The following is a 65,742-nucleotide window of genomic DNA, read 5'->3' as shown; positions in this document are numbered from 1 at the left end:
CTTATAGGAAGAAATGATTTGTTTGAATTTTGTACCAATTGTCATGTCAAAGCCGTCACAATGACAATTAAACGTTTTATATATATATATATATATATATGGAAAAGTGAGTATGGGGTTGTTCCCCATCTAATTAGATGAGGAACCCTTCACACACAAATATTTTAATAATATTTGTATTTTAAACAAATGATGGGGCCCCCATGATATTTATGGATTAAAAAACCAAATTATGAGGGGTTTCCCATCTAAGCTTAAATGAAGGACAACCCCATACTTACTTCCCATATATATATATATATATATATATATATTTTGTAAATGAATTGTTACCATAACAATGATTTGATATGTCTAAATAATAGGCTTAAAATGTATCTAAAAATTTAAAGTTGACATATGACAAGATTAAAGGCATAGATTAAGAAAAAATAAATAAATGGTATCTATGTGTCATTTTAAAATGTATTAGTCATATTTTTAGACCTATATATAGGCATATACGAACATGATATCCGAACAATGCGATGGCGGTAGCGAGGAAGACGGTCTAGTGGTGTTGGTGATGATACTATTAGTGGTGGTGACAGTGTCAAGTGATGTAGATTGATGTAATTGTTAAAATGTTAATTTTTAAAATAAAAGTTTAGAGTGTAAGTTAATTCATTAAGGACAAATTTGATATTTTATAAAAAATTATTTTCATAGTGGATGTTTATTAATGATAATTTAGTAATTTTATATGTAACTATTTTTAAAAATGGGGGACGTGATAATATTTATAAAAAGAGTATAGATATGATATCATTACCATTATTACAAACATATGTTACTAATTTCACTTCTTTTACCTCTAGTTTTGTGACAGAAGCCTCTCATATAGTCTTTATGTGATGTGTGAAGATATTTTATTAAAGTTTACAATAATTCAAGTTGGGGTTATTGGGATTGGTTTTAATGGTGGGATTCGCTTTTAATCGTATTATATATGTATTCTTTTTACAAGGTAATACTGGATAAATGGTTATCACTACTATGCGGGTGTGTCCACGTCAGTCCAACTTCTGACAACGCTTTAAATGTTTTCTTCTCGATGTGTTAAATAAGTATAGCATTGTTAAGGCTTTCTCATCACATTTACATATGACAGGATTCGAACCTAATTAGACCCCTCGTATTATATTCTTCATTATAAATGTTTTATAGGACTATGGTAGAGGACTAAATGGTCACATACTCGAACCATTATATATAGATCCCCAGGTATCCAAAGAACTGAGAAGCATTAGGCAGGTACGAAAAACGATAAGATCTGGAATTTTTACATTCTAAACCTTTGTTAAGCATTCAAGTTAGAGTTTTAACATCTACCGAGTTTGGGTTTGTAAGGCCTTTGCCAACGCCCCCTTCGTGGGCTCTTCCTCAGCTTCATCGATGAGGACTCCATTGGCAGGGGGTTGTTCGTGAGCTAGTTCGTGAGGTCCCATCGATGGGACGAACATGGACGACGGAGGGGAAAATTAAAAGAGTGAGGCCAGCTCCTTTTTTTTTGTTTTATTTTGTTTTGTATTTTATTTGAGGAAGAGTGAGGAAGAGGTGTTTTAAGAAAGAGAAAATTAAGCTGATGTGACAGTGAGGAAAAGCACGAACTAGTTCGCGGTTGGCTGAGGCCTAATGTCTATAAAATTAATGAGGTTACTGTAGATTATGAATCAGCTTGATCTTCATTTCATTGAGTATTATTTGAGCCCTTTTTATTTTATGACTTAAGTGACTTTGAGTATTATATAAGCATAATCAAAAAGAAACTTCAGGACATATAATGAGCTGATCGAGTTTAGTCTTTTTGTATCCTATATTCCTATATACAGTAGCTGAAATAGAACCTTTGGAGCTCAAACGACTCAATCTCAAGTTCAATTCTCGAGTGTTGGATTAGAAAGATCTAAGCGAGGCTTATTCTACAAAGAATAATTTCCATTGAATACTTCTAAATTCTAATGTTGAGCTTGAGTATTTATCCCGAAGGCTCATCAAGCTATCAAATATCCATATGGACTGAGTTTGAGTAATGTTACAATTCGGTTATATCTAAAGGGAAATGATTATCTTACCATAAATATTGATAGATCTACCATACAGTACAACTTTTAGAATACACTGTACAAAACAGTAAAACATATGTATAGTAAATTAATTAATACATGTGGTGCAAATATCAATTCTCATTGTGTAAGTGTTCAGTTCAATACACGGTTTTGGTAGATTAGTCAAAATATATAATAGTATCATTATCATCTCCTTTTAAATAAAGGATGATATTCGTATAACAACTTTTGATTAAACTATCATAAACATGTTTCATTGACTTGTACAATATATTTTAATAATTGTACTGTGTTATAAATATATTAACTTTTATGGTACGAATATCAGTTCTCTCACACAATTTGTTATAAAACTTCTTTGATACGTTATGATCCTATAAAATACTAATATCATTTCTCGTTTTAAAAAGGTAGCAAAAAGGCAGAATGATGAAATAAGAAGGGTTGTAAGATGAGAAAAGAAATAGATACATGTAACAAATACGTAAGTGAAAACGACATCAAATTAAAGTTTTTTCTACTTGTTGAACCTGGATTAAATACATACACACCATATGGGTTTGTATTGGGTTTTTCCCCCGCGTTCATTTAATACAAAAGCTTTTATCCTCTAACACTCATCCACACCTGTTTTTCCCTGGACATTATTATTACATCCTCATCCTATATATATATTGATAACACACACAAAAGTATTAGCCACTTGTGGTTTAACCAATAGACCCAATTAATTAAGCAAGAAAGATATAGGAAATATGGTAATGAAGCCTGCATGGTTAGAAGGACTAATGGGAGAGAGCTTCTTTGGGATATGTGGAATTCATGAGCACAAAAGGAAAAATGAAAAGAACATATTTTGCTTAGATTGTTGTCAAAGCTTTTGCCCTCATTGCCTTCCTTCTCATCACTCTCATCCCATTCTTCAGGTATATATGTATATGATAATGTATCCATATCCCTCCATTTTCCTATATATAATACATATGTATGTATATCATTTGAATTCCATGCAAATTCTAAACTATGCCTTTCTTTATATATGTCTAAACTCTAAACATAAATATGTACTGTATCATCTAAAAGGGAAACCAATGATAGTTAATAAAAAAGTGCTCTACTTTACCTTAACACATAATTAATTTATGAATACTTTGAATATTTTATGTTTGATTATTATAAAATAAGTATTAAAGTATAACAGATTATCTTACTTATAAATTATGAAAAAACTTATGCACGAAGATTCATATAACAAAATTGTATACACTGATGCACACGAATTTACATGATACATAATAATTTTCAGTTATATATTTACTTACAAGAATCTTACGACTTAATTAACGAGTATTAAAGTAAGAAGTAAAATTGTAAAACTATTATACTCGTATGTAATACAGCAATGAAGAATTATAATAAATAGACATGACTTCATTTCTATTAAGTTTTTTCTATTAATTCAAGGGATGTTTTGAGGTCACTTCAATTCTATAAGACATTGTTTTAGCTTAGAAAATGCTTTAAACAATTTTCATTCACCAATTATTTATATCTATTCGTATACCTTATTTTACATGAATTAACGTACTGTTTACTAAAAAATTAAAATTGTTTAATCATAAGTTCATGTGCTTTTTTAGCATGCGTGTTTTTATAATGAATTTTTACTTCTCTTTTAAATTGAGTTTTTAACCTTTACTCTTTTTTTTTTTTTTTGGTTTGAATTTATGAGATATTGCATATAATTCAAATAACCGTGTTGTTTAGTTTTTATGAGATGTAAATTAGACGAAAGCTCGTCTACTAATTATAAATTTCAGGTTTGAATCTTTAAGATAAAAAAATTAATGTGGTGTAAAATAAAAATAAAAATGATTATCATTCTAAAATTGTTGATCATCTACTTTAGATAGATACGTGATAGTCGGTGATAGCTGATAAGTGAGTGGAAAATTCGTTAATTAAGTATTGGTGGTAATTTGTACATCATTAGTTTTTGACAATACACCTTCAACCTTCAAATATTGTATGGTACAACTTTTTAAAAAACATTTAATAGTGTATTGTCAATCACTGATGGTTATTATTATTGGGAAGTTAACCATATTTTTGAGATAAAATAAATTATTAACAAAAATCAAGTAATAAGATCTTATAATTTATATTTTGATATACCTAATATAGTTTAGATTTTTGTGAAAATATGTTTTTAATAATTTACTTATTAATAATTATGAGAAGCTAAAAAATATTAATTATATTTAAATTAAGTATTTTGTAAGCTTATTCTTTTATAAAAATTTAAAAAGTGTAAATTAATTATTAAAAACAAAAAAATATAAATTAATAAAAAAAATCATATTTAATAATATAATTTATCATTAAAGGTTTTGAGGACCATATTTTCTAATCTTCTTATATAATAGCAACCGTTAAAATTGAATGTAAAATATGAGAAAATGAAAAGTTATAATTGATTCCTAAGTCATTAGAATAACTATTGTTGACAGAATGTAAAATCTATGTAATTTAATACTTCATATATAATCATTTAGAAGTGATAACCCTTATAAATAATTTAATTTAAGTTAATTTTATTCATACAGTTGTTATCTATACATAGATAAGTGTATCGGAATGCAACTAAGTATGAAATGTTATAAAGTGCATGAACTATTGGAATCTTTATTGTATCTACGAACTTAATAAAAATGTTCAAATCGTGTACTATTGTATATGTGACACTCTATATGAGTTGTTACGTACAATTTTTTAATTGATCGGCTATAGCTAGTTACATGAGATTTTTAATAAGTTTGTATAAAAGTTTTGAAATTAAACTTCGTTCACACTATAAAATTTCATCCTTATTTACTTACATCCCTATGCTCTTAGCCCTAATTGAAATAGAATATAATATCTAAAGGTTATATATATTTATATTCATACTCGTTATGACCTAAATTATTAATTAAAGAAACTAAATTGTAAAATATGTTAAGATTTGCTCATTAGATCATGTTAAACATGATACATAAAATTCCATATGTATATCACAAATATATATGATGTTTCTGAATATTGTGGCGTTAAATAATGATTATTAGTTGATTTAAAATAATTGTTTTTTTTTGTTATATTTTAATGCTTGATTTTTTGAACCAAAAAATATAAAATAATGAACTACATACATTTAAAAAATATTTTCATTCCTTTAAACTCAGAATAAAATAATCAATTAACAGCATTAAGTTGATAATATTGCATAATTGGATGTTGTGGTGTCTTGGATAATAATTATTAGCTGTTAAGAAAAAAAATAACTACAAGAACCACTTAAGCAGCAAAAAATAACTACAAATCAAGAACCACTTAAGCAGCAAATTGAATAATGAAGGATTATCTAACTTTTAACTTAAATATCCGAATTTAAAATATGGAGTAAACTATAAAGACCCTTCGTGTAATATATTAAGTTTATGATAGGATAATAACTAGCATGGTACCCGCACGTTGCAGCGGATACCATTAACAGGGTGCAAATAAAGGAAAAAGAAAGATATATTGAAAGAGAGTTACTTATGTGTGAATTGCTACAAACAAATAGAGAAGAGTTTTATTATGGAGGGTAATTTAGACATATTCTTTATGTAACTTTCAACATAAAAAGCTATTTTTTTTTATTATGTAACATAGATAATATATGTGACTAAGTTGATAGTCTCAAAAATATAACTAAAAATTTAGTGTTGCCCTTCATTCTTTCTTTTGATTTAATCTTTGGTTTTTTAGGCATTTGTAGTCTTACTAAATTAGTCACATTCTTCATTTGTTATTGTTTATTTTTATTATTTATTAATTTAATTATATTTTGAACAATCGAGTATTAGCCTAATTGTTTTTATTTTTTACTACATACATGTACGTCCTCAACATATATATATATCTCTACCTTTTCGTTACTCATCAAATATGAATTGACGTGTATTTCATTCTATTTATTCTTATCCTTTCAAAGTTGAGCTAATCTATTAACCTGTCAATTGTTTGATACTTGAAAGTAGTGTATGTATTGAATTTTGCCATATGTTTAAAAGTCGAATCTAAGTCAGTTAACAGTAGCGACAAACTATACGAATGTCACCAATTATTTACTATGGCACGAGTAATGGACAACACCATAATTTCTTTTTCAAATTTGCAATAGAAATAAATTCTACAATTATACATTTAATTTGATAAGTCGTTCAATTTGTATATATGCAAATGCATCTCTCTAGTCCAATTGCCATCAACATTCTTTTTCTAGATAAACAAAATTAAAGAAAAGAAAGGAAAGTAAGTCAATAATTATACTAGAGTTTATATATATGATTTATTATAAGATTTAATATATAATTACGTGTATATAAATTAAAAATTAATTAATACTTACAAATTTGGCATTGCTTTCACCTGCAAAGGTTCTCTCAGCTGTTGCTTTCGAAGAAAGTAGAAGTTTGACCAAATATTCACGCTGGTCAATTTTGTTTTTTAATCAAAAGATCTATCTTTTTCACAACACTTTCCTTTTTCCCTTAATAATCATTGACATCCCAATTCCTATAACTCAATTATTACGAAAAAGAAAAATAAAACAAAATAGCTATAGTTGTGAACTATCAATATCAATATACATAATATAATATAAGGTTATTAGATACCTAAACTTAAACTTAGATAATGAAGACTTACCTATTTTTTTTTTAATCCATAAAATTATTAGGGCCTAATTAATTAATCAAAAAATATTAAAAAATTTGTATGTGAAGAATTTCACACTTAAGCTTAAATGCCGGACAACCTTATATTCACTTTTCCATATATATATACATATATTGAAAAGTTATTTTGAGAACTTTTTTTTGCTTGAACTTTTGAGAACTTTTCAATCAAGCCCAACCGATGATTATTATTTACATGAAAATTGTTTTTTGATTCTTTCTGAATAACTTATGTGTAATTTTGAAGTTTATAATTGTGTGGAGGCATGAATTATCATCCGTTATACAATTATGTGGAGATTTAGATTCTTGTTCACATGTGCACGAATATTGCTATGATTACATGTGATTGACTTGCATACATGTGATCATAGCAATATTCGTGCACATATGATGAAGAATCCAAATCTCCACATAATTGTATAATGGATGATAATCCATGCTCCACACAATTATAAACTTCAAAGTTACACATAAGTTATTCAGAAAACAATTAAAAACAATGTCCAGGTAAAGAACAATTATCGGTTGGGTTTGATTTGAAAAGTTCTCAAAGGTTCTCACAAAAAAAAGGTTTACTCAAAATAACTTTACCCTTTTATATATATATATATATATCATAGTTAACTATTGTTTCACAAGCAATAGTTAGTTAGCTAACATGATAATTGTGTCAAGTATTTATAATCATCCATTTTTGTGAAAATGATCACTTATTGTAATGTAAAAACTAAAATTTATTATCGTTCTCTTTGCAAATTTTAGATCGTCGTCCAACGCAGTTTCCACAAGATTGTGTTTGACGTGATTATCATTTTTTACGTCAAAAATTATCCTGTATTGAGAGACATCAACCTTGATATGTGTCATTTACATGATTAATAGTGGAATTAAGTCGTTAAGTAAATCTATTATGTTACACAATAATGCATTACCAAGTTATATGATACTATGGACAAGATACTTTAAATTAAACATAGTAAAAATTGAATAATAATATGTCTATATATATATAGCTTCAACACTATATGAGTGGTATGTTTTGCTATATTCTAAAGTGCTTTGCTTATTAACTCATTATGTATCTTTTATAGAGTTAATTTAAAAAGGATATAACTATTTACATCTCACGTCTCTGTAGAGTTAAATTATCATTATCAAGTACGTTAATTAATAGTAACATGGGTCGATTAAATTTGTCACGATTCTCGAGATTTAACCAGTTGGGCATCAATGTATTAGCGAAAGTTAAAATAATGTACGTCCGTGTTAATGTGATTTAGATTAGAATATGATAAAAATAGTGCAATAAAGGTAGAGGTGTTGTACGGAAAATTAGTGGGGTTGGGGGTGTTGTTTGTTATTTAACGGGGTGGGTTTCATGTGATGATAGGTGAGAAGATATGTTTATCAGGATGTTGTTAGATTAGACGATCTCGAAAAGCTCATTGACTGCTCCTTTGTTCAGGTAACTTTCCCTTGTCTTCTTCCCCATTTCAAAAATTTTCTTTATTTAATGTATCGACTATTGTTATTGTCCTTTTAGATCTATTCCATCTTAGTACTAGTTTAAGATTATTTCTATATCCGTAGTTTTATCATATGGAAAAAAGATTTATTACATCTTTGCTAACTGTTTAGCAAAATCCGATATATAATAAACACATAAGAATTTGGTACAAAGAGCCTTAACAACATATAAGAATTTTCTTAATGCACCTAATGAATATGATTTTTAATACACATAATTTTACTCTTTGATACATATAACGTAAATGCATCATATTCAAATGTACTCGTAGTTTTTATTTTTATCCCAAGTGATTTACTCGGTGATCGCAAATGAAATAAGTGCATTATTGAGAAGGCTTTCGAGAGTCTTGGGTTTCATCTTATGCATGTGTGGTTCGAACTCTTCATACTGTCTAATTGGATGTCATTGTGATTACGAGCGAGTGGATTACCCAAGCTCGTAAGAAGTGGAAAAATTATACTCTCACATGTATGGGAACCAAGTACATTAAGTACATCAAAGAGTAAAAAGTTATTGCATTAAGTCAAAATTAAGATTATTTTGGGTACATATACTAGTGGGAAAATGTCGAAACATTAAAGGACTTTTTTACACTTGCTACATCAAGCCCTCTGCATACATACGAACGTTTACTATTAAGTCTATATATGAAATTAGTCGATTTTGTGAATGTTTATTTATATTATTGTTTTGTTTTGTAGTCATATACAATAAACAGTGCAAAGGTGATATTCTTGAACCAAAGGGCACAAACAAGGTCATGCAAGGGCCCTGCCAATTCATGTTTGACCTGTGACAGGATCCTACAAGAGCCATTTCACTTTTGTTCACTATCTTGCAAGGTTTTGAATAGTTATAGATTATTATCTACCTTTATTATATTCATTTTGAAATTCATTTGTTACTGTTTTTGTACTTTTATGTCTAGGAAATTATAACTGAATTTGATTGGGTTTTTGGGACCAGGTTGATCACATGGTGCATCAAGGAGAAGATTTGTCTAGTGTTTTGTGTAGGTTTGATGTGACCGATTTTTCCTTCTCCCAATTTGAAGGACTTCAAATGTATGGTTCTGAGTTTGTTGATGAGGATACCCCAAACTACATCCTTGAGGACTCCTTGCAGTTCAAAGACTCGTCGGGCTCTGATGATTACTCTGGCATTTCAAGGATTTCGTATAAACCAGAGATCGAGACAAAGAAGAAGAAGAAAAACAAAGACTACCTTCCTAAATTCTTTTCTTTTAGTAACAGAAGAAAGGGAGCTCCCCAAAGATCACCACTTTCCTAAGTCGATTAATGTGTTTTATAACTATGAATTGTACTACTACTACTACTTGATGTGTTATTAGTGTCATGTAATAAGTTTAATGTCTATGATTATTGTCTATTTGCGGAAATAGGAATGTGGTGTGTATCAATTCCATTACAACCTTTAGGCAGTTGTCTCTGCCAATTTTGTATAGGTTTTATGGAATTTTCACATATGAAAATATATATATATATATATAAATATCTTTGGTCAATTAGAAGTATATTTTTCAATAAGGGTTTATTAATATCATCATAGAAGTTATCATTTCGCATTCTCGGCTAAGTCCGATATAGCGTTTATTCTCGCAACAATGCAAGACTAACCTTTGTTGAGCTGCCGTTCATGAAATGCAACCAAAATGATCCTCATACAAGTATACAATCCAGTTCATTTATATAATAAAGGGAGATGTATTCTCACAACACATTTTAGCCATATACAATATTACATGTATATAATAAAATATGTATTATAACTAAAAATTATTGTGAAAATCACTTACAATAGTTAAAAAAAAAAAAAAAAAAAGTTTTCAACCCTTCTAGTAAATTATAATGTCATTCATATTCATAATTTCAAAAGTGACCATTGTCTAGGTGCACAGGAATTAGGGGCATATAAGGTTGGGCTAAGGTAATGAAGCATCTGCCCCCAACCATGAGAAATTGTCATAATTCGTTGGGGCCCAAATAGAATGAAACCTTTTTGAGTATTTACAGACCACATGGTTATGGCATGTATTGTTGCAGTTTGATTTGACAACCACTTTATTTTTCAATGTCTCTTTTCTTCCCACATCTTTTCTTAGTTAACCATTCGCAGTATGTATCCGAGATCTTTTTTTTTTTTTTTTGTTAACTACCCGTAGTTTGTATCCGGGATGCAAGTGAAATGGACGCTTAGCTAAAAGTTCATAAACCGTTTGGTTACAAGTTCGTTCGTGTTTGTTTATTTACTTAATTGAACAAACATGATCGAACACAAGAATCATTTTTGTTTAATTATATGAACGAATATAAACAAAATTCATTGTTCAATTATGTTCATGAACGTTTGATAATCTGTCCGTGAATATTCATCTGTAAGCAACTACTTAGACAATGACTATAAGAAAAGACAAGATATATTCGTGAACATTCGTTCATTTATGTTCGTGAACATTTATTCGTATATGTTCATTTTTAATCTAAATATAATTTTTTATGTATATAATATACTTTTTTTTCGAACATTCAGTTGGGATAGGACATTAGGGAAACCCCACCGTATAATGGTGAAGCCTTACATGTACCCTAGACAACATGATGCTGACTATAGGCCGTTACAAGTATTCGGAAAAAAACCTCAAGACCTGGCATCCCTAGGGATCGAATTCAAGACCTTGTTTAAAACCTGAAGTGCCTCTAACCAGTTGTACTAGTCATCATTGACATATAATATACTAAATATCTTATTTAATAGATAATTATTTGTACTTTGAAAACAAAAATTAAATATAAATAAATCTTAAACACAAAGCCTACATATTAATCTAGTTTTGAATAATAGAAACATAATCAACAATGTTCAGTGATATTAGATCATATTTTGTAATATTGAATATGAGTTCTAATCTTCCAAATATATTTTAGTTCATTAGTGTTCATTCATGTTTGTTCCTCTATGCTTGTTCGTTTATGTTCGTGAACATTCGTTATTCATTCATGAATACAAACGAACGAACATGAACATAACTTTATGTGCGTTTATCCGTTCGTGAACCGTTAGTTAACATCGTCAAGGCATCTTGCACGTTGTGTATTGTCATTGCCGCATCGCACGGTTGACCATTAAGTTTGACTTAATATAAATATATAGTATACCCTATAGAGTATATAACCTTGTCTTAAATATTTTAATTTTTTCAATGTATGCGATTTTAATCTTATATTTAATACTTCAATAAAATTCAATGTAATATTTTACAATTATATATATCTCATGTTATTCTAGCTCATGCCATGTGCTATTCTAGCAAGGCATGCCTTTGCTATTCTACCAAGGCATGTCATAGCTCATGCTATTCTCGAAAGGCATGTCATAGCTCATGCCACGTGCTATTCTAGCAAGGCATGTCATAGCTCATGCCATGTGCTATTCTAGCAAGGCATGCCTTTGCTATTCTACCAAGGCATGTCATAGCTCATGCTATTCTAGCAAGGCATGTCATAGCTCATGCCATGTGCTATTCTAGCAGGGCATGTCATAGCTCATGCCATGTGCTATTCTAGCAGGGCATGTCATAGCTCATGCCATGTGCTATTCTAGCAAGGCGTGTCATAGCTCATGCTATTCTAGCAAGGCATGTCATAGCTCATGCCATGTGTTATTCTAGCAAGGCATGTCATAGCTCATGCCATGTGCTATTCTAGCAAGGCATGTCATAGCTCATGCTATTCTAGCAAGACATGAGCATGAGAATCATTACTAGAGCAAGTATGAGCATAAAATCATAACTCGGGCATCATCTATTATTCGAGCAACATCCACTACTCGAGTATTCCCTCGCGACACATGCTTGTTCGAGCAAACCTCAAGCGAACCCATTACTAGAGCAACATAACTCTAGCCATACCCTTGAGGGGTTATTTTGGCTGATTAAGCAAGGTTTGAGTACTATTACATAACTCGAGACATCCTTTGTAACTCGAGCTTTTTGAGAATACCCTCTTAGGGGTTTCGAGAGATTACTTTACTTGTTATTATCCACTCGTCTTATTGTCGTGGATATCTATACACGATCAAATCCCCCAAGTTTACATATAATAAGATTTCTTATAGATTTTGTATGTAAACTTTAACAAGCTTCTCGCCTTTTGTAAGTCTGGTTCAAGGATTTCCTTTATTCCGAGCCATGACGTTCTTTTCGAATAGGTGGTTGGACATGACATCTTTGTTGCACCTCTTTCTTTCATGTATGTGAGGTGTCATATATCTAACCTTTGTATGATATTTGCACCTCCATGCCTTGTAAATATATATTTTGCAAAATGTATGCACCTTGTGTAAGTCCTATGTCGAATGTCATATTTGAAAGTGACACTTATTCTGTCATCATCATAACTTTGTTGTCATGGACTTATTGTATAATTAATTTGTTATATAAATGTCGTTGTCATTGACATTGTAATATATTTTTCACTAATTGTACATCATTGTATATATATATATATGTTCGTTTGTGTGTGTTTGAATACAAGTGACTCTTTCTCACACATGCATATCCATGCTATCAAATGTGAAGAAGGAAAGGATTTTCTTCCTTCAGTTCTCTCACAGATGTGACACGGGAGGTTTAGGGACCTATAAGTCTTAACTCTTAACCCAGGAGTTCTTTCGGCCATTTAGTTTTGGATATTAATAAGGAATGTGCTTTGTGTGGATATATACTTTACACCATGTTTGTACCTCGGGCATATTGAAATGACCAAGATGTCGATAGGTAGACCTATTAGAATCTTTCCCATGCATTTTGAAAATTATTTTTCTTTGCCCACGTCTGGGTCTTACAAGATATATGTATATATATATTTTCTTTAAAACTTTATTATTTCTTACTCGCAAGAGTTGTAACTTCCCGATGAGAAGTGTTTGCCTTTTTATCATATGTATAAATTTTATGCGCGCTGTTTCCCTATGAGAAACGCTTATCTTCTCATCCAATGAATGACGAAGACGTAAAATATATATGACGGAGTGATATCCTTTTTATTACTTCCCAATGATAAGTACTTATCCTTTCATCCGATAAATGTTAAGGATGAATAAATATTCTAGGCGCGACGAACACTATTTTTTTTAGTTTCCTTTAATATTATCACTCCCCAATGAGAAGTGTCTATCCTTTCATCCCGTGGATGAGAAGGATATAAAATGTTTTTATTTCATATATATATATATACATATATATATACACATATTTTTTTGTGTTTATAACTTCCCTATGAGAAGTATCTTCCATTTTTCCATGGATGAGCAATATGAAAACTTTTTAAGTGCTGGCAAAGGATCACTTTGTTAGCTTCTTCATTTTCCAGCCTTGCACTTATTAAAATTTTCCCATATAAGTCATGCTTTCTCTTTTGAGCACCTGGACTTGTATGTCTTAGCCTTATAGGCACTTGGGTTTTATGATCCGGATAGGAAGTTGCTTCAATGAAGGGTTTTCTTCATGCTTAGCAATCCGGATTACCCTTTCACTTTGATTTATATGTGAAGAGTTGTTTGAAATGTCATGCTTGTAAGTAAAACGATAAGTTCATTAGTGACAAAGTTGGGATACATGACTAGACCAACTATCATTTTCAAAGAAGCACTTAAATGATAGATTTTTAAAGATAAGGGAAAGATGGGTGACCAACATAGTTAGGGTAGAAGGATGATTGCTGCCATTATGGCATGCCTTTGTGGCTTTAATCCCCTTCCATGATCATTCAACATAGCCTTCTGTTGGACCTGGATCATTATCATCCTTACTCTTTTTCTGCAATGCAAATGTCTTTTTTGCCTCACCTTTCCTTCCTTCCTTAGCTTCAGCGACCAAATGTTCCAATTTTCCTTCCTTCACTGCCTTATTGATTGCTATTTTGAGTTGCTTGCATGCATTTATGTCATGACCATAATCTTCATGGAATTCACAATATTCGTCCATGATCTTCTTCCCGGATATAAAGTTCATCGGGGAAGGAGGCTTGAAAGTTGCACAAACTTTCTCAGTGCTCAAGATTTCCCTGGGACACTTAACCAAATTGACAGTTAATGCATTCTTGTTATATGGACTAAATCATTTTTCTCGTCGATCTTGACCATCATGACGACTGCCATCAGATGACCCTCCCCCCAATGACTTTTCCTTCTTTGTGACTCCTCTTACTAGTAAGGCAGTCTCCCTAGACCGGAGGTAATCATAGGCTCTGTCAATGGCTTCTTTGAAGGTCTTTGGAACCTTTGTAGTCAAGTTTTCTTGGAGGGGGCCAAGATGTAGAGCTAGAGTGAAGCCTGAAATTTGTTGACTTTCAGGGAGCTCGGGTATTTTTTGACATTCTTGAGTAAATCTCAGAATGAAGTCCCTGAGTGGCTCATTCTCTATTTGCCTTATCAAATGGGCCTCCAAGTGATTACGTTGATGCTTTTTTTGTTGGAAGAAATGAGCCACAAACTTTTCTTTCAAGTCTTGGAAATCTTTGATACTCTTCTCCGGCAGGCCTGTGAACCAATCTCTAGCATGGCCTTGCAATGTCCCTGGGAACAAGTGCCAAGCCACAGGATCCACCCATTTTTCTAGTAAGAATGGCTTGGTCATACAAAGCTAGGTGATCTTCTGGGTCCCTTGTACCATCGTAGGTTCCCACAACAGGAGGAACCTTCTGACCATCAGGGAATGGGTACTCAGCAATCCAATCACAGAACCTAGACTTCACTGCCAACCTTGGAATGCTTATAGTTCGAGCTCTCTCTCCTTCCTTCACCATTGATAATACTTTCAGCATTATTAGCAATTCCAGAGCCGGGTTTGATGGTGGTGTTGGCTCCAGGTAAGGTTGTTGCTGCTTTTTAAGCTGCTCAACCATCAATGTCATTAAAGATTCCATAGAGGTTGGTGGCGGGGGAGGTGGAGTTGGATCTAAAGCAGGTTTTAGAGCATTGATGAGTTGTGACAACGACTCTTGGTTAGGTTTTGTTGGTAAAGTGGGAGTGGTTGGTGGTTGAAGAGAGTTTTGAGAGGACTCCCCCACAAACTTTAGTAATTCTACAAGTTGGTTTTCTTGCATAGTGATGGTCCCTGATGAGCCAGGGATGGGCTGTCTATCTGGGGTAACCAAGTCACTCCCGAGTGGTAAGGGTGTAACCGACAAGGATGTGACTGGCAAGGATGCCATTGGGGTAGCATTTTGAGTTTGAGAACTTGTATTTTTTGACAGATCTTTAATGACAAAAGAGGGTAAGCTCATTTGAGTAGTACAACTTGGTAAGCCTACAAAAGAGGTGGCAGGTGAAAATGATGTTCCCAATGTGGAGAACAATGACCCAATAGTTGTATTTTTATCAAGTATACTTCCAGAAGAATATTGGAGTCTAGATGTGACATCCAATAGTTTCTGACCAGAGATTCTTTTTTCACCTGGGGCACGTTCACTAATAACGCCTTCCTCTACAGTGATGATGGGTGGTGGAGTAACGGTGGTGTTTTTTGGTAACCCTTCCCCACCAGTTGTCTCCAACCCTATAAACTCAGATGATGTTACCTTTGAAAGTGGAGTTTCTTCCCCAGCCATGCAAAACCAAGGAAATAGTGACACAAAATGGTGATTTTGATTTTTGAGAAAATGGAATCCGTTCAAAAAACGGTCCCACGGATGGCGCCAATGTTTGAACCTAAATTGATCAGTTCAGTGACGGATTAAGATTAGGGCACAATCACTACAACTCTTGATAAATCAGTGCGAACCTAACAAACTCTTAGCGAGTCTAAGGTGGTAGTGATTGTGTGATGAATATGATATGATTGATTCTTGATTGACTGTAAGCATTGAATGCGATTGAATTGAATGTGTGTATTGACAGGCATTGAATTGAGCTTTTATGGAAAGTATATTTGGAAAGGTGACAAACACTTTCGAGGATTCTAATGTTTTCAGTTTCCTTTTCTTTGTAAAGGCTGTAGCTTGACATGTATTGATTATCCACATGAATATTTATGTTTATATGTCATATGTATAATTTATGTACAAGGTTACCTTTGTTCTCATGCCTGCCAAGATGTTATATTTTACTGAGCTATAAAATATGACATGTACTCGAGCAAGGGATGTCATAGCTCATGCCATGTGCTATTCAAGCAAGGCATGTCATAGCTCATGCCATGTGCTATTCTAGCAAGGCATGTCATAGCTCATGTTATTCTAGCAAGGCATGTCATAGCTCATGTTGCTATTCTAGCAAGGCATGTCATAGCTCATGCTATGTATTATTCTAGCAAGGCATGTCATAGCTCATGTCATGTGCTATTCTAGCAAGGTATGTCATAGCTCATGCTATTCTAGCAAGGCATGTCATAGCTCATGCTATTCTAGCAAGGCATGTCATAGCTCATGTTGCTATTCTACCAAGGCATGTCATAGCTCATGCCATGTGTTATTCTACCAAGGCATGTCATAGCTCATGCCATGTGCTATTCTAGCAGGGCATGTCATAGGTCATGCCATGTGCTATTCTAGCAAGGTATGTCATAGCTCATGCTATTCTAGCAAGGTATGTCATAGCTCATGCTATTCTAGCAAGGCATGTCATAGCTCATGTCATGTGCTATTCTAAAAAGGCATGTCATAGCTCATGCCATGTGCTATTCTAGCAAGGCATGAGCATGAGAATCATTACTAGAGCAAGTGTGAGCATAAGGTCATAACTCGGGCATCATCTATTATTCGAGCAACATCCACTACTCGAGTATTCCCTCGCAACACATCCTTGTTCGAGCAAACCTCAAGCGAACCCATTACTAGAGCAACATAACTCGAGCCATACCCTTGAGGGGTTATTTTGGCTAATTAAGCAAGGTTTGAGTACTATTACATAACTCGAGACATCATTTGTAACTCGAGCTTTTTGAGAATACCCTCTTAGGGGTTTCGAGAGATTACTTTACTTGTTATTATCCACTCGTCTTATTGTCGTGGATATCTATACACGATCAATGCTATTAGTATTTTAAAGGAACCACAGAAAGAAAGAAACCTCATATTAATCCTCCAAACAACACGACGATTTATAAAAGTAAGGGGGTGCCTGGTTGGGGGTTTGGGGGGGGGGGGTAAGGAATGTCAAAGGGAATGAATACTAGTGCTTGGTAGGGGTAAGCAAAGATAATCAATACTTAGGAGTGGGTAATGGAACATTACCCAATAAATTGAGGGGTAAGGTAATGGTTACTCACAAATTTCTTCTTCACCCTTTCTTTCTTCTTTTTCCGTCGGACTTGTTGGAATCCACCACTGGCCACTGCCACCCGACATCACCTCCGGCAGCCACCGTCATCCGACATCACTCCGACAGCCACCCATCCGACATCTCCTCCGACAACCTCCATCACCTTCAACAGCCTCTACCACTCAAAAACGTATGTGTATATATATATGTGTGTGTGTGTATGGTAGCCGAAGACATCACCATTGGACTTCACGTCCACCAACCGCCATCCGACAGCCCCCACCACCAAAATCCACCATCCGACATCTGGTGGGTGGTGGACTGATGGTGGTTGTTAAAGATATGTATTATTAGAGAAGAAGATGGAGATGAGATATGGTGATGATGGCTGGAGACAACTTCGGTGGGTGGTGGTGGTGGTTGAAAATGTGTATATCATTAGAGCCATGTTAATAACTTGAAACATTGGACTCATGTATAATGTATTGCATAAGTACGTTTCTAGTTTTAAGTTTTAACAAGAATGAATAATATTGTAATTGAGTTTTAGAGAAAGGCAGAAGGAAACACGAGTTGGCGGTAAACAATATGTTTTTTGGGATAAATATTCCAAAATGTAATTATTTAATATGATAGAAACAAATAAAGGTTTTCGATATCGTATGTTGAGAACTTAGTAAACTCTCCAAATCATGTAATATGATATACATGGCAGCTGATAGAAACAAATAAAGGTTTTTGATATCGTATGTTGAGAACTTGGTAAACTCTCAAAATCATGTAATATGGTATACATGGCAGATGATATAAACAAATAAAGGTTTTTGATATTGTATGTTGAGAACATAGTAAACTCTCCAAATCATGTAATATGGTATACGTGGCAACACATATCAGCTGTCACGTGTAACTTTTTAATTGGTCGGTTGTATGATTTGAATTTTTTTTTAGCAAGTAGTCAACATACCATGTCCAAAACATTAGTTCACTTATCGTTATATCTTACAGGGTAACTTTTCGCGTGACAGTTATATAGAAACATAAGGAAATAATACCGTTATTGCTTCCATGGCCTTATCATGAAAGTGGTTGTAGTCTTGGCTGTCTTGCGACTTTTGTCACCATAAAATGTCATAATGCATATATGTTCTTTTTTCATTTTCAATCAAAAGTATATATAAAAGTACAACAATCGTAATTAGGATGATAAAAAGTAGTAAAAAGGGGGAAAATTGGTTTCTGCATTAGATTCCATTTCCATGTAGTATGACCCCTCTGCAACTCTTGCATGGAAGCTCGTGACGTCCATCATACACCCCCATGGTCGTTGTTCCCCTGTTCTATTTTTTAATACTCCTTTTATTTTAAGTTAATTTTGTTTTTGATAGAAAATATTGAATATTGTAAATTCAAATATGTTGTAAATCGTGTTTTGTTCTGTGATCGTCCCATGTTCGGTGATTCCTATTGTGTTTAGGATAAGGATCTTGTATATCGTTATCTGTTATTATGTTTGAGATATGTATCTAGAGTTCAAGTTGTATTTATATTAAATATTAAACTAAATATTAAGAATTATAATTTATAAAAATCTAATCTAATATTTGGAATATTTGTTAATAAGTCATTAGGTTTTAAAATAGTTTTTTATATACAATATTTCATATGTTGATTTTTTTTAAAATAAGTAAATGATTGTAAAGTTTTAAAAATTCTCTCAAGTTATAGCTAAAAATAAATAAATGTAAATAAAGTATTCAGGGTTAAAAACTGTAAATTATTGATGGAAAACAAAAAAATATAAATTAATGAAACTTTTTATACAAATTAATATAAATACTAATATAATAATATATTTGGATATTGATTATTATGATTTTTAATTTATATTTAATCTAAATGATGACATAAGCGAAAGTTAATTTGATGAAAGTGAGCGATTTGATTGGTTAATAAGTTATTAGTTCAACTATTTTAAACCCGTGTTCAACACTGAACACGGTACTTACAACATATCAATATTAGATATTCATACATTTTAGTCATAAAAGCTAATAATTTCAAATTTTAAGTAATAATTAAAAATTAATTGTTCAATTCAAATATTAAGAATGTTATGAAATAAAAGGTAAAATATAATAAATGAACACTAAAATCATATATATTTTTAATTTTCCTTCATCTTTTGCAATATTTGTTGAGTGTTATAAGTCTTCTCATCTTTGTCACAGATCAACACTTTGAGGCCCCTTTTCGACTTAACTCGAGATATTGCAACGTACAACTGTCCGTGTAAGAAAACTGGAAGTTGTAGATACAAACCAACAGTCCATAATTAATGTCTTACAAAATGGTTATATGATTTTTATCAGCCATATTTGTTTGATTGAGTAATTTTGATGGTTTGGTTGAATTTGTTCATATGGTATTATGCACATATAGTATCATGAAGCCTAATATGACAATTTATATAATAACTATCATATAATTTGATAAGAATTAGGATTGTTTTCATATAGTTTGAAAAAAATTAGGACTCTTATTTGATTGAAATTCTAAACTATAAAAATAAACATTAATTAATACATAAAACTAATATATAAAAAGGGAAAAATTGTACCTTTTTTTATTGATAGATATAATGAATTCATATTGGTTTAAATTTAGGTTTCAAGTAATCCTTTGATCGGTTTGTTATATATCGTGGTGCTCTATAACCTGGTTTGTGACCACCTCCTGTTGTGATCCTTTGCGATAGTATCCTGTTGTGATTGTGATTAGAATGAGATAGAGATGTGGCATTATGTTTGGGCTTTTGTTTGCCGATTAAAACTTCATATAGTGATTTTATAATAATAAATTAAATATATTATATAAATGAAATATTTATATTTATATTAATTTATAATTAATCTTAAGGTAGTTATCTTAAAGGTATATGGTCGACATGATGGGGGACATTTATTTATATTTATATTAAAATCTATAGGTATTTAGATAATAAAAAGTCAAAGAAAGTCAAAATTAAAAATTTTGTGAAATCAAGCGATATGATTAGTTAATAAATTGTTAAAATAACTGTGCTTTAGTATAATAGAAGATTTGGTATTGAGGAACATATATGTAGGTCATATATACCGAGAGATCAAGGTGGTGAAATTGACCTTATCATGATATTATTTGTGCCATGGATAGATACAGATGAAAATAGGTCAGGTATTGTCGGAGATTTCAATCTTCATCCTCATACCCGGTTTTCAATTGTAATCCTTATCTCCATCTCCATTTAGTCGTGGAATTAAATTACATCCCCATACCCATTTCTATTGGGTATTGAGGTTCTTCGCCAGTATCGGGGATATCTATTTTGAATAAACATAACTCATAGTAGCAAAAGATAAGTAGAATATGTAGTTTGACATTTTCTTTTATGTATAAACTAATATCTATGTTAAGTAAATGATATATAAAGTATATGACATAAAAATATCAAACAAAACTTAAAATGATGCTAATATATAGACTAATTAAAAATGATTTTAATAAATATATATAGTGAGTTTGGGTTCGGGTTCGAGGATTGTGGATGTCTGGTTTTCCATCCCCGTCCCCATCCTCATCGGGGAATAGAATTACATCCTCATACCTTTCCCCATCCCCGGTCAACTCGGAGATTCCCCGGTCAAATCGGGTTTGAGAATCAGATTCTTCATCGGGTAGGAGTATTTTTGTCATCCTTAGGGATGAAACTAAATTGAAAGTAGTTAATGGCGGAGCTATATGGTGGCCAAGGGTGGCCACGACAACCCTACAAATCTATAAACCTCTATATTTATAGCACTATTTTCATGTATTTATTTGGTTTCAAAGGTACAACCCCAGACTTATGTAATTTAATTTTGTAGTTCAATTTTAGGTTTATTAGTATCATGAAAACGTTTCGGCAACCCCATAATAAAAATTTTGACTCCGCCACTGAAAGTAGTTGTTAGATGAACCAAAAATACACGAACTTTGATATTCAAATAGACAATTTGCAAAACTCGAACCGATGGTCCAAACGCTTTGTTCATTGACCGATAGTGAAGATTAGCAGATTCAACAAGATCAAATGATCTTGTATTAAATGCAAAGTAGTGAGAAATCAATCGGCCGGATTATTATTATTATTATTATTATTATTATTATTATTATTATTATTATTATTATTATTATTATCATCTACCAATATATATATAACAAGGTCCTAAATTCTATTATGGAGAAACAAGAACTGTTAGATAAATTCATACTTTTAGTTACAATCCTTAGATTAAAAAATTAGACATTACCAAATTTATTATGAAGTTTACACGACATTAGTCCGTATACTTTATATAACTAGTAAAATATAGCAATATGTATTTAATAAAGCTAAAATATATTATCTACCAATATATATATATATAACAAGATCCTAAATTCTATTATGGAGAAACAAGAACCGTTAGATAAGTTCATACTTTATGTCTAGAATCACATCAGTTATATAACTTCAAGTTGTTCTCAGAGGCCACTGTGACTTTTACATTTCGAACCACATAAATGGACATCTAGCTTTGGTAGCAACTAAATCACTCATAAAGTTGTGAGAGTAAAAAGTAACTGCCTACATTATTTATATCTTTTAACATGTAATGTTAGTAAAAAAATGATAGATTTTTTACAAAAAATAAACATAAAAAAAGTATCATTGTGGCAAAACCCCAGTGGTAATCCAAAACTTTTAGATATGTGTTTGAATATTCAAATCCACTATCTGAAATTCCGATAGCCGAATTTAAGAAAAAAATTAAGTATCTTGAAAAAAAATATCCCAAGTATCCGAATTCTAGAAAGAAAAAAAAAACATCATAGATAATACCTTTAAACACCCCTGTATTTATGTAGGTGGAAAGACATTAATACCTCTCATGTGCTACTCACATGGGAAACTTAATAGCACTAATTAACAGTTCTGTTAGTGAGGGACCACGTTGCAACTGACACATATCTCAGGGATCACGGTAGCTAAAAAATCAAGAGAGGGACTGTTGTTGGAAAAAATGATAAACCACGAAAACCATTCTTGAATTTAACTCATAACATAATTTAGAAAAAGCTAGAGATGTAACTCGTGATTGAGGTTAAGTTATCTTATACTATAATATTATATATTAAATTTATATCTGTGTCAAATACACAAGTTGTTTATGACATTTTTAAACTAAGATAAACATGTAAATTTAAATATAAAGATATAGATTAAATCAAATTAAAATAATACAATTTTAAAACATTGAACTCATATATTGTGTTTTCTCTCTATAATATTTTTCTGTATACAATATTTGTTTATATTGTTTAATCTAACATGTGTTGCTTAAGTTGGTTCATGAAGAAGTATGAACCATTAGATAAATTATAACTTTTAATCATAACCCTTAAATTAAAAAGATAATATTATTTCTAATTTTATTATTTTAAAAATACAACATTAGTTTATATACTTTATTAAATTAAACGAATTCATGATGTATCTTCTTACAAATATTACATTTAAGTTGTTTCCAATTTTAGATTGTAAATTATTAACTTTGTTTTCATACATGAAGCAACGTCAAATAAATATTATGGTTTTTATCTATTTTATATGTAGAGGTTCAAATTTATTAATAAAATTAAATAATAGAATATTATAAAATTCTAAACATATTATTTAATATAACTTTAAAACCTTCTTTAACTCCTAATTGCTCTAAAATTTAATTTAATATAATTATAAAAAATAATTTTAATAAAAATATTATCTGGTCTAAGTTTTAGAAACGTCATGAGACAATTTGTATTTTTGATCATAACTTTTCAAAAACTTTTATTTATATATGTCGATTTACGATATTATAAAAGGTTAACTTCTCGTTAATTATATATTTTTCTCGCGTATTACGCGGGACAATAATCTAGTTATTATACTAAAACACAGTTGTTCTAATAACTTATTGACTAATCACAGCTCTCGATTTCTTAATGTTGACTTTTGTTTTCAATTTTGACTTTAATTTACCCTTTTTGTTTTCCATCACAAATTTACACTTTTTACTCAATAACTTCTATATAATAAATAAATAATAATAGCTAATATATATCCGATACAATAATGGCTAATATTTATCCAATAAAATAAGAACAAATTTACACTTTTTTTGTTTTCCATCACAAATTTATATTTTTTACCCAATAATTTTAATACAATAAATAAATAATAATAGCTAATATATATCCGATAGAATAATAGCTAATAGTTATCCAATAAAATAATAACTAATATATATCCAATAATATGTTCTATCATATATATATGGGAAAAAGGAATATAAGATTATCCGACACCTAGTCTTAGGTGTGGAACCCCTCACATACTAATATTTTATTATTTATTGTTTAATAAATAAATGTCTGGGCCCCCATGATTTTAATGGTTTAAAAAATTAATATGTGAGTATTCGACGTCTAAGCTTAGGTACATAACAGCTTTTTATTCTCATCCCCTTATATATTATATATATATATATATATAATTAGCTAAAAATAAATTAAATTTAATGTAATTATATTCAGATTTTAATAGTAATTATTGTTCTATTTTAATTTTATTTTAATATATACTAAAACACAGTTGAACTAAAAGCTTATTAATCAATCATATTGATCGATTTCATTAAATTGACTCTCGCTGATGTTATCATTTAGTTTTTTAGATAATTTTATTTAACTAATAAAAAGCAAATAACTAAAATATTTTTACAATGTTATTAAAGTTGGTTTCTATCTACAAAGCCCGGTTTCACACATGAACAATTGTACATTAGTGTATCTCGAGTTATGTCGAGAGGGGCTTTAAGGTGTTAATATGTGACAAAGATGAGAAGACAAAAAATAATACAACAAATTTCGTTTATAAAGAAGTCTTTCAAATGATGAAGCAGGGTATGTGTTTCCAATGTTCTTTTATTACATTTATTTTCCTTCTATAAGATTTACATTTTTGGCATTTAAAATGAACACTTAGTATCTACTTATATCTTTAACTTTAAACTTATAAGTTTTTATGAGTTACATGTAATAATGTCTAATATTAATAATATCGCAAGTTTTGTGTTCAATGTTGGACACGGGTCTAAAATTACAACTCAAGATGGAACAATCCAGAAGAAAAATACAAGCGGAATATGAAATATATGATCAACAACGAATTAGGAACCCTAATTCTTGTATATATACTTCAAGCTTTCAGCAAATGACACCGACCTTCTCCATTTTCTAAAACTTCCAGTATTAGTCCCTTATATATCAACAATATCAAACCGGTCGAAAACTTAAGCCCGAAGTATCGTAAATATGACAAAACAGACCCTAAGTTTATATTAATACTTAATTTAACATCCCCCTTGAATATAAACTTACGATACATAATTATAGAATTTTAACTTTGAAACATATCAATCTTGTTTAACTTGTTTAACAAATACTCATAGCGACTTACACATAAGCTTTTGGTGAAAATGTCGACAGCTTGCTCAATAGTATCAACTTTAAACAAATTAAACAATCCAGAACCAACCTAAACTTACAATATGAATATCTAATTCTATGTGTTTTGTTCTTCATGAAAAACAAGATTACTTGTAATAAGAACAGCAGATATATTGTTATAAAACAAAATCATAGACAATAAATTTTTTAGTATACTAAAACACAGTTGATTTAATAACTTATCGGAAAATGATTAATCCTCCAAACTAAATAGCCTAAAAATTCTCCTACCGACGAGATGATGACATGTGGAAAAATCAGGGGTCAAGATTAATAAAGAGAATTAGTGGACGTCACATATCACCTTCTTATAGTTTTAGAAAAATTTTAAGCTAATCTTTAGGAGGATTTATCATTTTCCATTAATTATAACTCTCAGTTTCTTCATGTTAACTTTTATTTCCAATTTTAACTTTAATTTACACTTTTTTTTTTCATCACAAATTTAAACATTTTAACCAATAATTCCAATATAAAAAATCAAAACTAATAGCTAATATATATCCAATAGATAATATATATCCTAATAGTACTATCTATTTTACAGATACAAAGTTAATTATTTAAAATAAATAAATTTCATGTAAATATATTAAGATTTTAAAAATATTTGCACTATTATTGGTTTTTAATGTTTTTTTAAATTTTTGTCATGATACATACAAGAAAACAAAATATGCAAAATTGTTATTCATATAGAAAACACCTATAGCATTCTCATGTTCTAATTGAAATATTTAGAATATGTTTCATCAAAAATATATAGATCATTTTCTATTAATAAAACTAATAAACTATTTTCTAAACCATTATAATTTAAGATCTAATATTAATGGGGAATGATATATCTACATTAATTTTTTATCATCTACAATAAACGTACATATTATACTGCACAGTGTATAACTGTATAAAACGTGCATTATTGTAGATGTCAAAAACTTATTGTAGATTTATCATTCCCCAATATTAATAAATGTTATGACACTCGTATATTGGATACGAGCTTAAAATCTATTTGGTTATTAAAATAATGTTTCATCCGTCACATTGTTATTGTATATATAGTGTTGGTTCAAGGTATTTTTTCATCTTTCACAAAGCCATACTCCTATATTATTCATCATATATTTTTTATACTCTTAATTAATTGCCTTCTTTATTAAAATAATTTAATGTGAACAGTAAAATGCAACTTCACAAGGATAATGTACATCCAAAACAATAGTTATGTATATGTAGTAAACAAACAATATTACAAAAATTCATTTAGATTAGTTGGTTTGGGCACTTGATTTTAAGTGAGGGTCTCAAGTTCAAGGTTGCTTCCTCACTTTTTCTTTTCCTTAATTTTAATTGAAAGGTTTTCTAATTTTTTTTTTTCTTTTAAATGTTTGTTCTCAGTATACTTTCTTTATAGATTGATTACTATTAATTGAAACTGGGTTTTTATGGTTGTTTGGTACATTACCACCATACTACTACAATCATTGTGTTCTTTCTAATCGAAAGGTTTTCAACATTTTTTTTCCTTTAATTTGTTTTCAATATACTTACTTTAAAAACACCCATTGTATCCTAACCATATTTTTTGGTATCCCAACCAAAAAGTATGGACCCCCATGTCTATAATGATATATATGATAGAGTAAAAAGCGGGCTTCCTGTCATTAATAATCTGGTCGGGTTACCAAAATCATAGTCGGGATACCAGACGCCTTTAAAAATTGTTTCCTATTAATTGCAGCTGGACTTTTCAGTTTGTTTGGTATATTACCACCATACTATTACAGTCATTGTGTTTTTCTTATGCTTTATATCATTTGAATTTTTTGTTGGACCTTCAAAATCATTGAGTTATCAACTCCTAAGATGACATCTTTAGAAGATAACATAAGAAAAGAAAAGAATTAGAAAAAAAAACTGCTCAATGTCGTCTTTTACTGATTTCGAATATATCAAATATGGATTCGAACATACGCTTTATCAAACCGACACCGTCTATCCGGCGGTAGAGAACCTGCTAGTTACCATTAACATAATTGTCAAGTTAAAACGAACATGATACCCGCGCAATGCAGCGGTGAACCGGCGATGACGGTGGTGTGATGGCAGCGACGGATAGTGACGGAATCAATTGGTGTAGGTAAATGTATTTGATTTAAAGGGGTTAGTAAAAATATTTTATAATATAATGGACTAATGATGTAATTTAATATTAAAGGTTGATGATCAATGAGTTTTGTTATTGACAGCTCTAAGGGCTATCAGTTTTAATTAATTTGATGCATTAAAATTTCTACTTTGTTTTGTGAAAATTCAGTGGGCGATTATTGATATATAAATTATTACTTTTTATGCATGTAATAAGATGTTAATGACAACCCTTAGAGCTGTCATTATCATTTTCCAAACAGGTATATCTTTTTTGAAGAGTCCTGTTAGAAAATTTAACTCCAACTTACATTGCCATTCAGGAATCAGGATAAACTCTATCGTCTTTAACAGACATGCGCTATGTATTTGTCACAAGTTGATTATGTATATCTTTTTTGAAGAGTTTTGAAATTTCACTCTAGCTTACATTGTCATTCATGGTAGATGTGAAGAAGAGCTCAGGAGTCAGGCCTATATAACACATACATATATCATTAATCTCATGTCATATACACAATAAGTTTCCAATAATGAGATCAAGACTTGTGTATATATCTTTATAAAAAATTATGTACAAATTAAAAATAAGAGATTAATTAAAAATGTTTAAATACCAAAAACATGGCTAGGTGCACAATTAATAAAATAAGTAAATAGATACCAGACTTCATATATTACCGACACTTATCTAGATTGATTGGTTGATTTATTCTAACCCACGTGGTTAGGACCTACGTACCAACGATTGAGGTTAAGTCAAGATGCAAACATTATCGTGGATGACCTCTTTGGCAGAGTAAAAGCACAACAAATGACCAACTTGCATAAGTTAGTACTTCCCAATAGAGTAACATCAATGACCATCTTGTCATACTTAACTGTAGGGCACAAAGGGAGGAACCAACTAAAGGCATTGGGTACACGGATTCATGTTCCCATTAAGGGTTCCTTGGGTTAATTGTTTCTAGGTCAAACAGAAAAGGAAATCCAAGTATAACGTTTATGAGGTTTTCTTTATCATTAAAACCTTTTTAATGATAATTCTTACAAATTCGATACAGATTATGTATATGAAAAACAGATACACGGGTAAGGTTTTCCCTTTTCACTTGTTTAAGAAGGATGAGTCTTTTTTTAATCAGATGTATGCGACTTAATTTGGGTATCCTTTCCGAACCTTTTCCTAACCACTTCTAAAATTGTATCTTTTAACCATTACGTATCTTTTCGCCAACTTATCCTTAGTCAGGGGAGTCGACCTATCTCAACCCTCCATCCAAATACATTAACCTTGATAGGTACCCACTTATCCCATCAGAATTTATATTAATTTTGACAATCAAGCCTTTTCAATTACGGAGTATTGTTCATAATATAAAGCTATTATGAACCCCCTTATGACACCCACCCTCAATCTTTGGCGTAGTCACCTTATCCCATGATATCCAATAAATTTTCCTTTTGCCTTCCACCCCTCCCCATATGAGTTGTTTCCTTATAGCGTCCAACGAGATTTTAGACCCGTGTCCAGCACTGGACACGAGGTTTACGATATTATCAATATTAGATTTTCATACTTTTAATTTCTAATTATCTATTGCGGAGTCTTGAACAAGAAAAATAAATAAATGGGAAAACTATCAAACACAGAAACACAGAAACACAGAGTTATTAGTGTTATTCCGTCCCATTATACTTGTACGATGTCGTGAATGTTAATTTCAAATCAATAATTTGTGTAAGAAAATGATAACACTTATATCCACACGAAGTATACAAAATAATGTTACGGTGAACTAAAAAAACTATGACCTTTTTCATATATTATAAATTATAAAATATTACGGTTATGTGATAAATTAAATTGATAATAACATAAGTATAATTAATTAATAGGAGAATTATAGATATATCAATTATCAAGTAAAGATGTTTAAGATGATTAATGTTGTTCGGTGACATTTTACGATTTTCAATCCTTTAATTTTGAATATAATAGGACTAAATGCTTTATAATAAGGATTTATAGATGAAGTAATTTTCAGGTAAAAATTAAGTTGTAGGTTGAACCATTGTGGTTCCTTAAGAGCTATCATTTAAGTCCTTAACACACCAACATACATTAGGTTTAGATAAGGTTAAAACAAACATGGTATCCGCACAATGCGACGATGGTGGTAGAGGTGAATGGGATCTAGTGGTGTCGGTGATGGTACTATTGGTGGTGGTGGCGGTGTCAAGTGGTGTAAGTTGATGTAATTGTGATAGTGTAAATTTTTAGAAGTTAAGGGCTTAAATTGTTAATTATTAAAATGAAGGCTTATAGTGTAAATTAATTCATTAAGGACAAATATGGTATTATACAAAAACTTTTTTCATAGTAGGTGTTTATTAAGAGTAATTTAGTAATTCTATATGTAACTATTTTAAAAATGGGATGTGTGATAATTTTTATAAAGGACTATAGATTACCATTATGTAATATATTTTTTGAAAAAACATTTTGTGTAACATATTTTTATACATCACTATAGTTACATGTTAGTTGCCCTGGGTTTTTGACCTTGGAAGGATTCATCTGGGTTCGAGTCTCATTTCTCACATTTATGGGGGGTGGATTTATAAGGGTTTTTCGAGAGTCCTGGTTTTCAGACATACGTGTAATTTAAAAGTAAGAGTAAGATAGAATGCCTACTCCTACTGGTTTGAAAAGTTTACTATGTAAAATGTACAAAATCTTATGAAAAAAGTTACAAAAAATCTTTCAAGGAGTTTTTCAAGAAGTGTTTCAAGTTCTATGTATGTAATAAAGATTTGAAGGAGGAGAATGTACAATGCGTTACATTGTTGTATGAGTCTGAAAACCGCTTAGTTTGGAGAAAGTATGGTTGCTAAGAGTGGTCAAAGTTGTGTTTTCATATGTATATTTTCCAAACCGAGCGGTCTTCACACTCTATGTCCGTCAAAAACATAACACGTTATCTTTCTCCAAAGCTTATTTACATCTATCGAACTTAATACAATTCACGGAAGATTATTTGAAAAGTTTCTTGTAAGGTTATTTTCAAGAATATTTACATTACACAAAGGTTAGGTAAAACATGCAGTACCTATTTCAGGTAAAGCAAAGAGGATTATGTAAAATTTAGAGGGGGATTTATGTAAAATTCAATGGTATGCATGTTTATCAAGTTCAAAAGTTTAATCTGTAACTTTTTTTAATGTGGCAATACCTAAGCTTAGATAAAATCTGCGGATCATTTTCCCTTATGATAAATACATCATATAATATAAACCAACAGTATCAGTGTTTTTCAAGAAATGTTGATTACATAATATGATCCTTTTTGATAACTATATAACACAAAGTTATCGAATATGCAAGCACAAGAATTTGGTTTTTCAAAAGTAAAAAAAATAAATATAAAATGACTCAAAATTAACTTTTTCAAAAATTATGTTATATAATGGTGATTGTTTAATGAAAGAAAAATAAACAAATCTAATTGAGTGATTTAAAAATAGTAATAATTGAAAGGGTAGTTGTGTTGCAAGAAATGGCAGAAGGTACTCTTTTCAATCATAGATTAACAAAGAGACAGCTGGTGTGATTGGAAAGTGGTCAAACTTGAGTCCATCAAATTTAAATGCCAATCACCTCAAATATTTTGACAACATACTCACAGAGTATTATTTATTTTTGGAAAGTAAGTCATACCTTAACCGTAAGTTAAATGATTCAAGAAAAGAATAAAACATGTGAAAATCAAATATAAAAAAAAAAAAAAATACCAAAATGATCAACTTATGTCTAGAATGTTTAATTCAGTACATATCATTACCATTATACTACCATGATAATTTCACAATGCGAGATGATCACGGCAACGGATAGTGCTAATAGTGACGGTGATGTTAAATAGTGTAGGTATATGATGTAAAGATGTTTGATTTAAAGGTATAATAGTAGAGATAGTTTATAATATAAAAGACAAATAGTGTAATTTAATATTATAAGTTGGTAGTGATTTAATTTATTAAAGGTAGTTTCATCAATTAGTATATCTATTTTTTTTAACTTTTAAGTTTTAAGATGAGGGTTATAAATTTTAGAGTTAATGACATAAACCGTCCCTGTTGTTTTATCAAAATAGTCACCTTTCGTCCTTTAAAATCCAAAACCTCAAGGACAGTCCTTTATAGGTGGATAAAGATCATGTTCAGTCCTTTGACTGTTTGACCGTCAAGTGGTCTCCGTTAAACCCCCCACGTGACACCCACGTGAGGGGTACTCCAGTAATTAGCCACCCCACTCCCACGTTTCTCTTTCTTATATATATATATATATTATATTCACACAAAACGATTTCCCCAAAATCATTCATAATCCTCAATATATACAAAAATAATCCATATCAATCCCTAAAACCGATGATCATCCAATAAATCTGCAATTACAAAATGGCATGCTCATTATATACTATTGGTGTACATGGTGAAGATCACTTATGGGATATGGATACTATGTATCGTGAGAATTATTCATTTTAGGGTTTATATTTTATGATTTTTTAGGGTTTTTAACCCCTAAATAACTGTTACGGGTTTATATTTTATGAATTTTTAGGGTTTATATTAACATATTTCTTAAATATTGTAGATTCTTATGTTGAATTGTTCTCCTTCAAGGTTCACCATGGAGGTTTTTTCACTAAATGGCCATGGATGACTTATGAAAGGGGCAAGATTGACCATGCTGACTGTATCGATATCGATAAGTTTTCAGTTCATGAGTTGGACTCCATTATGGAGGATTTAGGCTATGTTGAAGGTCAGGTAATGTTCCATCACTTTCTGAAACCTGGGCATTCATTAGATGATAGCTTAAACCCCTTAGTGAGTGACCAAGATGTCCATGTATTGTCTAATTTTGTAGAGAATGCCAACCTTACAAGTCTTTACATTGAACATGGGATGTCAAATTTAGATGGTCATTTATTGCCAAGAAAAACAAATGTTGTTATAGAAGAGATACCAGATGATTATACAGCTACATCTAAAAAACCTAAGACTAGACCAAAGAATAATAGTGGCACTTATAGAAAGTTATTGTTTGATTGGAATGAGGAACCTATTTTAACCCCTAGTACTCAAGAGAACTTAAGAAATGTAAAAGATAATATCAATGTTAATGCATGTGTGAATGAAAAGGGTAAGGTAGTTGAACAAAAGGTTGTAACTGATAGTTGCAATGGTGAAAATGATAATGAAGATGATGAGGGTCATGAAACTGAGAAAGAGGATGAAGAGGGTGAAGACAGTGACTACATTGTTAATGAGGAGAATGAGATAGAGGGTGTGGAAGTCGATATAAGACAGTTTCAACTAACACTATTTAAAATAACCAAAATGCCATTAATAATATAACTAACACTATTTATGAGCATATTAAATATCCAGTATACTCTCAGGGGGTGTTTGGTACGAGGAAATCAGAGACGATGAATATGTAATGGAGAATGAAAATAATGAGAAAGAGAATGAATATTTGAAAAGAGAATATATTCCGTAATTTAGTACAAGCACGGAATGAATGTAAAAAAATACAAACTTTTAAATAAAAATCATTTCTATCCATCTTGTACAATTTATTAAGAATGGGAGAAATGGAACTGATTCTCACTTCATTATTTTTCTCATTCATCTTTCCTAATCCCTTTCCTCCATTTTCATTTTATTGTACTAAACACTTCTTTAATGGAATTAATTTATGATATCTACCATTGAATTCCTAAAATAAATAATAATATATTTTTACATCAATAACCTAGCTACACGATTCACCACAACCATCTTCGATGTCGCATCACACATAGATACGTTTTTATATTTATATATTTTATAAAGTATTTTCGGCACTAGCATCTTATTAGTTTATTTTTATGCTTAATATAATTTATGTTAGTTAAAAGAAAGTTACCTTATAAAGCATCTAATCTTACATTTCAACTTCTAACGTTTGATCTTTCCAGTTTACTTTACTTAATTAGGGCAAAAGTATAGTCGGCAGATTCCATTGACATATTTAATTGACACAATTTGGTTAGGTGTGGTTTTATCCCTTCATTTCGGCACATTTTGGTAAGGGGTATTGGCAAGAAAAATCGACCATACGAAGCCGATGCATGTGAACTTTAGGAGCAATCGAAGTGAATATTGAGAGCATTTGATTGGATGTGGTTTTTTAGCACTTTTTGGTAAATAGGCTTCTTACCCGCTTAAATTCGATAGTTTTTGCCAAATTTAGGTTTTTTTTTGGAGGCCTACGTGTAACCAATTGATTGGGTGAGGTTTGTGCCAAAATTTGGCACATCAGCACTACACTCTTTCCTTTTAAGAGCTTAAATCATAGTTATCTTTGTTAGCCTTTTGTAATATGATGTGTTGATTTCTATGTGTAGTTTCTTTTAAAGAAAATTTAATACATCACTAGTCTCAAAATAATAAGTGTACGTCTAGGTACCTTTTAAATTTGGGTCGGTTCATATATTTATGTAAACTAATTATGTCGAATTATCTTTTGTCCATTTAGTAAAATTGTGGTGTAGCAAATGATTCTGATTAAACCTTTTTTTTTTTTAATTTTAATATTCTGATTAAACTTTTAACTTTTACTTACAAGAAGTTTACATACTTAAAAAAAGTGCTGGTTTGATATATAAATCGAATTCAAACCGAAATCATATAGACATATACTCTACCATATATTCTTATTTAAACTTACTTTGATTTGGTATTTAATTTGAACTAATTGTCAATATTTCTTCTTGACAAGGCTTGACCCAATGAGATTGAAAACTGTAATGAAGTCAATTAGATATAGATCGTTTTTCTTGAATATTTAAACGGGATACGACATCAGGGAAACTACATCGTATAATGGTGAAACCTTGCATGTGCCCTAGACAACGAGATGTTCTTCATGAGTCGTTACAAGTATTCAGAGGAAGAAACCTAAAGCCTTGCCATCAATTATGATCAAACTCAAGAACTTAGATAAAATCAAAAGTACCTCTGAACTTACCATCATAGGCTAGATATGTTCTTTATCAAATAGTTGAATCTTAATAACTATCCCTCAACTGTTTTTCTTTCTAGATTTGTATGAGTCATTGGCTGCAAAACTCTGTCACCTTCTGTTGCCCAGTGGCCAGACAGACACAACGTCGGGCTGTATACCAATAAAGGGAACTCAATCAATGTTTACTGGCTAGTTTTTTCATAGTGTTTTCATTTGTTTGTTACATAGAAAATTAAATTAATATCTTAGATTGATTGTATTCTTTAGAAGAAATGAAAATTCAACACAATAAATTTCTAGTATAAGTAATTATCCATAACTTTTAACTTAAAAGATGGAACAATATTCCTATCAACAAACACAAGTGCAATATTCTCGAAGCCATAAAAAGGAACAATGTTTTACACAATGGAACTCTGGAAAACATAACTGATATTTTCAATTCCATTATATCGATATCTTTTCTCTGGATCACTAATTAACCGTGACAAGAAACACTATTATTGTTAGATAAATGGATTGCAAACCCTTTGTAGGTTGGAAAATAATGCATTATTAATGAGGTCCTGTCACTGGTTTTTATCGGTCCAACTTTACACTATATTGTAAAAATACAAAATATTAATGCATGGCCATGGAATCGAACACACGACTTCGCACATCCACCTACCAACTTATAGCCCACCAGCTATCAGTTTTCAGCAATCAGCTAGTTTTACGAAACATAACCCTAAACGAAAAACTAGAAAATGAAATACTAATAATAGAATCAAATAAGTATTCATTTCAGTTTTGGTGAGTCACGAATACCTTCTCATTTCTGGTCCAAATAAATCATCTTGAGATTTGCCCTTTTGTTTTGGTTTATACTTTGGCCATCATTATCAAGCCATACCATCAAATCTTTTAGGGTTTAATAACACATCAACATCTAGCCATCTAGAAATTGCTTTCCAAAGTCTATCAGCAATAGAGCAATATGCAAACAGGTGAATCATGTATTTCCACATAATCGAGACATCATGGGTAGAGAAAAGAGGAAACTTCAATATTTCTGCTTGACAGGTTTCAGAGGTGGGCAAACGGTCTGTTAGACTCTCCAGACATGTATATAGGGATGTGCATGGTTTGGTCGAAACCAATAAAACCAGTTAAACCAAACCAATTGTACGGTTTGGTCGGTTGGAAATCAAAAATTTAAACCGATAGTTTTTTTTCCCCATAAACCGTTTTTACGGTTTGGTTTGCAGTTTTAAAGATTGAATCAACCATTTAAATCAAACCGGACCATTAGATTAAAATATACAGTTATAAACATAAGTTTATATTTCTATTCAAGCAACTATGTCATCGTATTAATTATATCATTGTATTGTTTTATATCTTACAAGCATACATATCAAATAAGTGTCTATGTATCTGTAAAGTTGTGACATATGAAGAATATAATTTCACTATATCTTAGTATGTTAAGTATAAGCACATGATTTTATTTATATATTTATAAAAGTTAAATCGGCCAAACCAAACTGGTTTAATTGGTTTTGGTTTAAGACACTAGTATAGACGGTTTGGTTTAAAAAACATTAAACCGTTATTATTGGTTTGATTTAAATTCTTAGTTAAAACCATACAATCCGGACCATGCACATCCCTACATGTATATATCTTGACCTTGCATTTCATCTAGTAGTATATGAATCAAAAGGAAGAGTAGCATCGTCAATAGCTTTAACAGAGATACTTTTTATATATTTTTATATAAATATAGTTTTAACATGAAACCATCAATTATGAAAGTGCTCTTGCCTAAGTAGAGTGAAATGTATGCTTTCTTCTTTTTTTTTCGGCATGTTATGAGTTTGCATTTTTTTTTAAAAAATGATCGAGTCAATTAACATTCAAGTAAATAATACAAGCTTGCATTGCTATTAATAAGTAAAAATAAGGTGTAATTGGTTGATGCAACTATTATTGGTATATTCTCTCTTATTGGGTAAAAAGTTGAGTTAAGTTTCACCATATATGTACTAGAGAGTCCATACACGTATATCTTACGAGTTTAATAGGTGGAAATAAAATGTGTCATATTGTGATGACTTGACGTAGATGGCCCCATATTCCATCCAATTACAACCCTGATTTGCTCTATTTGTCCATTTCTTAAAATATGGCATCCAATATGAATTCACTCGAATGCTGTCTGTTTTTTTAACCGGATACTAGTCGGCTAGTCATGAACCGGAATTTAGGTGCTAAGGATGACTTGTGTCTAGGGGTGCAATGAATTTTTTTTTTTTTTGTTATGCCGCTCCTCGAGCTAGATGAAAGCAATACGAGTGTAATAAGAATGAACCAAAAGTTAAACCGTTCGACAGAGTAGACTGAGTTTTGCAACATATGTATTGTGCTTATCAAATATAAACCAGAAACGGGAATTAGGAATTACTATTAATAAAAGGGGCTAATTGTTTGATTGAGAAAGGCCAAATGGAACATATCATGTTTATCTCAAATAAATCAGAAACTTTAAATAGCAACGTGAAGTAATTTTACCTTCCATTAAATTTTCATCTTTATTTTTTACCCTTAGATTATATTATATTACTTACATTATCTTTGACTAAACATTAAAAAAAAAGAGATGATATTAGTCCTCCAACTTCAGATAATCTGATTAAACTAAAACACAATACACTTCTTTTTATCCATCTAACTTTTTACTATCAAATTTTTTTAGAATAACAATATCCATCTTCATGTATTCTTAACATTTCAATTCTTTTTCTCAAATTTTTTCAATCGTAAGCTCATGTCACAAAAATATCTTCAAAAATATATTTACATCTGAGAATTTTTATAGTTTGGAGATTGATATTCTAAAAGAATATATTTTTATGTATGATGATGGATAATGTTATTAAAGTTGTCACTAAAATCATGATCTTGTGTTATATACAAATTTCGTATACATGTTACCTGGTGTAACTTGCTTCGAGGATTGACTAATATATATTTACTTTATAATATTAAATTACAAGATATTTACAAATTTTTTTATAACTATGTTTTATATATAATTGAAGGTGATTAAAGAAAAAAAAATGTTCAATTTGTAGATTTTTCAAAGCAAATGAAGATGTAGAAAGATATTTACGTTTTCATTGTTAGTTGTGTAATTGTTTTTATTCCGTCATTATTAAAAAAAAAAAGTTAAGGCTTAAAAGGTTTTGTCAGAAATAATAGTGTTTTGTAGTGTACATGATTGTGCACCAAACCACTTCTAGCATTTATCGAACGCGAGAGGCTACTTTAAAGTAAACATATAAGGGATTTGAGATTTGTTGACGATTACCCAAAAGTAGGGCAATGCCTCTTTACGCCAATAATATAAGTGTTAGGGTTTTTGGCCGATTGAGATCGTGCCGAATGTGGATAAGTCCTTCTCCTTTTATAAGAGAAGGTTTTTTGGAGAAGAAGGTTAAGATTTTTTCCCTTCCTTCTTATAATCAACATCTAATTACCATATTTATCCGATTTAGTTTCCTTAAGAGATAATCTTTATATAGGAATCGGATTTGGTAAAGATATCCATTCATTCTTTGGTGAATATCTTCTTATCTTTGGAAATGATTTATGTTGATCTTTTTAATTGTGGAACACCTCCGTAACCATGTCCTTTGTATAGGTGTTTCGTGTTACATTTATCTTCGTATGATGAATCGGAGGGGTACACCATCAGTAAACACTAGGTTATAGATTACAAGCATCTTTTATTTAACTCTTGTCTAACCTACCTTATCTCTAGTGGTATGTATGATATACATCACACTACTAGAAAATTTGAATATCGGCAACGAAATTTCCGACAAAAGTTTTTCATAGGAAATTTTCACGATTTTCCCACGAAATTCAGACAAAAGTATATCAATAAAAAAAAATAACATTTTTATGACAGATTACTAACGAAGTTGCCATGGAAAAATTTTCGTAGGAAATTCGACACTTATACATAACGAAAGAGGTATTGACCAATGGAAGTGACATTCGTACCATTTATTTTGATTGATGTACTACAATTGTGCATTATTGACTTGTACAGTCAGTTATACAATTTGTACATTGTGGTACATTAATCAAAACTGGTGGTACGATTATCGCTTCCCATTGATCAGGTGATGAAATAAATAACTAACAAGCACAACATAGGATTCTCTTGTTTTATTTGTCTTGAAAATATGAGATCTAGACAAGTGCTCTTACTAGCCTTACTTGATACTCTCTAGTGGATTGTTGTGTTCTCTTGCATGTCAAATGCCTATTACAACCCACTAATTTAGTTGTAGGTTATAATCCAACATCTATACGAAACTGGGAGTGGTACATCTGAACCAGTTACATAGTTAAATCCAGAACAAAGGACACAAAGGTCTCTAGATAAGTAACAAAGATATAAGACATCAAATTCGAATAAAACTACCAGAGGTTATGAGTGACTAATTACTAGTTGCAAATTTGGAAGCTTATAAATTTGGATGCAAATAAGAAATAACCCCAGTAAGTAACCAAAGAAAATCAAGCTCATAATTTCATTTATACACTTTCTAAAGCCCAATCGGTATAAACATGGCTGATAAAGAAGCCCAATCCAAAAACCATATGTAGCCTGCGTTGTAGTTCGTCATCCAAATAGACTTGGACCAGTTGATCAATGATCACTATCGAACTACTCGTATTCCATATTATTTAATAAAAATTTGTATCGGGTAATTAGCAAAAACCTATATAATATGACGGGATCTAATATTTATGGGCCGACAATGAAAGGTGATGGCGTCGATAGTCTTGTTTTGCTTCGCTTTTATTTATAGTGTTAATGTTAAATCAACAATGGATGCATCGATATAAGACTTGATACAAATAGAAAGTTGGAGGGCGTGTTGGAAAAATATTTGTTGATTAAACATAAAACATTTAATATATGTATTGACTAAATGTGGCGAACACCTGAGATGGCAATGAATATCTGACCCAATAGATATCCTAAGACTTTAATATACGCGCCCCGTATCGCGACCAGCATTATTGGTAATTTGACCAGGCAAATTTTGCAGCGAGGGTCGCTGCAAAAACTTATGCCACGTCAGCATTCCACTACCTGGTCTTTAAATGGTTTGACCGACTTTACTCCACTTATTGCAGCGACCCTCGCTGCAATAAGTTAACCCGGAATGAATTCGAAATAAAACCGATCCACCCATCCATTCCATCATTTTCCTTCATCCACCCATCCATTCCATCATTTTCTTTCACTTTTTCTTTCGATTTTCTTTAACAATATTTAAGAAATCCATCCACCAAAACACCTCCGGCTACTAACAATCCAGTCCCCTTGGTATAACAATCCGGGTATCACGAAGTTTCGGGATCATCACCCCCGCCAGCCACCACCGGCCAGTCGCCACCGCCGTCCACCGCCACCCATCACCGTCTGTCTTACAGGGAAGTAGTATTAGCAGCGACATCTGGACTTTGAAGAGCCCCGTTATTTCCCGTCCGCCGTTTGATTATCCAGCTATCCTCCCCCAAATTCCGGCCGGTCGTCCTCCCCCAAAATTTCCGGTCATTTCAAATTCTGGTATGTATTTTATGCTTTTTGATTTTTATTATATGTGTTTTTGATAGTTAATTTGTTATATTGGTATGTTAGTATAGTTTTTGTATATATATTAGTTTTGTTAATTTGTTAGTTTTGTAAGGATTATTAGTTGTTTATAGGATTTTAATAGGTTTGTTAGTATATTGGTATGTTATTATTAGTTTTGTTAGTTTTGTTAATTGGTTAGTTTTGTTAGAATATTGGTATGTTAGTATAGTTTTTGTGTATATATTAGTTTTGTTAATTTGTTAGTTTTGTTAGGATTATTAGTTGTTTATAGGATTTTAATAGGTTTGTTAGTATAGTTAGTTTTGATTTGTTGATAATTTAGTGATTTGTTAGGAGCCACTAATTTGTTTTGTAAGTGATTTGTTAGAATATTTTAGTCATTAGTGTTAGGTGTTTTAGTGTTTGGTTAGAATATATTGTTAAATGCAAAATTACGTAGATTAAAATTTGTTAAAACATTGATTAAAATAAATAGGCAAGATTATGATCAAAATATATGTATTGAACTAAATACCCAAGATTATGTAAAAAAATTGATTAAAAAATACGACTTAAAACTTATAAAAAAATAGTTTAACAAAAATATAGATAAAACTATATATAAAGATTAAGTTAAAAAGTATGACGTGTACAAAATTTAGTTAAAAAGTTAAAAATATATTATAGAACTAAGTTACCAAGATTATGTAAAAATTTTGATTAAATAAACTACTTAAGACGTAATAAAAATTAGTTCAACAAAAATATAGATAAAACTAATTATAAAAATTAAGTTCAAAAGTATGACGTATAAAAAATTAAGTTAAAAAGTTAATATATTGATTTGTTAGAATATTTTAGTCATTAGTGTTAGGTGTTTTACTGTTTGGTTACAATATTGACAAATTAAAAATGACGTAGATTAAAATTTGTTAAAAAATTGATTAAAATAAATAGCCAAGATTATGTTAAAAATATATATATTGAACTAAATATCCAAAGTTATGTAAAAAATTGAATTAAAAATTTTGATTAAATAAACTACTTAAGACGTATTAAAAATTATTATAAAGTTAAAATTAAAAGTATAAAAGTAAACCTTCTTGCGTACGCGTAACTCTCCACATTCTCAGCTGGATAGTAATTATGTTTGTCGTCTACAATGGTTACCCTCCAACCATCATCAGTCAAACGACCGATTAATCTAAAGGGGCACTGACATTTAAGTGTCTTTTTAACGAGCCCGCCTATCCTATCATCCATTTTCCCAGAAAGATTATAGACTATCGTCACTTTATTTTTTACACCAGCTAAGTTGGAATTTGTTCGTCGTTTGATTAACACATAACCAAGCTGCAATCCTGTACTTTTGACCCAGTTGAACAATTCTTTGTGTGAATCGAACACCTAAATTAGTTTTTTTCTTTTTAAATTATCATTAATTTGTATACTTATAAATATCTAACATTTTAAATATGCAATAAATATAACAACGAAACACAAATTAAATAGTACTAAAATATAAATATTTTAATGATATTTGCCTAAATTGGTTTTTTTTTTAAAAAAATTATCATTAATTTGTATACTTATAAATATCTAACATTTTAAAATTGCAATAAATTTAACAACGAAACACAAATTAAATAGTACTAAAATATAAATATTTTAATGATATTTGCATAAATTAGTTTTTTTTTTAAAAAATTATCATTAATTTGTATACTAATAAATATCTAACATTTTAAATATGCAATATCTAACATTTTAAAATTGCAATAAATTTAACAACGAAACACAAATTAAATAGTACTAAAATATAAATATTTTAATGATATTTGCCTAAATTAGTTTTTTTAAAAAAAATTATCATTAATTTGTATACTAATAAATATCTAACATTTTAAATATGCAATAAATTTAACAACAAAACACAAATTAAATACTACTAAAATATAAACTAATAATGATATTTGCCTAAATTAGTTTTTTTTAAAGTTAACAAGGATACCTAATCGGTGTGGAAAACCCTAGCGTCGTAGTCAAAATGAGGGGCCGCCTCTGGTATCTCAAATTCTTCATCAGGTGCTTCTAAGTGAAGCTCAAAACCTTCCGCACCCATTTTGCCCCATATACTTTCAAAATCCATGTGAAATAATGATAAACTATAATAATAATACTAAAGATCTACAATTTATATTACTGAAAGATAGAAGAACGATAGTAATAATACTGAAAGATAGATAATACTGAAAGATAGAACGAAAGATAGATAGAAGAACGATAGTAATAATACTGAAAGATACAACGAAAATGACGCTCATATAGTTTATATTTATAGAACTTAACCGTACACTGTGGACTTGATGGTCTACATTGGACTTTTGTTTTATCCACTTATTGCAGCGAGGGTCGCTGCAATAAGTGGATAAAACAAAAGTCCACTGTGGACCATCAAGTCCACAATGTACGGTTACGTACGATGGTCCACAACGAAAATGACGCTCATATAGTTTATATTTATAGAACTTAACCGTACACTGTGGACTTGATGGTTTACATTGGACTTTTGTTTTATCCACTTATTGCAGCGAGGGTCGCTGCAATAAGTGGATAAAACAAAAGTCCACTGTGGACCATCAAGTCCACAATGTACGGTTACGTACGATGGACTTTTTGCAGCGACCCTCGCTGCAAAAAGTGTGGTCATTTTACTAAAAAACTGGTCGGGTCACCAGGCGCCTTAATATATCATCTTTTTTTTATTAATAGAAGATGACATGTGTAATCCCTTATAAAGCTAATTGACTTTTCTATTTTAAAAAATTCAGCACTTTTTTTATTACCAAAATACCCTTATACTTAAACAACCCTAATATTTTACTCCTTGATTCTTTTTCTTTTACATGAATAATCACACCTCTATCGCTACCGCATTCTTTTTCTTTTACATGAATAATCACACCTCTATCGCTACCGCCACTACTGTTGTCACCCGTTGCCGTCACCACTGCCCCCGCGACCAACTGTCGCCGTTATCGCCGCCGCATTGCACGGGTACTCCTCCAATACTCGTGAATAATAGATAGCGACGTGACATGTTCCGACTCGATCACGTTGTACCTTGTTAATTTCATCATATTTCAATCATTTTGGGTTCTTTTTGAGTTTTTGTTGGTTTTTTGCATAGTTTGTTTTCCTTCTTGCTTTTCACGACACTATTCAATCATTTGAATTTTATCACGGCGCACTCTGTTTGGGTTTTATCTTTGTTTTTGAAAACTTTTGCTTTTGCATCGTTTTCAAAATTTGGTTTTTTTGACTGTTTCACCATTCGGATTTTGCCACGTTACATCCTATAGTTTTGTACTTTGATTTCATATGAACACAAAAGTTGAGATCTCACAACGCTGAGCTCGAAAGTCGGAACCAACTAGTTGTAATATGATGATGGTTGATATAATTTGTGATTATATAATGTTCGATCAGAGCATATCGAAGGATAGTTTTGTAAAGCTTGTCTTTTGAAAAGCTATTTTTATCTTTTATTATATTAAAGCATGGTTGCTATAATAACTTATCGACCAATCACAGCTCTCGATTTTTAAATGTTGACTTTTGTTTTCAATTTTGACTATAATTTACACTTTTTTATTTCAATCACAAATTTAGACTTTTTACCCAATAATTTTAATATAATGGAATAAATAATAATAATAGCTAATATATATCCAATAATATGTTCTATCATATATATATATATTAATATATATATATAATTAAAAATAAATTAAATTTTGAGTTAAGTCAAGAAAATATATGACAAAGATGAGAAGACAAAAAACACTATAACAAATTTCACCTATAAAGAAGTCTTTCAAATGATGAAGGAGGGTGTATGCTTCCAATATTCTTTTATTACATTAGTTTTTTTTCTGTTATCTTAACATTCTTGGCATTTGAATTGAACACTTAGTATCTACTTATATCTTCAACTTTGAACTTATAAGCTTTTATGAGTTACATGTATTAATATTTAATATTAATAATGGCGTAAGTCTTGTGTTTAGTGTTGGACACATGTATAAAATCTAGTATATACTATAAGACAGTTGAACTAATTACTTATTAACCAGTCAAATCGCTCAATTTCATCAATTAAGACAGTTGAACTAATGACTTATTGACCAATCAAATCGCTCAATTTCATCAAATTGATTATCGCTTATGTTATCATTCAGATTAACTATAAATTAAAAATCCTAATAATCGTTATCCACATATATTATTATATTAGTATTTATATTAATTTATAGAAAAAGTCTCATTAATTTACACTTTTTTGTTTGCCATCAATAATTTACACTTTTTAGCCCTGAATAATTAATTTTTATTTATTTTTAACCATTAACTTGAGGAGATTTTTAAAACTTATAAAAAAAAATTACAAAAAGTATTTATATTTAATTTTTTTAAATTACAATTGTCACTCAAATCAAGAGTCCTAATTGTTATAAAAGACATTAAAACAATCCTAATTGTTATCTAATGATCATAGGACATGTGATTGAAAATAAACTTATTCGTATTATGGACCCACATCATGATCAAATACATACACTTGAATGTCAAGTATAGGATCACACATATGTTTATATTTTAATTTTTAATTATTTTTCATAATAATATCACAGTATAAACTGGTTTCAAAAAATTTTTATAATAGAGAAATTACTATCAATATGTCTCAGCTAATAATGACAGTGACGAACCTGTAATTATTGTACTACAACTTGCAAAGTATAACACTTAGACCCGTATATCTTCAAAAGTATAAGCTTTTATGAATTGAATGTATGAGGATCTAATATTGATAATATTGTAAACCCTGTGTCTAGTATTGAACACGGATCTAAAATCTAGTTATGAAACTTTTGTGAAAACATTTTATTATTATTATAGCATATACAAGTTTTGTGACAATAGCTTTGAAAGTTTCACAGTTATAAACTTTTAATTTTATTTATATGTTTAATTACTTTTGAGCTTTTAATATTTAACAATTTAAGTAAAAAGTTTTTAATTGAAAAGGCTAGGGATAGAAAAAGCTGGTGCTCTCATAATACCCTTGGCCATAGTCGTCGACTCATAACTTTTGACTCGATTTGAAAACTTTATTTTTGACTCGTGACTCAACACGTGACTCACCTCGTAAGAGACACGACAATTTTATATACTAGATAATAATTATGTACTTATAAACAAAATATATGTTGGTTATCATAATACATTACCAAAATAATACATATTCGATATTTTTGAGTCATAAATTTACAGTATATCTTCAAATCATATTAAAAGAATTAACAATACATATACATAACATACACAATAATGTAACCATGAAGACGATATATATTACATAACCATATTATCAAACTACAATAATCCTAAGTTTACGACTTGTATTAACTCGTTCAAAATTTACATCGTGACTCGTAAGAGTCTGGAGAAAAAAAATCACCCAACAAATTGACTCATTTTTAATTTTATTTTTTATATAAATCGACTCGACTCGTAAAAATGAACCCGTGAGTCTAACAAGTAACAACTATGCCCTTACCAGGTCTCGTAAATATTAAGATTCCGGGTGTCATCCCTGTTATCTTTGTTGGGTCAGCTTGAAAAGCGCGTGACTGGGTAATGTCAACAATAACAAGTGTGGGATGGCTGAGACCATCATCATCATCATCATCATCATCACTTCCATTTCCTGGTTTTATGAAATCCAAATCTCTAAAGCTGCGTGCTTGTTTCGTTGAATACCCTTTAGCTAGCAAAATCATGGTCAGAAGTAAGTCAACTCCTCCCAACCCCCTCTTTTTCATTTCCTATAAATATGTGTGTATCTATATGTATGTATCTATATCTATCTTAGTGTTATCTATATTAAAGATTTGTTTTACATTATGTTCTGCCAATTTAGAGCCATAAAATGTTTAAAAGTAAGGAACTTTGTGATGGGTATCAAGTGTAAATTAGCATAGGATATAGTGTTGGTGGAATTTGTGTAAGTAGGGTGAAAATTTCGATAGCCGGTATTTCTATAAGCTCGTGTAATAAAGTAATTTAGCTTCACAAATATCTCATTGGGATCATTTAAAAGAGAGATGTTCATGATTTAGGCACAAAAATTCGAGACCATGGTGACGAGAATAACACTTTGTATTATTTGTGTATAGAATGCCTGACTTATATAGTAGTTACAACTTCCTGAAATGGTTCCAAAAAGTTATTAGCGGTTACGTCTGGTTACTACCTAGAGGGTCACAATGCAGCATGATTTCCTTTGTGATAGCTGATTAGCTTGGTCTGTTCCCGTTAACATAAAGCCAATGTCAGGAGTCAGGACTGTTCCTTTAACCATAGTGCTATGCAATATATCGTTCACCTTTTTTCAAGATTTATCTCTTCATTTGGCTGTGAGACCGAATGGTCAGTCATCCATGATCAGCTTTGGTCTAGGTCTTGCAATATTATTGATTGATTTTATTTAACATACACAATCTTTGCTGACGAGTCAACTCCATGAGACTTGCTGATTTTCATGAGAACGCCACAAGGGACCTGGCCCCCTTGCCATGTTATCTTCACTCAGGTATTTTAGTGATTAATACAGTTGTGCTCTTAGCATCCCCCGCTTCCTGACTCGTTTCCATGCTCTACAACTACCTTAATATCACTAGCACACAGGTGGTTGTTATCTTGATGGAGCTATCATTTTTCTTTAACTTCCTTCGAATCTTTGACAGGCATTGGTGATTATTTGGAAAGATATTGTGACTTTTAGTTGTTTTTTATTATAATAATGAGAATAGAAAGATACATTATAGAGCGTAAGAGGGGCGACTGGATATACTTTGTTTAAAGTACTTATTTTTTTTAAATATAAGCAAGGTTGATTGGGAATACCTGATGCAGTTGGGTAGTAGTTTGAATAGAATTTGAAGAAAATGTTGACATTGTGAAAGGGCAGGACTTCACCGATGATCAGTTTGTATCTTTAATTGTTAGACAATCAGCAATAGCACCAGTGTAAAGTTTAGAATGAATACGGCTCTAGTTCTTAGAATTTGTGTTGTAGCACAGCTTTTAACAGAAGTGTTTCTCTATAGAAAAATGTCTGAAATGCCATCCAAATGAACTCATTAGGGAATCTTGTCAGTACAAATCAATGTCAACTTTTCTTTACTATAACTTACATTGTGATACGTCGCAGATGATGTTAACTTTCAAAGTTCCAAATAAGGATATGTTGAATTGTTGTTAAGGATAAGGATGCTATTTTTCTTGTAACAGTGGTTGGTGTTCTCTAATCTGTTTGTACGTCCTTGTAACTGTAACATGTCAGGTATAATATAACCGTTCATTTTGAATTGTAGATTTATCGTACTCTACCAGTGAAAGTTGTTTGAAGGAAGAATTTTCAAGTTTTGGCCAGATAGCTGAAGGTATTTCAATGAGATTTTCCAAAAATTAACTATATTATGAGAATTTTTGAACGCTTTTCTTGCTGTCTTAAGTCTTAACTTTAGTGTTGAGTTGTCTGTAGTTAAGCTTATTAAGGGTGAGACCTCAAAGAAGTCAAAAGGGTATGCATTTGTCCAATATATGAATCAAGATGATGCCATGAATGCCCTAGAAAACATGGATGAGAAGGTTTTTCCTTGCCTTTTCTTCCCCATAATTTTGCCTGTTTTCAGTTTCAGCTTTAACCCAGAATCTAACGTTCATTCTCCTGCAGTATTTTGATGGCAGAGTAATATACGTAGAGCTTGCAAAACCCTTAAAGGGCAAAAAGAGTGCCTACCCTCAAACCTCTGGACCACCTCAGGTATCACCCATTTTAGCTCAAAAGGAGGCAGAAGATTAACGGTTATTGCCAATATCTTATATTTTGACTTCCCGTGGGGTTAAGTACTTGCTTTAGGTACGGTTGTAGATCGGTTTAGATGTCGTAAAGAGACATGTAACTATAAGGAAGTGTGTTGTTAGATACCAAAGACTTCAATTATAGTTGATTGCAGGAACATATTAGAATTTTTGGATATTATTTTTAGATACAGTCAAATAATATTAACTGATACCATTTTCCCCCCGATCGGCCAAACTGATGCCATATTAAAATTAGTGTCTACAAAGCACGGTTTTAAAACCGGAGCGGAGTGGACTGGCCACTTCAGTCGGTCAGACCGGGAACATTTTTAATTTGCAGTGACTATATTGAATGTTTGCATTGTAGAGATGTTTTCAGCACTGGGAAGCCAAATCTACTAGTCTGGTAGCAAAATAGCTGCTATTAGAGTGGCAATTTTGACTCATGATCCCATTCTACTTATAAATGGAATGACTGGGTTGTGTTTCACCTCTACAGCATTAATGAAAAATATCAGAAAAATTAACGTTAAGGAAATGGCTCGAATGAATAGTAAGTCAGACTGTCTGTTTTACACATAAAACCTCTAAAATCACTTGGCTAAGAAAATTAAATAGATTTAAATGCGGTAACCTAGATCTGACTTGATCCCTCCTCCATCAAAATAGATATTATGTAAAAGATGTTTGAAATCTTTGGCTTGCATCTATTTGGGTTTCCTTCATTCGAAAGTATTACTTTAAAATGCTAGTTATAAGTTGGTTTACATAGACATAACCAGCTGTTATAAGTTGGTTTACATAATTCTGCACACAAACATATTGAATCCAATTTGGCTCAAGAACCTGCTTAATCGATCTTGCAAGGTTGACTGAGATTTTACGTCTCAAAGTGGCTGACTTGAAGTAGCGAATGTCCACTCAATTTGACTGTTAACTCAGCTATTTTGCCACTTATTTGGAATATAAAGCAATACAGAATGATGGATTCAAATTCATATTTATATCATATCAAAGAAATAATCAAAAAAAGAAAAAAAAGAAACCATCAACACAGCTTCATGTATACAGGCTTTGTCGTATTTTTAAATAAGCCAACAGTTTATGGCCAAAACATTTGATACATTCAAAAACTGTCCAATGCAGAAACTCCAACATAATTATTACATAAACAAACTTCCAACTTATATCAAAACCTACATATTCAATACCAAGTCAATACCTATTGCATCCAACCCTTTACACATATTGCTACACGTTCAGGAAATAACAAACTTCATTGAGATGCTGGTACAGCTTCTCCTCCATCAGAGTACACTTCTTCCTCGGTGCTATAGTCATAATAATACTCGGTCTCATCGCCATCTTCACTGTCATCGTCATCTTCATCCTTGTCATACGTGAGTTCCCCTGCATTTCCCTTCTTCAACTGCTCCTGAATCCGATCCCTGATCGCCGTTCCCTGGGAACGTAATGAAATATGATGATATTAGGGCTTAAAGGTGTACCTGTACCCATTTGCTTATAATTGGGCTGATTTGGGCTATGTATTATCTCAAGTATGTCTAATAAATTTATCTAACTGGTTAGAAGTGCCAGAAAAGTTTATAGTTAAGATTTACGTCGCCTAAATCACTTTAATAAAAAACCTAGATAGTTAGAATAGCAAGGGTCCTGCTAACAATAAACCTTAGGACTATGGTTAACAGCCAACATGTTTGCATTTAATTGGTTGGTTGGTAATGATGTTTCGATGTTCGCTAAAGCATGTTAATCAACACGTAACACAGGTACACGACCAACCTTCCACTCTTGCTACCTCTGGTTAATAGGAATGAAAGTAGATTTATTATACACTTGTTGATACATATAGCATCTATGTCTACGTATGAAGATCTTACCATTTTATGGCATCCTTCTTCAAACATTTCAAGAAAACCAGCAACCAAACGATCAGCATTTTCAACCCAAAGGTTATGATTCATGCCTGCAGTTTTTGCCACTATATGGATCTGCAATACGAACAATAGACACAAAATGATTGGCAACCACAACAATAAAGAATTTCATCTTACACATTATATCCAATATTGGATCTTACTTTTTGTAAAATACAAAGTTAAAGCCACTTGATTATTAAAACTTAAGTTTACAGAAGTCCATGTTTGACTTAATTGGCATTTGTCTTCGCCGTTATCTACTTCTATAATTTAAGAAGATATGTTGGGTAAGCAAACATTTTATACAACAACTTTTCAAATACGCACACAACTGAAAAGGTTCAAGTACAAAGGAAGGAAAGATACGGGATCCGTACCTTCTCTTCCACCTTTTCTTGTTGCTTCTTCACCTTTTCATGTAGCTTCCTTAAGCTCATGTTCACTCTCAACCTCTTTTCCTGGTACATCAAAACTTATGCAAACATAAGAATACAGTATAGGATAAAAGATACACAGCAGTACAACTTAGAGTGTTCAATGATACCTTGACAAAGCTGACCCCAAGGTCCTTTCTTGAGTAGCCTCGGTCCAAATTGCGCATCACATAATTGTTATAATCTTTGACAATTCTCATGATTATATCTGATGTGGAAATACCTTCTGTCCGCTTCGTCTCCTTAAATCTTCCAATAGATTTGACCTAAGCAAAGATTGATCCAAGAAATATTAGAGCACAGCATAAATGTACCATTCTCGGAGAAAGATTGGACGAAGAAAAGTGTTACAATATCAAACTACCCAAAATGAAGCATCACCAATAAAAACTTTTAACAATCCAAATTTTCAGTTGCTAGTCCACTTTATATCATGAGCCTAAACCGAACTGAAAAGGAAATTATTTAATGTCTAGGTTCAAACCAGTATCAACAAACAGACCGGTTAAGTTTGCTAAAAGCTGCACACATTTTTTTTTCTTCCTGGTTGTGAACACCCATAACTTCATAAGAAGCAGGACCACTAATGAAGTTTAAATTCTTTGGATATACATCAAAATATGTCGGGGATGACTAGAAATGACTCAATTGACTGCAGGAAACGTATATGTCCAGTTCTGGAAAAGATGTACATTATCCATCATTGTTGGGACATTTTCAAATTCAAGATCTGTAAAGAAACAAGTACTTTCATTGATAAAGTGAACTGAAGGATCCTCAACCGCCATCCCATATCTAATATTTGACTCAAAAAGTTGAAACTATCGAAATTTCCTAAGAAACAATGAACTCCCTTAGTGACATGAATGTCCTGTGAGATGTTCATTGACAAGTTCAATCAGAATTCAAATTTTGAACACAAATTACAGGGCACCAAGCCTTTTTGTATTAAATAACATCTGAACTTACAAATTCGTAGACATCATTTGCTGTTCCACTTGCATCCGCATAACTGAAAGTTTAAGAATGTAAAATCACTTAACACGTCACATACTTAAATACCATAAACCTTGATATCAATAAACATCAACCATACTCCATTAAGTTAATGATTCTGTTGTCATGTCCCTCTACAAGATAAAGCATATCAATGGATTTCATTACCAAGAAATTTTTTCACTATGATCTATCACTTGGAAGTCGCATGTCCTATGTCCCTTATGGGTTTGCACAGGCATGACATGTCTGTATTTTATAGTTAACGAATCATTTCTTACTTGGAAGCATCCAGAAGATAACACAACTACACAAGAATCAGCTATATTACTTCGTGACTAACTCCTAATCAATTGGAGGCACGGAGCCTTATTGTGACATGTATTCGTTCAAGAGAAAATACGCCCTGGGGCTTTGAGGAACAAAGTTAATATACTTTAGGGTAGGTTGACCTTACGGGAGAGAGTCGTGAGCAACATAGTCAATCTGATGCTTATCAATAAATTCCTGATCCATTACCCAAGGGGCATCCGGGATAACTTCATCAACCCACCTGCATAAAGGAATAATAGGGAGCTCTCAAACCAAGTTCATACATAACAAAAAAAGATAAGTGAAATTACAAGTGAACATGCTTCATGATTAACAAACTCACTTGAATAAAAACTATTTTTCTGGTCAAGCTAAACTATATATAACATATGATGACCCCAGAAATCTATATGACTTTGTTGCGTGATTACAAGTAGTGTCATTATTTGTACATAAATACGTCATAAATGCAAGTAAAAAGTCAATAGCATCCTATAAGTAAAATCGATATCGTGAAATGAGAATCTTTAAACATACTTGCAATGACGGAGGGATTCATAGCGCTCGGTGTCAGTCATGACTGTTTTCCCCTTAAGGCTGTGAGTGACTTGATCATTGCAGCATCCAACCAACAGATATGTATTTGGAAACCTATTTCAACATCGTAAAACAAAAATATGTTACAAACACTTCGCCTACAAACTTTATTCTATGTTATATGTTCTGTGTAAATTCCAGATTCTTTTCCAATTATTTGCATCACCTCTATTTATCTTACTATATATAAATCTCAATATATATATATATATGTTATAAAATAAAATAAAATAATGAAAAGGGAAATACGATTTTTTGGCTTGTTCAAGGGAACGAGCATGACCGAAGTGAAAGAGATCGTAAATTCCATCGGCGTAAACACGAACCGGCCGGTCCGTTGGGGGATCTCTCATCCATATTCTTTGCTTATTATTATTATTATTGTTTTCTTCTTTCTTTTGTTGTTGTTGTTGTTGCTGTTGTGCTTCTTCTTCCATTATTAATTTTCTTAAAAACAAAAATCTTAATAAACAAAAAAATAATAAATCAATCGATTGAATTGTGGGTTAGGGTTTGGTTTTCTGATGATATGTTTCTATAATCTTGTAAACAGATCTCTCTCTCTCTCTCTGTCTATGTCTATGTCTATGTCTCTGTCTCTATATTTTTGGGCTTGCAAATTGATTTATATTATTAAATTTAAATTTAAATATTATTATGTATGCAAAATGCAATATAACCGTGTTTGATCCGTGGATCTGTGTGTGTGTGTTTCTAGTTTATACATCTGTCTGGACGGTGTCGTTGTTTCTCCATTACTTTTATTTATTTTATTTATTCTATTCTATTTGTTTTTAAATATACGAGCATGGTACCTGCGCAATGTGGCGGTAGTGGTGGAAAATACGGTCTAGTGTTGTCGGTGATGGTACTATTGGTGGTGGTGGCGGTGTCAAGTGGTGTAGATTGATGTAATTGTAATAGTAGAAAATTTTAAAATATAAGGACTTAAAGTGTTAATTGTTAAAATAAAAGTTTAAAATGTAAATTATAATTCATTAAGGGCAAAACATAAAAAGTCAAGAATAATTTTGATAATTCAAAAGTAAAATTACCTAAAATAAAAAGGATAATGGCCTATAATTATAGTGAACTATGACAAAATGTTTATGTTATGTATTGATCTAGTATGTTATGTAATTAATTTTCAAAAACTGTCCTAATGATGCATCATACCTCCTATTGCCGGTCACTGGGTTTTCCCTTTATTTTCTCATTACGTGGCGTGTTGTGATGTGGAGTTTGACCCAGATTTTTTTAGTAATTAGTTATTATTATAAATATATATATATATACATTTAGGAAAATGATAATGACAACCCTAAAAGTTGTTATTAACAGCTTATTACATGCATAAAGAGTAGTACTTTATATATCAATAACTGTTCTCTGAATTTTCATAAGCAAAGTACAAATTTTAATGCATCAAATTAACTAATAAGGGCTGTCATTAACAAAACTCATTTATTTATAGTTTTATTACCCAGATTCTCTCTCTCCGGTGATTTCCGATCACCCTCTCCTGAAAGACCTCACCGGATTCATACATTCTTGTTCTCACTTCAAACATATGTTTATGTCCGTTGGATCACCCTTTCTCTCTCTCCCGTCTCTGATTTCCGACCACCCTTCGCCGGAAAAACCTTACCGGAAAACTCATTTCCGCGATTTCTCCTGCGATTTATTGACTTAGAAGTTAGAACTCGAGGTTGGTGCCAAAATGCTCACAAGCAACTTCCGTACAAACCCTAGCCAAAAGAAACTCCGATCTAACCATCGCCGGAAAAGTAATTTAGTGATCTCCCTCACTATTATCGACGGATCTGTAACCATTGGAAAAGTATTCACCTGCGCCGCTATGCTTTCCGATCAAAATCGATATCGACAGATCTGTAACCATCGGCGTTGGTATGTGATATAGTTATTGAAGATACCCAAAATAATTGGTTGTGAAGATTTAGAAGAAGGTGGAGCCAATTAGTGTGTGTACTTTTCAGATCTTCACATGAATCTGACATTTTTTCCTTTCATTCTTTTAATGTGAAAGATATATTCATATGAGTATGTATCATGTGTGTGTCTGTCTCATTTGTATGAATACGTTTTCTATATATGAGAATTTTTGTTTATGGTGATAGTATATGGAAGGGGTACACTGGTGAATGGTGATGGAGATGTTGCAAGTGGATCATGAGGATGATGATGATTTACTGTTTTTTTTATCAGCCATGTAAGTACAAATGGATGACTTGGCAGCCACATAAGGCTCATGAAACTAGACGGTGACCGGCAACTTGTTATTAGCAGGTAGCATGCATCATTAGGACATATTTTGAAAGTTAATTACATAACATAGACCCCGATTAGATCAATACATAACATAGATATTTTGTCATAGTTCACTACACTCACAGGTCATTATCCCAAAATAAAAAGAGGTTATTTCTTTTATAAAGGAGTAAAGACTAATACAACATCTTTTAATTTTTTAACTAGCTAGATACGTTTTGTTATTTAGTAACCTAATATTCGCCTAATGCAACGATGATGGTAGTGGTGTGATGGCGTCGACGAATGGCGATGGTGATGACAATGTCAAATGGTGTAGATAATTGATATAAATGTATTTAATTTAAAGGAGATAGTGGAGATATTTAATAACATAAAAGACTGATAGTGTAAGGGTTGGTGATGATTTAATTCAACAAGGGTAGTTTGATTAATTCGTGTGTCTCAATTTTCTTAACTTTTGACACAAGATTATAATTTAGAAAAAGAAAAAAAAATGACAAACAATTATTTTTTTAAATAATAAAAATGACAAACAAAAAATATATTTTTCAACTAAACGCATCTTTCGCTTGACCTGTGTCTAATTAATTAATATTTGGAAAACAACTCTCATTACACGCATTAATAGCTGACCTATAAAGCATGTAAGCGACTAGACTCAGGCACATCACCATCTTTAGTTCTATTGTTAAACTTTGCCAGCAAGTGTCGACCGTGGGAGCTGATTGGCGGGTAAAAGTGAAAAGTACCGAAGAGTAGACGGTAAAAACTATTCACATTTATTGTTGCTTAAATTTACATTTTATCACACTCATGTTAGTACGTGTTACCAAGTCACTCAACGTTTAACATGTCAAGAGTTTGCTCACACTTTCATTATTGAACACTGAAGTACCAAGCATAAATATGAATTATTTTACTACTAACATTTACTGGTATAAAATTTAAAAGAGAAACAGTTTGATGTTTTAAACTTGTTAACTAAGTAAACGTGAAAGATTTGTTACCTTTCTTTGTGGGACATGATAATTGTACCATTATTTTTAATTAATCTACTATAAAATACAAGGTTAATTTTCAGCATACAGTATAAATCGTGTTACATATATATGGTATATTTATTATTTATGATGGTATAATTATCACATCCTTTCACAAATAAGCTTGTAACTATTATATTTTAATAATGATATATTAAATCAAAATAAAATTCAAAAACATCCCTGTTACTTTTGTTTATTGTTGTTAAAAGTTTATGATTGATTGTATTACTCAACAAGTATACTCTGTGTCAACAATTACTCACTTTATCCCAACTAGAAAAATTTTGGACCCGCATTGCGGGTCTCAGTTGTTTTGTTGAAGCGGTTACGTTTTTACTATATTTGTGTTGAACCTTCGACTGCTTAATTAAAAAATGATTCTGTTATGAATATGTTTGTTTAAAGTACGTGCAAAACTCCACCACCTGTAACAGCTTATGGTCTATAACTTGTAGTCTATAATACATACAAGGCTTCACCATTATACGGTGAGGTGTCCGCTGATGTCGAATACCGACTCGTTGTTAAAAAAAGTGTGCAAAAAACCAAAAAGTAGCCCATAGTAACATCAATATGTTAGTTCGGAATCCAAGCGGATGCGATGTAGCAAAATGCAAGTACTGGTACGGGACGTGTCACAAAAAGGTTGAATACTCGAAAGGAAAAAAAAGTGTGAAAAAAACCAAAAAGTAACACGTAATAAAAAAAATCCAAAAAGGGTGCGATATGACAAAATCCAAATAGCTTTATGAGCTGTGATGTGAACGAATAGTAACTCGCCATGTAGGCGAGTTATTAATCATAACGATGATCTTTAATATATAGTATAATAATTCCCTAATCACGTTTTTACGAGATACGAGTAGAGATGTGATGCAAATAGTCTACTCTCACGCACAACTAAAAATACTACTTGTACTTAATTTTTTTTTTTTTCAAAAGCAGGGTTTTTTGACTAATCCAATCACTCTTTTCATATAAGTGGGGATATTGATACCACAAAAAAGTGATAAATTTATCACAGACTGTAGCTTACTATATACAGTACGTGTTTAATACATTGGTAAATCTATCAACTTTTGTCATACGAATATTAACCCTTTCCAAATACACCCTGTGCGATCATTATTATAACTTTATTAGTAGTAAACTCATTAAGGTCAACAAGGAAGATATGCCATGGATTGTTGGGTGGCAGACATATGTCGACAACACCTTTAGATTTTAGAACCTAATGTAGTTATACACTTTGATTCAAATCAATAATGAGTTGGTGTAGTAGTTTGGACTTTCTTTGGTGATTTATAGGTCCTAAGTTGTAATTTTCATTAAACCAACTTTGAGATATATGTAGTCCTTTTATCAGAATTTGGTTTGAGTATACTCAGATTCAAGTCTGAATGGACAGAGTTTTACTTTTCCCCCCATTTAGTATTTGAAATAGACATTTCTATTTTGAGGGAGCTCTCTATCACAAGCCCGGATAAGACAATCTATGCTAGATCTCTCGCTGTCGAATCACAACATGAAGTTTCAAGATAAATTCAACTTTAAAAAAAAGTTTTGATTCAAGGAATTCAGAATTGATCAAAAAGCCAATATATAAATTATTTAACTTCCAACTTTAAGAAGAATCGATGCGGAACATGAACGACATCACTGGGGGTAAAAAATTTTTTTTTTTTTGCATGATATGTATTTCTACATATATAAAATCAGCGCCACATAAATTTATATATGAAATTGACCTCAAAATCACTTCAAAAATCGAAAAACAGTGCCACAAATTGTTATACAAAACATGAATTTTACATCAAATCAAAACCACCAAAAGTTACAACTTAGTGCCACAAAGTGTTATACAAAACGAAATATGAAATGTTACAAATAAAAATTGTCACAACAAATATATAAACTATGTTATATTCGTAATCGGCTAATACATACTCTAATATATATTATGTATATATTTGAGTTAGTAATCAGTAGGACAGTAGATAATATCAATAATCAATCATTATATAAAAGACAATCAATAATTTATGGCAATCAATAGACAATAATATGAATAAATTAGAAAAAACCATCGCAATTCTTGAAATTAAGAATTATGGCCTTATGGGCTTAGTGTGTATCTTGATTCCTTGAAGAATTACAAATTCAAGACTCCAATAATGTTTAAAAAGCCTTCAATTTCTTTTTATTTCTATTTGAAAGAATTCATTTATCAAGAATAAAGATGATGGTGATTTGGGGTTTTAGGTTTTCTACATCTATCTTTTGTATCTGACTTTTTTGGGGGTAAAATCACACAAATTTGTTTTAGGTTTTCTGTATCTATCTTTTATATCTGATTTTTTTTTGGGGGGTTAAAATCAAACAATGAAATTTTTTAACTCTTAAATAATATATAGTTGCTAGATAAAGCCTAAAAGTTTGAAGGGACCAATGGACCATTACCTCTTTGGCCCTTATTATCTTCCTCCCTGGAATCGACAATTCGACATTGCATATCGTTTGTTACTCAAGACAATATATGCAATTAATTTTGGCTTCTACCTTAAATTAGCTTTGAAAAAATATCCACTGTCTACCAAATACAATGATATTTTGATTAGTTTCAAAGTTAACTAGGAAATTTCACAACCTCACGTTGTGGGGCTATAATTATCTTTTTTTGCATTTTGTACAATGAAGACAATTATACCACAAACATAACATTGTAAATGTAATTAATAGTTGAAAAAAAAATAATAAAAAGTTTAATAGCAAACAAATATTTTCTAAGGGAAAAAAAACTCTAAAAACCAAAAAAAAAAAAAAAAAAAAAAAGTATAAAAAAACTGTTTTCCAAAGCAAAACCAAAAAATACGAAAGAACATCTATATAAGAAAATGTCACAATTTTTTTTTTAATAATGTAAAAGAAAGAAAACACTCAGTTTCGATACCTGGACTCTACAAAGCAGTCCGCAAATCACTTATTGTAAAAAAATTTATTTTATAGATTGTAAACTAAATATATATTCTATTGTATTAATGCTTATATTTTAAGCTTTAAAAATGGTTCTTTACTATTCACATTCGATCCTAATACAATAAAGGATATAATATAATATAATAAAAGGGCTAACAAGTATATATCAATCAAATACAATATTTGATAGACTTTGCCTGACCAGTTAATATGATCTGAAAGCTCAAAAATGAAAGAAAGTAAAGTAAAGTAACTCCCAATGCTGTTTTCTACGGGTTTTAGATCTTAATACCGTCTTCGATGGTGTATAGGGGAGGTTGATATTTGGACAACTTTACCCCTACCAAAGGTAGAGGCTGCTTCCAGGTTCTACCATAGGTAGAATAGGACCTCCAGCCTTGCTGGGCATGAGGATCGAACCCATGACCTCTATTTCTAAAGGCATGAGCTTCAACCACTGATCCAACCCAGTTGGTTTATTAAAGTTGGTTTATTAAAGCTCAAAAATGAAAACAACCTTTAAATTATACACTCATACCATAAGATAAAAATTTAAATACATTTTATCTTGGTAAACAATGAATATACAAACATCAAAAAAGAAAAAAAAAAAAACAATATAAAAACATCATAAACTTCACGGATTTTGATCAACTAAAAACCACACAATCCCATTCATTTGTTTTTCAGTCTCTACCACAACAATAGTTCCAGTAACATTTGTCACACCATGTCCTCCCATCCCTTCTATACTCCCTGCACTATTATAAACCGAATATTGAACATGACTTATTCTGTTCGGAAAAACTAACACAGTCGAAAAATCCGCAATCCACATCGTCCCGTTTCCGGCCACCGACATCTTCCCAATCGTCGATTTCAATCTCATCCTGCCTTTCGCGTTATTTTGATCGATCACAACTTGATCAACACTTACAAAATCCCCATCTAGTTCCACAACATCTCTAGAGTCGTCTCCAGTGAACATATTGTTGATAATATTTAGCCCCGATATCTTACCACTTATCGATTTTAAAACAACGTTACCACCCCCAAGAAAAAACCCGTTACTAATATGAACTTGTGTAGGATCTTGTATAATTATAGAATTATAATCCATATAACAATTATCTACACGATTTTGTCCTGTTTTTATTAAAATCCCAATTCCCCCAAAATATGTAGCCTTATTATAACAATGGACCCCGTTGATAATATTAGCTTGACCCCTTAAGACAATACCAATATTGGCCGAAAAAATAACCACATCAGTAACCGCGTTATCGTTGCTAGCGAGATCAATGGCTGTTCCTAAAAAATTCCTCTCGTGTTCGTCTCCACCAATCGTTGGAATCTCTCCCATGAAAGTACTTGAAATGAACGTCTCATGACCTCGTTCGACTAGTATTCCCTCGGTGACAAAATGTAGGAAAAAACAATTGTTGATTCGTGTTCGTGCTGAGTCTATCACGAGTAGGCCTCCACCTATGTTACTTGAATCGAAAAGGATGTCGCGAAAGGTAATGTCTTCGTAGTAGATTGGTTCGTTTCTGACTTTTGTTTCGGAGAAAGGGTCATAGGATTCGTGGGTTGTGGTTTTTGGAGAGCTTGGTGAGTGCAATTCGATAAGGTATCCGTCGGTTGGAAATGTGTCGGATGCTCGTAATGTACCACCTTGTATCTATAAAGTAAAGTGCATTAGTTCGATGTCAATTATGTAATGTTAGAAAAAAAGGTAATGTGTAATAAGCATGAAAGAAAATCCAAGTGTGAGTGTTAGAGAATAGTAAAAGAAAAATAACTTCATGTTTTCTACGGGTTTTTGGTCACAATACCGTCTTCGACGGTGTATGGGGAAGGTTTAAATGTAGACAGACGTACCTCTACCAAAGGTAGAGAGGCTGTTTCCAGGTTCTACCAAAGCTAAAAAAGGACCTCTAGCCTTGTTGGGTATAAGTAGGAGTGTTTGTGGTCCGGTTTTAACTAAATCTTAAACCAAATCGGCATTTTCGTTTTCAATATGTATCAAACCAAATTAGACCAAGTGTGTCGTCTAATCAGACCAAACCAAACCATGTATGCCGGTTCGGTTTGACGGTTTCTAGTTTTAGTTTTCTTTCTTTTCACAACATCAATACCAAATCTGTGATTAATAATAAAAAAGTTTAATTGTTATTACTAGTTACTACATAACATACGAAGGTATAATAAATCCAAGACACTAAACTTTATATATATAGATACATATAACAAAAACTACAGTAAAATTCACCATTATGCATTTTTAACATGCTTCTATATTTTATCCATTGAAAATCCAAAAAAAAATGCAATAAGATCTCCATTATGCATTTCTAATATACTTCTATATATTGTATCATTGCAAAGCTTTCTATGTTTATAGTTAAGCATTATGATTTGTAAACTAAAGAAAGCTTTTGTGATTTGTAAACTAAAGAAAGCTTTTGTGACAAGTACTTATTGTAATATTCGATATGTTCATTGCGAAAACTAAAACAAGAGACAAAATCATATGTTGTTAGTAAGAAAAAAAATACATATATATATATAGAGGTGAGATATTTTGAGACCATCTCTTATTTCAGGACCAACTAGAACCATTGATTTTTGTACACTATCATGATCTACTACGATATACAAGACTTTTTTGTAAAAACACTAAGACTTTCCGGCGACGGGTCCACCAGAAAATCATGTGTAAGTTAAGTTACACATGTGCAAGTTACTTACACATGTGACACATGTGTAACTTACACATGTGTAAGTTAACTTACACATGATTTTTCTGTGGGCCCGTCGCTGGAAAGTCTTAGTATTTTTACAAAAAAGTCTTGTATATCGTAGTAGATCATGATAGTAGTGTGTAACTTACGAAAATCAATGGTCCTTTTTTAAACTTTTTTTAGTTGGTCTCAAATTATCTTTCCCCTATATATATATATATATATATATAATAAAAAGTTAAAATAAGAACCAACAAAATGTCAAGAAATGCGAGAACTTTTATTTAATTAATAAATCTAAGGATAGTATGGTAATTTTATGAAATTAATTTAAATAACTAAAAATTAAATAAAAGTATCCTTGAATATCTCCATCGGTTATGCTACCGGTTACGATGAAACAACTTTGCAAGCATGTGTATTTTTTATATAAATCTGACCTAGTGAACGTTTTAGAAAACCAGAGAATAATGTCATGTGTAATCACAATTTTAAGCTCACGCTAATCATAAATAGATTGTCAATATATATACGAGTATTTTTAATGAAGCGGTGGTTGTTGCTTTGCTTTGCCCATATTGATGTATTGTTCTTTATTTAAAAAGTATACGACATACAGTTAGTTTTTTCCTTTTTTTTCCACAAGTGTACACCTTTTAAAACAAAGCTAATATTTCAGAATTAAGTGATATATTTATATGTCCAAACTAAATGTGCATTTGTGAAGGCCTCAAAAATTAAGTGTCATCAATAAGCATCATGAAATTACATTCCTTCACACGTATAGATAATTACATGTTCACATGAAATAAGATTTGTTGATATGTATATATTAAATAAGATACTGGCCATAAAAGAATTTTAGTATTCAGTTGGTCACATGTTTACAGTGCTTATAATAAGATTTGTGTATATGTGTATAATAATCACATGTTCATATATCATAAGATTTACACTTGTGTATGATGATCACATGGTTATATATCATAAGATTTATTTACATGTTCATATATCATAAGATTTCTTCAAATGTGTATCTATATTGATATAGTTTTATTTATGTGCATATGGTCACATGTGTGCTTCGTATTGTACATATGTGTTTATATGTATATTTGTGTGCTTCGTATTGTACACATAATATATTAATTAGTAACTAAAGTATAGTAATTATTTACATTTATAAATAAATTTTTTAACCAATATTTTTTATTTGTTGGTTAATTAAATACTAGTAATTATTGTTGACTGTTCAATGGTTTTATACCGCTCGTATTTATTAACTTTTATTAAATAATAATAATAATATGTTTGAACTGATTAGAAATAAAAAAGATAAACAAAACATAAATAATGGATCATTATAACAGGTGTTCAATTAATAATAAAAATTGAGAACTTTCAAAATTTAAATCCATCTGTGCGTGTGTCCGTATTTTATTTTATTCCCAATAATACCCTTTTGTTAATTGTTATTTAATATTAAATTAATTTGTGTTCAAAATAATTACAATAATGCCATCACATGGTTTTAACCCTCGATTACTTTCATCAAATGGACAAAAATGATTCTCGCAGTTCTCGACAAATATTTAGTTCTCATAATATCTCTTCTATATATATATATATATATATTATTGACCCAATCCGGTTTTGACGGTTTGTTCTTTGATCAAAATGTAATCGGACCAAGAAACCCGGTTTTTCAAAACTTAAACCGTAGGACCAGCGTTTAGCATCTCAATCCAACCAAACCAATTCAAGTACTTCGGGTTTGGTCCGAATTTAACGGTTTGACAGATTGATGAATACCCCTAGGCATGAGGATCGAACCCATGCCTTTTATTTCCAGAGACAAGAGTTCCAACCACTAATTAAACCCAGTTGGTTTTCTGTGTTAGAGATTAGTATTATGGGTAATAATAAATAAACCGAAAACAACAATTTAAAAATAAAAAATTACAACCCTTTCAAGTTTTACTAACTTTAATAGTCAAGTAAGAGAATTTTCAACCATTAAATTAAAATCAATAGTTAAAATTTAATTAAAAGATTTTCAACTTCAGAGAATCCTAACCTATATATCAATTACACTTTTGACAAACAATTGTAATTCTAGATCTCTTATTTCAAATATTTTATTGCTTATAACTTACGAGTACTTTTCCGTCTAACTAAACTTGTCACTTTTAAGATTTTATAGTCAAACTTTATCAACTTTGACCATAATTATTTTATCTTTGTTGTATAATAGTTGATGGAATATATACCAATGAAACACACATCTAAAACACAATCAATTTATATAACTTTTATCAAATATTGTATAATAAAAAAATAAAAAATAAAAATTTGGTTAAATTCGTAAAGTTTGACTTTGAATTATTTTTTTTGAACGAAAAATTTGGGCTAAGCGACATGCATCTTCATATACCCAACTCCAATTACAGAAGAAATCAATTATGGGAAAACCCATGTCTCCATTCCTGAGAGCATTTTACTCACATTAGGATTTGAACTCAAGACCTTTCAGACTCCAACATATACCAATTTATTTATTGATTATTTGTTAACTTTGAAAACTTAAAAGTAGACAAATTAGGAAATAATATCTATAATATAACAAAAGAGGAGGTTGGGGATACACTTGGGACCTCTAATCCTCCTCTTTGAGCATAACCCTCCCTCCTTATTAATCCTCTATTTATTTAATATTTTATTTAATTTAATAAATGGCCGACCTCATTATTAATTAAAAACACTTTTTATTCCTAAAAGTTTCTCATAAATTATTTATCTATACATACAATCTAAAAAAAACTTTCACAGATTCTCAACCCAAAATAAACCTACGGCCAAAAAAAACCATACTATCAACTACCAAAAAGGATTTTTTATTTATATATTTTGTTCATATTTAATCATTATAATTATTATTTAATATTTAATTCTTATGTTATTGTTATTATTATCTCTTTTAGTTTATTTTTTTTTCCATTATAGGTTCGGTATGGCTTTTTCTTCAACAACAAAAAAATAAGACCGCATTAGTTATTCTTGAAGATCTTAAGCCAACACATGTTAACCATCATTTACGACTCCGTGCTGTGCATGTATGGACTGTTTCAGAGTGGAAAAACCTTTAAAAATCAAAACGTTTGAGATGGTCTTTGTTGATGAATTAGTATGTATTTTTCAAATTATATACTTTGTTGCAAATTTTATATTTAACTAAATTTGAAAAAAAAAATAAAACCGGAATCAATATTTATATGGAGTTAATTTTCATATGTTTCTTCTTTAGCTTGCGTATTGATTAAGTTTTGATATTGGTCATATTAATGGTTATTTGAATCATATTAGCTTTTATTAATATATTTTAAAATTACCTGTTTATTAGTTGAATGAGTACATTATATTTTATATAATTAGTTGAATATTTAAAAGACCTTTCTCAACGTCTCAACCCACCCTCTTCGTACTCGTTCTTCCTTGCAAGATGGGGGAGGCGTTATGAAACAACATACTCATTAAAATCAAGCATGTCTATGCCACACACGTATCAAAAGCTTGAAGGCTAGAATTATGAAAAGAGGAGCCCCACATTTACCAAATATAGGACTCTACGTACGACATCATTCCCCACATTACCATTTACCATTTCTCCAGGAAAAATCCAACACTCCACTTTGGCATTTACACCAACTTCAATGATATCACTTGAGAAATCGTGCATATTAATATAAACTTTTAACAGTGACCAACTATGTTTGTTTAAGGAACGAAGGAATTTGGTTATCCATAATAATTGTGTGTACCTCTTGTAAACAAATACCTCCTCCGTCCCATTTTAATTGTCATATTGACTAACTTTGACCGTAAATAACTTTGTTTGTACAATATAGTAGTTGATGAAACTTATATGAACGAAAAATACATTAAAAACCCAATCTATTCATATATTTTATATCAAGTGTTACATGACACAAACAAAGTTATTTACGGTCAAAGTTAGTCAACATGACAACTAAAATGGGACAAAGTAGTAATAACAAACTTCTAATAGAAGGGTGTAAAAGTAAAGTTAATATATACACTTCATATCATCATTTGAAGTAGTCTACATGTAAAACAAGTTGGGTTAGTAAATAATTATCATATTGCATGCAGTGGTATATAATTATGTAGATTGAAGAATATTGTATTACTAGTAGTGTGAAAATATTACTTACAAAAAGTGGATGTAATATATATAAGCCAATTTGTCAATTTATTCTTTAATAAATCAAT

The 65,742-nt window shown here is 31.0% G+C and overlaps 4 protein-coding genes across 4 annotated transcripts in view; 2 read left to right on the top strand and 2 right to left on the bottom strand.

Annotated features, from left to right (window-relative positions):
• Window positions 1-2,797: 2,797 nt before the first annotated feature.
• Window positions 2,798-9,804, top strand: LOC122605968 (protein RGF1 INDUCIBLE TRANSCRIPTION FACTOR 1). Its single transcript, XM_043778934.1, has 4 exons — window positions 2,798-3,034; window positions 8,265-8,339; window positions 9,107-9,247; window positions 9,372-9,804. The coding sequence occupies exons 1-4, from the start codon at window positions 2,864-2,866 to the stop codon at window positions 9,693-9,695; spliced, it is 711 nt and encodes a 236-aa protein (XP_043634869.1). The 5' UTR covers window positions 2,798-2,863; the 3' UTR covers window positions 9,696-9,804.
• A 35,984-nt stretch (window positions 9,805-45,788) lies between these two features.
• LOC122605289 (organelle RRM domain-containing protein 6, chloroplastic) lies at window positions 45,789-48,340 on the top strand. Its single transcript, XM_043778198.1, has 4 exons — window positions 45,789-46,037; window positions 47,626-47,694; window positions 47,796-47,902; window positions 47,988-48,340. Exons 1-4 carry the CDS (start codon window positions 45,887-45,889, stop codon window positions 48,114-48,116), a joined length of 456 nt encoding a protein of 151 aa, XP_043634133.1. The 5' UTR covers window positions 45,789-45,886; the 3' UTR covers window positions 48,117-48,340.
• Window positions 48,341-49,180: 840 nt separating this feature from the next.
• Window positions 49,181-53,110, bottom strand: LOC122603163 (choline-phosphate cytidylyltransferase 2-like). Its single transcript, XM_043775792.1, has 8 exons — window positions 52,647-53,110; window positions 52,338-52,451; window positions 51,946-52,041; window positions 51,462-51,504; window positions 50,603-50,758; window positions 50,436-50,516; window positions 50,020-50,130; window positions 49,181-49,580 (listed from the first exon to the last, which is right to left on the bottom strand). The coding sequence occupies exons 1-8, from the start codon at window positions 52,832-52,834 to the stop codon at window positions 49,395-49,397; spliced, it is 975 nt and encodes a 324-aa protein (XP_043631727.1). The 5' UTR covers window positions 52,835-53,110; the 3' UTR covers window positions 49,181-49,394.
• Window positions 53,111-59,284: 6,174 nt separating this feature from the next.
• Window positions 59,285-65,742, bottom strand: part of LOC122605491 (polygalacturonase QRT3) — an 8,497-nt gene continuing 2,039 nt past the window's right edge. Inside the window, exon 3 of the mRNA XM_043778445.1 lies at window positions 59,285-60,389. Within this exon, the coding sequence (XP_043634380.1) occupies window positions 59,346-60,389 (1,044 nt within the window). The 3' untranslated portion in view covers window positions 59,285-59,345. The remainder of the gene's footprint in view (window positions 60,390-65,742) is intronic.

This window comes from Erigeron canadensis, chromosome 6 (assembly GCF_010389155.1).
Source record: "Erigeron canadensis isolate Cc75 chromosome 6, C_canadensis_v1, whole genome shotgun sequence".
Classification (NCBI taxonomy): Eukaryota; Viridiplantae; Streptophyta; class Magnoliopsida; order Asterales; family Asteraceae; genus Erigeron; species Erigeron canadensis.
The sequence above is the reverse complement of the archived record's forward strand: the minus strand, read 5'-3'. Positions and strand labels throughout refer to the sequence as shown.

What these genes read in the sequence shown, in the direction of transcription:
- LOC122605968 (XM_043778934.1), top strand. Translation starts at nt 2,864, where the DNA reads ATGGTAATGAAGCCTGCATGGTTAGAAGGACTAATGGGAGAGAGCTTC. An exon ending in ACTCTCATCCCATTCTTCAG is followed by an intron (nt 3,035 to 8,264) that starts GTATATATGTAT and finishes ATGTGATGATAG; the next exon opens with GTGAGAAGATATGTTTATCA. An exon ending in TTGACTGCTCCTTTGTTCAG is followed by an intron (nt 8,340 to 9,106) that starts GTAACTTTCCCT and finishes TTTGTTTTGTAG; the next exon opens with TCATATACAATAAACAGTGC.
- LOC122605289 (XM_043778198.1), top strand. Translation starts at nt 45,887, where the DNA reads ATGTCAACAATAACAAGTGTGGGATGGCTGAGACCATCATCATCATCA. An exon ending in TAGCAAAATCATGGTCAGAA is followed by an intron (nt 46,038 to 47,625) that starts GTAAGTCAACTC and finishes TTTGAATTGTAG; the next exon opens with ATTTATCGTACTCTACCAGT. An exon ending in TAGAAAACATGGATGAGAAG is followed by an intron (nt 47,903 to 47,987) that starts GTTTTTCCTTGC and finishes ATTCTCCTGCAG; the next exon opens with TATTTTGATGGCAGAGTAAT.
- LOC122603163 (XM_043775792.1), bottom strand. Translation starts at nt 52,834, where the DNA reads ATGGAAGAAGAAGCACAACAGCAACAACAACAACAACAAAAGAAAGAA. An exon ending in GTTGCTCACGACTCTCTCCC is followed by an intron (nt 51,505 to 51,945) that starts GTAAGGTCAACC and finishes TTAAACTTTCAG; the next exon opens with TTATGCGGATGCAAGTGGAA. An exon ending in TTGGGGTCAGCTTTGTCAAG is followed by an intron (nt 50,517 to 50,602) that starts GTATCATTGAAC and finishes TTGATGTACCAG; the next exon opens with GAAAAGAGGTTGAGAGTGAA.